Source organism: Gracilinanus agilis, chromosome 3 (assembly GCF_016433145.1).
Source record: "Gracilinanus agilis isolate LMUSP501 chromosome 3, AgileGrace, whole genome shotgun sequence".
In the NCBI taxonomy this organism is placed as follows: domain Eukaryota; kingdom Metazoa; phylum Chordata; class Mammalia; order Didelphimorphia; family Didelphidae; genus Gracilinanus; species Gracilinanus agilis.
Genome location: NC_058132.1, coordinates 444839343 through 444911431, shown reverse-complemented (window position 1 = coordinate 444911431; position 72089 = coordinate 444839343). Strand labels below are relative to the sequence as shown.

Sequence of the window (72089 nt, the reverse complement as noted above, 5' to 3'; positions counted from 1 at the left end):
GGGATATGGAGGTCTGGGGGAAGAATGGCTTGGCTACAAGGCCTCTAAAAGAGAATGGGGGTGGAAATGAAAAAAAAAATATATGAGAAAACTTGACGGAAAAAAATTGAGGGTATGAATAGCTAAGAATGGAAAATAGAAAAAAAATGACAAGAAAAGAAAGAATAAGTACAGAGAACTCAATAATTCATTGAGAGGATTAGAAATATTGGAATAAAGTCTTAAATTTACAAAATTAAAAAATTTTATAAGGTACTTGTTATCAGAAACAACTGACCAGGAAAAAAAGGTCAAGGAAATCATTTAAAATTCATTGAACTTTATAAAAACCCTGGCTTAATATCCTCAACTCTTTATCAGTTGGTATCTCTCAAGGAAACAACAGAGATTGATTGCTTGATATAACAGATTAGGTAAGACTCTTTAATCCGGCTAGGAGTAGCTCAAAATAATTAAGGCTTGAATTCATTGTGGAGTGAGACCTTTGAAGGTAGAAAGAGGATTTTTTTTCTTCTACATGCATTGCCTTTGTAGCTTTGAAGAAGGAACTACTAAACCAATAGGAAATGTTGTACATGGTACAGAAAATAGAGATAAACTTAAAATTAGGCATTTTTAATCTAGGCCTGCGGTTCACAAACTTTTATAAAAAACATTTTACCTATTTTAACATAATTGTTTTTTTCTTTGTAATTCTATGTTGTTTTATTTTATGCATTTTAAAACATTATTCTGAAAAAAAAAAAGGTTCAAAGGTTTCACTAAACTGCCAAATGGGTTCGTGACCCAAAAAAGATTAAGAATCACTATTCTAGACAGAGACACAGAGAGATAGTGACCTGAGAGAGGAAGTTGCAAGCAATATGACCTTGGCAATTGAGATTCAGGATACTGAAAGGAGAAGACACTTAAAATTTGGTGTCAGGGATCTACAGAGAAAAAAAGAATTTATCTCTAAGCCCTGTAAGATCAAGAGCTTTGAATTGCTTTTGCAGTACTTATATTCAACATGTGTTGCTTATTACCATCGTACCTTCATTTTAAAATCCATCCCCCCCCATGAATCCCAGATATATTTGTGGGGTACTGAGCCCCAGGTCTGTGAGGTGAGGAAAAATATTGTATAGTTATTGTTTTTGACTATGTCGTTGTAGTAAATTTTCTAAGAGCAAATTGAGTTAACTGGATGATGTTGGCTAATAGAAAACACAAATAGGGGCTTGTGACTTTAAGAAATAGCTACCCACAGAGAATCTTGGAGATAGCAGTCAAGTACCCAATTTCTTTTTTTTTTTTAAACCCTTTAACTTCGGTGTATTGTCTCATAGGTGGAAGAGTGGTAAGGGTGGGCAATGGGGGTCAAGTGACTTGCCCAGGGTCACACAGCTGGGAAGTGGCTGAGGCCGGGTTTGAACCTAGGACCTCCTGTCTCTAGGCCTGACTCTCACTCCACTGAGCTACCCAGCTGCCCCAACGTACCCAATTTCTGAACATGAGTGCAAGGGGGGAAAGCCTAAAGAGAATGTGACATTAAAAACTATTTAACTTAATCATATGCAAACAAAACTTTTAAAAAATTAAATGGATAAATATTAGCAAAACACCACCACCACAGTTTAACATAACAAGAATTAGAGAATTAAAATAAAATAATCCCATTCTCATTAGCTACAGGAGTGGGGTGGGAGAAGGGGAGGGAAAGAATATGATTCATGTAACCATAGCAAAATATTCTAAATTAATTAATTAAATAAATGAACTTAAAAGTGGAAAAAATAATAAAATGACATAATCCCAGAAAAATAAACTGAAGAAGCCATGAACTCCCAAATTAAAAATAAAGAACAACTCATGCTCAGATGGATTGATAAGATCCTCTCACACATTAAAAAAATAATGAATTTTAATGTTATACAAATTGTTAGCAAAAAAAATTTTAAAAGGCATCCTACAAAACCACTTCTATATGACAAATATAATCATTATGCCCAAACTTGGAAGAGATGGAGCAAAGAAAACTATGTCTAAAGCAAATTTTTGAATAAAATAATAATAGATATTACTATTGAAAATATGACATAATATAAGTAGTTATATATATGCCATAAGTAGTATTCATTCAATATGAGGGAAAATATAAATGTACCATATTACTATCAAAAGCAATAATCACAGAATTATAGCAAAAGATGCAGAAAAGACTTTTGACTAGATATAATGCTCATTTGTTTTTAAATAACATATTAAAACTGGGAATAAATTGGCTATTTATTAATATGGCAAATAATCCATCTAAAACCAAATGCTAGCATAATCTTTAATATTGCTAAAGACTTTTCCAATAAGATCAAGAGAAAAACAAGGATATATATTAGCACCAGTATTCATTAATGTAGCTCTAGACATGTTAGATATTAAAATCAGTCAAGATAAAGATATTGAGGGTATAAGCACGGGCAAAAAGAAAACAAAATTATCACATTTTATACATTATAGACAATCTGAAAGATTCAACAAAAATTAATTGAAACAGTTAATAACTTGAATAAATTATTAGAACATAAAATAAATTCACAAAATCATCATCCTTTCTCTAAATTAACAACAAAAGCCAGCAGGGAAATAAAAAAGAAATTCCATTAAAATAACTTCAAGAATGTATAAAGCATTTGAGTTAACTAAGAAGCATATAGGGATTTTATAAATATCCCTGTAAGTCATTCTTTAGAGAACTAAATGAATACAAATAATTGTAGAGATATTTGGCCTTTACCAAATATCTGACTATCTAAATCAGTTTATAGATTCCATGCCATACCAATCAGACTAGAATGAATCAATTTATAAAAGTAAAAGAGTATTAGAAATGGAGTAAGGAAAATTTGAGTTTGAATTTTGCCTCAGTCACTTAGTAGCATTATGACCCTTAACTTCTCTCAGCCTCAGTTTTCTCATCTGTAAAATGAGGGAGTTGGACTCAATGGTCTCTAACGTCACTTTAAGTTCTAAATCTGAGATGTTAAAAGATCTTAGCAGTACCAGATCCCAATCTAAATTACAAAGTAGTAATTATCAAAACTATTTAGAACTGGTCAAAAAATAATTGGAGAAACTGATTCAAAGAACAGATTGGGTAGAAGATCCAGAAACAATCAAAAATCATATACTGTACAATGAACCCAAGGACACCAACTACTGGGGTAAAAATTTCCTATTTAACAAATACTTCTGGGAAAACAATAGCAATCTGGGAGAAATTAGATTAAGAACAATATTTCACACCATATACCACAATATAAACCAAGTGGATACCTGAATTATTATAAAAGATTATATTGATTGAAAAAAGATAATTTTTTTGTAAAAAAAAAAAAAGAGAGAGAAGAAAATGAGATATCACTCACAACTATGGGTAGGAATAGAAGTCTTGACCATACAAGGGATACTCTGAATCATTTTTTTTTTAAAAAAAAGGAAATTTTTTTACATAAAATTGAAAGTTTCATGAAAAAATCACTGTAGTTAGAATTAGAATAATGTAATTAGTTAACAGAGAAAAATCTTTGCTATAAATTTATCTGATAAAGAACTACTACTATATGTTTAAAAAATATAACAGCATTTTTGTGGTAACAAATGAATGGAAATTTTGTGGATATTCATTTGTATAGAAATACAAATGACTGAACAAAATATATTAGAAATACCTTGTATTTTAAGAAATGATAGAAGAAAAGAATTCAGAGGTTTCAAAAAAACTGGTGATTAATCATACTTCCTGTCTCATAGAAGTAAGATGAAGAATTAGCAGTGAGGATTGAAAGAAACATTTTCAGGTAAGACCAATGTATGAATTTGTTTTGCTTGACTACTTATTTGTTATAAAAGAGATAATTTTATTTAAAGGGAAAAGAGTTGTGGGGAGGAAGCAGTGGGATGAGTGATAGTGATGAAAAAAGAAGCAAATGAATAAAAGAACATCAATGAAACATTTAAAAGTACAAAAAGGGAGAGGAATGAAGTTAAAAGGGAACACAGAAAAGCAGAATATTATTTATTTGGTCATATTAAATTTAATATATACTTTAAGAAATAAATCTATGACTAAACAAGGTGTGATGTATAATTGTGATGGAATACTACTGTGCCATAAAAAGTGATTAATGGGTTAATTTTTTAAAATATGAAAAGACCTACATGAAGCTATAAAGAATGAAATGAGCAGGATCAAAAGATTATATAGAGCAATAGAAATATTGTCTGAAGAATCATTTGTGTAAACCCAGAAAAAAAGCTAATAAATAGAAATAAGCAAGACATAGTTTTATATCTACATAAATCTTTTTGTTAGATGATGTCTTTCCTGGGAAAGGAGAGAGGGAGTTACCTGAGTATTTTAATGTAACAAACAAATAAATAAATACATTTTAATTTAAAATTAATAAATAAAAAATAAAGCATACATAAAAATTGGTATAGTCAAATGTAATAAACTTTTATGAACTTCTTTGTATATGAAAATGTTCCTGATTGTTAATTTTTTAATACAAGATAAAAAATAAAAAAATTTAGCAATAATAACAATAACAATAAATTCATTTCTGTTTTTTTCTGTTAGGAGTGCAGGAAGAATACATAGGGAAGTGACATCTTGGAGAACTTTGAACTTTTGAATTTTCTCTAGCTTATAGAACTGGAGAATTGCCTAGGAGTTAAGTAACATGCCCTGGTCCCACAGCCAAAATGTATCTTGGGCATCATTCTGCCTCCTTCACCATCCTTTCTGCCTCCAAAATCAGCTCTCGATTCACTACACTCTGCTGTCTCTCAATCCTTTTGTGAATTGTTTCTTTATTAGTGACCATTGCAAAAAGGTGTCCATTATCGAGCCACAAAGTTCTATTCCTGGGCAGCTCCTCCATCCTTGTAATTTTTGTGTTTATGAGAAGCATTTTTCAAGAAGAAAATGAGATCTAGTGTATGGATGCACACATACATAGTCAGCAAAAGGATTTTTTGAGCATTTTCTGCAGCCAAATTGTAAGCCAATTTTAAAGGGTGCTGACTGTGGAAATCTGACAGGAAATAAGTCAGCAGAAGTGTCTTAAAATATAAGGACATTGAGAGTATTGAGTACAAAAATGGTATTTTAAAAACCACATTATGGGGTGGGTTATGAATTTAGACCTTAGAAGGTCACCATTAAGCTCATTTCATTCAGGATTTTACTGAGCACCTGATTTTTTTCTTTTAGTTACACAGGAATTCTCCAATGGATTCCTATGTAAATATTTTTAAAGCAAGTATAGTATAAATATAAGGTGCTCTACTAGAATAGACTTGGGCTGGCTACACTGGCAGACAAATCCATTCAGGGCATCCATGAAGGGATATAGGTGTAGGGAAGAGACAGAAGGTTGGGGGATTTCAGGTGAACTCTGCTCTACTCTGTCCTGTGGATGAAAGATGGTTCTTAGGCATGGAGAGATTCCTACCAAGTCAGCAGCCTTCCTCACAGAACATGAAGGAGTTCATAACTTCCCTACAGGAGAATATTGAGGAACTGGATAGGAGTATCATCCCAAGGACTCAAACAACCATTTTCTCTACTGATGAGATCTTACCTATACATACCTGGATCCCTCCAGCCATCAGCACTCCCTCCAGCAGAGGTTATAAAGGTATGATTTGAGCACCACCTAATTCCATCACCTTCCTCTCCTCCCTTACCCTGCCTTCATCCTCAGCCACTTGGGCATACACCTTGCACACCAGGGTCATCCAGGTCATGAGTCTCCTAATAGCCTGTGAATTTCTGTCTCTGATGAAGAGATAGCCTCCTAATCTAAGTTTGCTCCTCTTAATCCTATTTTTTCTAGGAGATTGTCTCTTTTATCTTTCTCTCATTAATTTCTTACTCATGGAGGATAAACATGCTCAGGTCTGTCCCTTCTCACCTTGTTCCTGGCTTCTGGACTTCAGACAGAAAGGGCCAAATCTGGGTAAGCTATCTACTGCCTCACAGGGTTCTTCCCACCTCATGTGTTTTCTTATTCAATAAAAGCCTTTCTTCTCAGGTCTCTGTATCTCCCTATAGGGTGGTCTCATTTTCAGAATCCTCTCTCTTCAATTGTTCTTTGTGCAATTACTCCCCCTCCCCCCAGGCAAAGTTCCCCTTTGGGGTGGGGAGGGGAGATTATGGCTCTGCCTTTAGGGTTCTTAAAATATTGCGTAATATTATTTAAGAGGATCATATATTTTGAGGAACATCAACCTTTTTAACTGTCACCCACTGTGAGAATTGAGAACTATATCCTTAGGGCATATGCCATTGAGATAGTATGTCTCACTGCAATGAGAATTTTATCTCTCTGAATATTATTAATTATCGTAGATAATTTGCCTTTACTCCCATCCTCTAGCAGTATTAAAATGACAAATCACTGGAGTTATTTGGGTGACCTGAAGTTATCCATTTTAGGGATGTCAGAAGGACATCAAGGCTGAGTAAGGAAGAAGTCAACAATACTGATTTTCTCATAAACAAGACAGATAGTGGGTACGCTCTGGACTGGAGGTGTACAACAAGCACTCTGGAAACATAAAGAAAGTAGACTTTGATCAGAGTGCCTGGCAAATACAAATTAGTAAAATGAAAACTATCCCCCATCTGGGCAATTAAAGATCTCTACTAACATAACACCTATCTACCTTTCCAGGCCTGTTTCATAGTACTACCCTTCGTGAATTCTATTCTGATCAAAGTGGCAACTAGTTCTTCTGCATCTATGAAATTCCATCTCTCACCTTCATGACTTTGCACAAAGGGTCTTTCATGTCTGGAATGCACTCTCTTTTCTTCTCCCTCTTACAATCCTTAGCTCTTTTTGAACTATAGCTAAGGTTCTTTTTCTGACTTCCCTTCTACCCCTCAGTTATTAGCAACTTGTTCTTTTTTCCAGTTATGTTAGATAATTTTGTATTTGTTTACTTGTTCCCCACTTCCAATATAATGTAAGCTTCTTGAGGGAAGAGACTGTTTTTAGCCTAATAGTGACTTCTATGATTTTCTAGCAACTGATTTCAGTTAATTTCTTATCAACTATCATTTGTCCAGTGAGAAATTCATATTAATTAGGATAATGTATCAGACTATTATGTAGAACTTGTGCTTGAACTGTGGTGAGACAGATCTAGAATCCAAGACTGATTTTTATGTATCCAAGTTCCTTATGGCAATTGATTTCTCATTATTTGAGATAGAGGCTTTAAATAGGAGTGTGATATTCCTGAAAAATAATAATAATAGCTACACTGGTATGGTGCTTTTAGTTTGAAAAGTTTTTTACATAACTGTGGCCCCCAGTAGTGAAAGTAGGCCCCAGTAAAATCAAAGCCATAGTCTAAAGCCAAACACGTAGCCCAGGCATCACATGAGGCCCCCAAACCCCTCCTTTCCACTCCTCCCCATAGAAACTGAATGTTCTTCAAAAAAAACCACCAATGTATGCCTTCCCTGAGAAACTTGGTTAGATGGTTGCACATTGACATATTATTATCCTATAGAAAATTCTAAGTTTCAGTGAGGTAAACTAAGTCATTGTACTAAGAATGTAAATCATTACTAACCATTGCCCCTGCAAAAGGCTTACCTAATCCCTTAGCTTAAGTCACTTTCTCTATAAAATACTACCTGAAATCATTAAACTTTGCACTGATCAGCATGAGGCCTTGTATCTGTCTGTAAGTCTGTCTTTGACCCTCCTGGTCCCAACCACATTTTTCTTATCCTGTTCCATGACCCGCAAATAACTTGACACATAACTTTATCTCACTTGATTCTTATAACAATCTTGTGAGTTAGGTATTATTATCTTCACTTTTTAAAATAGGGAAACTGTAGTTAAAAGAAATTAGCCCACTTCTCTAGGGCCTAACAGCTAGTAAAATTCATCCTGCTGAGTCCTGGAGTTGCTCTATCCATTGGTTGCATGGTATCACTGGCATCAAAGATTGGTTTGGGGGCAGCACACTTCTGCACAGATTTTTCCTCTATCTTTATTTAAAATGTACATGATTCATGGAATACTAATTTATATATTTCAGAGTTTATTTAGACCAATCCTTTCATTTTACAGATGAGGAAACTGAGATTTAGAGAAGGTCATTTAACAAATTTGTAACAAAGATCAAAGCAAAAGTCATCTCTAACATCTTTAGGACCTAAGGAAAATAGTTCTATGACTTCAGTTTTCTAATCTAAAAACTAATGGGTTTGGGACTAGGTGAGTTCCAAGATTTGTAATATATGTAAACCCACAAGCTTTTCCTGTGTCAAATTGCCTCTGCTGAACAAATTGTTATCCAACTTTTTCTCTTTCATTTCATGTTCTTTGGAGCAAGTGGTAAGGTGGCTGCATGGTGTCCCAACCTAGTATAAAATGAGTTGCTTATATGAATGGCATTGAACAAGTATCCATAAGATGACAAATTGTAAATGTTATCAATGTAAATGTTATAATTTTCAGCTTGCTCAAAATTAGCCACATATATATCAAGACCTAGGGCAGAAGACCCATTTCCCTGATTCAGCCAGCAGTTTCATTTTTTGATGAGTGAGATAAAGTGAAATAATGGGGGAAAGTCCCATTATCCAAGAATTGTAGGAAGAGAAAGGATAAGAGGAATGGGTGCTAGATTTCTCTCTTTCCATCTGAATTCTTGATTTCTGACCTACTTTGTATCACCACTGCCCCAGCTCAGCTACTCTAGATAATATCCTCAGTATCTAGCAGATTCTCTGCGTGTTACAACTTTTTTTTGTCACTGGATTTTTTTTGTCACTGTACTTACATCAGCAAACTTCCAAGGACAACTGTCAGTTAATAAGCATCTATTAGGGCAGCTAAGCATCTCAGAAGATAGAGAGTAAGGTCTGGAAACATGGGGTCCTGGGTTCAAATCTGAACTCACACTTTGTAGTCGTGTGGCCCCTAGGCACATCACATCAGAAGCTGTGTTGTGCTGCCTTCAACTAGGGACCAGGGGCAATGAGAGCCACAGGTAAAGATTTTTTTTCTTTTTGGCTTCTGCTCTCCTTTCCTTGGGTATAGTAATAAAACTTTGTCAATGCTATTCTTGCATAGCTCTACTGTTCTTCAATACTCTCCCTTATTACATAAATCCCAGGTTATAGAACCCCTATTCTAGAGTTCCATTATTAATAAATATTGCTTTTAAAATTTTTTTAAAATTTCATATTATACAGATGGCTCTTCATTATTCTAATAAGAAATCTCACTGGTGTCTTAGCTAGGGAAAAATGTTTGCTCAAACAATTAGAAATGTTTTTTTAATTTCTTTTGGAAGTCCTTTGCTTCCCCTTCTTCCCCCGCCCCAGACCCTCCACTCTAAACCTTTGGAAAATTTGTGTTTTTGTAATAGCTCACATAAGACTGCTGAGCTTTTCTCAAGAGCTCTGGATTAATGTCAACAGCTACCTAAAAGAAAATAGATCTTTTTGTTTCTCTACCAACTCACCTTAGAAACATACCTGCTTAATTCCTATGATTTTTGAGACCAAGAAGAAACTTTTTTATTTAAATGTGACAAAGATTGAGTGATCATTTTGGCAAGCTATTGTTTAGAGTTCTGAGAATTAACACTTGCCCCATTTTTTTTAACCTTTTTAAAAATGTATTTGAGTTTGAGAAAAGCTAATTTGGTGAAGGCCAGATCAGAGAGATATGGAAGGAAGGAATATCTGTATTTTCTTAAGTAATCTGATAGTTTTGGTCAGTAAGACTTTTCAAGCTAATCACTATAGTCTCCTTATGATTCTGGGTTAAATACAAGCTAAGACCATGGTTACAGTGAGAATGGGTGTAAGTCAAGCAGAGGAGACCCAGGCTTAGGTAGTTATATGGATCATGATTGCCACTCCTGCCTTCTTTGTTTCAGTTGCAGCTCAATAGATTCTGCTCCATTCTCTTACCTTTACTCTGGGTGTCTGCCTGCTTCATGTGTTTCTTGTAGACAATATATGGTAAGATTCTGGTTTTTAATCCATTCTGCTATCCACTTCCATTTTCTGGATGAGTTCATCCCATTCACATTCACAGTTATGACCACCATCTCTGTATTCCCCTCTATTTTGACTTCCTCTTTTGATCCTAACCTTTCTCCTTTCCCTCTTATTCTCCCCTCCAGTGTTTCACTTTTAGTCAGTCTCCCTCCTTTCCCCTCCCATATATTACTACCCTTCCCACCATCTCCCTTGTTATCCTCTTTTACTATAGGGTCTTTTGAATGTCCCCCAATCTCTCTATCCTTTGTATTACTCCCCTCCCACCATCCCATTTCTTATTACCCTTCTACTTTTCTATAGGGTAAGAAACAATTCTGTACCCCAATGGATCAGACTGTTTTTCCCTGTTGGAAGGGAATCTCTCTCTCCATTATGTCAATTTATTTGACATCATCAATCAGTGACCTGGAGGTCAAAGACCACTGAGATGTGCAGGTACAGACAGGCTCTCAGAGAAAGGAAGTTGAAACCAATGAGATGGGAAACTGATCCCACAGGCACTGCCCCCTTGGGCAGTGTTAGGCAAATTAAGGAACTATGGTTGGTTCCTGAGATGTAATGTGAGAGAGCTAGTGGGTGGAGAGAACTGCTTATAAGGTGAGACCAGGAGACTGTTCAGTCTCTTCTGATTGGAGCTTGGAATTTGAAGGAACCCATGCTGGTGGTGAGCTTCAATCCATCATGCGGCAAATAGAGTAGTAAGCGAAGCAACTCTACCTCTTTCCTGCATTTCCCTCTCTTTACTATCGCTACTTTGATGTAATAAAGTTATAAAAGCTACTAGCAGCCTAATAATTTAATTTTAACTATTACATCCCTCTCAGAGCCAATTTCAATGAGAGTAAGGTTTAAGCATTACCTATCACCAAACTCTTCCTCCCATCCATTGTATTGGTCTCCTCCCCTCCCCCCAACCCTTCCATGCTTTCTTATGTGATATATTTACCCCATTTTAACTCTTTCCCCATTCCTCTTAGTATTATCCTCTTTTATCATCCCTTGTTTTTTGTATTTTTTGTCATATCATACTAAACAGTTTACTACTACACCCTCTATATATATTTCTTCTAGCTACTATGATAATGATAATATTTTTTAAGAGTTATAGATATCATCCTTCCATATAAGATTACATTCCATTTGACTTTACTGAAGCCCTTAAATTTTTTTCTCTTTCTTATTTCTCTTTTTATGTTTCTCTTGAATTCTGAATTTGGGCATCTGTTTGTTTTTTATTTTCTGTTTAGGACTTTTCTTTTTTTCTGTTTAGGACTGGTCTTTTTTTCAAGAATGCTGGGAAATCTTCTATTTTATTAAATGACCATACTTTCCCCTGAAAGAATATAGTCAGTTTTGCTGGGTAGTTGATTCTTGGTTGTAGACACAATTCCCTTGCCTTCTGGAATATCATATTCTGTGCCTTCTGATCCTTCAGTGTGGATGCTGCCAGATCCTGTGTAATCCTAATTGGTGTTCCATGATAAATTGTTTCTTTCTAGCAGTTTTCTATCTTTTCCTTGGCTTGGGAGTTCTTGAGTTTAGCTATGACATTCCTGGGAGTTGTTAATTGGGAATTTAATGCCAGAGGTGATTTGTGAATTCTTTCAGTCTCTATTTTACTCTCATGTTCAAGAACTTCAAGGCACTTTTCTTGAATAATTTCCTGTAGTATGATGTTTAGGCCTTTTTTTTAAATTTTGGTCATGATTCTCAGGTAGTCCAATAATTCTTAAATTGTCTCTCCAGGATCTATTTTCCAGGTCAGTTGTTTTCTTAATGAGATTTCTCATATTATCTTCAATTTTTTCATTCTTTTGATTTTGTTTTAATATGTCTTGGTGTCTTGTAAGGTCATTACTTTCTACTTGCCCAATTCTTGTAAGGTGATTAATTTCTACTTGCCCAATTCTAATTTTTAAAGACTGAATTTCTTCCATGACCTTTTGATTCTCCTTTTCCTTTTGGTTCATTCTCCCTTTCAAGTCATTCTTCTTTTCTTTTGATTTTTTTTTGCGTGTCATTTTCCAGCAGGTCAATGCTGGCTTTGAATGTCTGTGCTCTGTTTCCAGGTGATCTATTTTCCTTTTCAGGCTACTATTTTTCTTTTGTCATTTTTCTTCAATCTGTCTTATTTGATTTTTAAACTCCTTTTTGAACTTCTTCATAGTCTGGTTTGTTTGTTTTCATTTTTTGTTTTTTTGAGGCTTTGCTTGATGTTTCCTGGATCTCATCCTTGTCCATTGGTTCTATTCTTTGGTTCTTAACCCCATAGAAGTTTTCAATTGCAGCTTTGTTTTTTCTTGTTTACTTATTTTATTTACTTGTTTTTTTCTTCGCCCTATGGTCTATATAGACTTGTTCCTCTGTTGATTTACTGAATCAAAGTGTTTGAACTGTTATGCCCCAAGGTCAAATCTTCTCTTTTCTCAACTTTCTGCTAGTATATTGGATTCAGTTGGTTGAGCTAACCTGCTGAGCTGGCCTGCCCTGGGGCAAATTTTTCACTGTAGCAATTGAGTCTAGTGTGTCCATCCAGGTGCCCATCCCCTCACTTCCTCCCAGTCAGTCCTTGTTAGAGCCCTGGACCGTGTGTGGTGGGTCAGAAATGAACCTTTGAGGGTGCAGTATCTGCCCAAGTCTCACACAGACAGCCTGATCTTTTTGCAGGTCTCCACGTAATGGGGGAGGGACAGTGTCCAGCCTGATGGCCCCTTCCAAGTTCCTCTCTACCAGCCATTATCAGAGCCCTAGGCCACATGTGGTGAGTCAGAGGCAAACCCTCATGGCTGCAGTCTCTTCCTAGGGCTCACACAGTCAACCCAGTCTTATCAGAGGTCTCAGTGCTGGGCAGGGGAGGGTGTTCAGCCATCCTGTCTCTCTCTTATCCAGTGAAAATAGACACACTGTGCCTACCTTTCAAGTTGTTTTCAGTAGGAGAATCTCATGACTTCTTCTTGTTGAGTTTGGATTTCTGTCTTCTTTGAAGCATGATATAAATATAGGTTTGGCGGGATTGTCAGAGAGGTTTGGGCTATAGGCATTCCTAAACCACCATCTTGGCTCTGCTCCTGCTCCCCTCCCCACCTCTGCCCTCAGGTGAAGTAAACTCAAAGACAATTCTCAGAGAATGTCTCAGATGAACAAGTAGCAGGGAGGAATCCACGGTCCTTTACAGCTTAACAGATCATCCAAATTCCTGGAAGTAGTAGGAGAGCAAGAAAGAGGTCACAGACAACATAACAGGGGAGTGAATAAGGAAAAGCTTGTGCAAGAAAAGGAAGATTTGGTATCCCAGGTATTTCTCATCTGACTGGGCATCAAGTATCCAAGAGGGTATGAGGGGAACAGTTTTGCCATGGTGGCTAATGAGAAGTTTGAGTCTAAAACAGTGATTCCCAAAGTGGACGTCACTGCCCCCTGGTGGGTGCTGCAACAATCCAGGGAGGCGGTGATGGCCATAGGTGCATTTGGGGGTAGTGAATAACTGTAAGGAGGCGGTGATAGTATGTGACGGGGGCACTAAGTAATATTTTTTCTGGAAAGGGGGCGGTAGGCCAAAAAAGTTTGGGAACCACTGATCTAAAGCATCTAATTTATGATCTTATACTTTCTGGGTTTAGGTCATGTCTCTTTATTGGTAGTAGGCTTCTTGTGCCTACAAGGAGCTGCCAGAACCCTGTACATGGTGTATTTTAATACTTTTAGATTTTATTTTGCTTCTATGTTAATGAATAAAGAACTATGTACACATGTATGTGACCAACTAGCTGTGCTAGTGTGATTTCACTAGGATACAGCATAAAGAAAAATAAGCAGAGTTTTCTTTGTGTGGAAAAAGATTGATTAAACAAATTGACACAGACCTCAGTTTCAAACTTAAATGATGTATCTTGCTACTTACAGAAGTAGAGCTATGAGAATGAACATGCATAGAGCATAAGCTGGTGGTTCCAGAACACCTGGCCCCCTGTCTATGCATGCCTCTGGAAGAGAATGATCGTTTTCTGAGAGCTGTGGAGAACTTGGCATTTTCCCCAAGTGCACTCTGATGATGGTTGGAGTAAATAATGTCTAGGTTTAAGCATGGGTTTGCCATGATCCTTTTTAATTGAATAGGATCAGTGAAGCAGTCAGCAATACCCTCTTCTGGTTAAACAGGTTTCTAGGTAAATTGGCAATAATCCTGAATCCCTTTTCATATGTTTAATATCTTCAGAACCAAAAATTGGAGCACATGATCTTTTCACATATTCTTTTCATAAATCCATGTTAAAAGTGTACTTTATCCTTAAAATTGTACTATCCTGGATGATCTAGAATATATTGGGATTATTCAAAGAGCACATAGGCATGTAAATATAGACTGAGGAGTAGCCCAGGGTATCCCATAGTTCTCTAATATCGAATCATATTAGCTCATACAAATGTAACCTAGGAAAGGCAACTCATTAAGCTTTTACTACCTTAAAATCTTAGTTGTTCTGCTTATTGCCTACTATTTAATGTCTCTGGACCTTAGTTTCCTCAACTTTAAAATAAGAGAGTTAAATTAGATCAACCAATCATTCAATAAGCATTTATTAAGTACCTACTGTGTGTCATGTAATGGAGATACAAATACCAAGAATAGAATAATACTTATTCTCAAGAACCTTGCACTCGAACAGGAGAGACATTTTATACATAAAGAGAAATATGAATAAGTGCAAGGTATCTGAAAAGGGAGGATATTAACAAGTAGGAGGATTAGGAATACAATATAATGTAAAAGTTTATGAATTTTACATTATTTAAATGTTCAGTTATATAATCTGTCACCCACTGTTCCCCTAAGGGAACAACAAAAATAAAATTGAAACCTCATTATAAAAAATTTCAACCAAACAAATTCCCTTATTGGCTATAATAAAAAAATGTTTGTCTTGGGGGCATCTGGTTGGCTCAGTGGATTGAGAGTCAGACCCAGAAATGGGAGGTCCTGGGTTCAAATCTGACCTCAGACACTTCCTAGCTGTGTGACCCTGGGCAAGTCACTTAACCCCTATTGCCTAGCCCTTACCACTCTTTTGCCTTAGAACCAATATCCAGTATTGATTCTAAGATGGAAGGTATGTTTTTTTTTTAATTTGTCTCTCTCTGCGTTATATATTCACTTCTCTGGCAGCAGATGAGTGATGAGTGTTTTGGCTTTAAAAGTCTTTTAAGTTCAATGGTTTATCATTGCATTGACCAGAATTCTTTGTAAATTGTTTTTTTCTGTAATGTTGCCATTGAATAACTGTTTTTCTAGTCTCATTTACTGTCTGTTTTGATGTTTATAATTGATAGCTTTGGTCATAGTATAAATATTATGACTTCTTTAGCTATCCTTTTCAGCCTTTAATTTTTTGCTACTTAGAAATGCACCTGGTAAAGTTGTGAATTCTCACAACCAATCTGGAAAGCAACTTGTAACTATGTTCATGAAGGGACTAAACTGGATCCTTTGATCCAGCTACATCACTACTATGTCTTTGTCCTCTAAGAGATCAGAACAGAGGAAAAGAACTTATATGTACAAAAATACTCAGAGAAGCACTATTCTCATCAGTCTCTTTGACTCCAATTTCTTCTCTCCAGTGCATCCTCCACATAGCTACTAAATCGATATTCCTAAAACAGATCTGACCATACATTTTCACAATTCAAAAAACTTCTGAAACTCCTCAGAGTAACATTTAAAAGTTCTTTATTGTTCCCTTTGGTTTTCCTGCTTCCACGACTTTGCACAAGGGACTTCCCATATGTGAACTATGTTGTTCAGTCATTTTCAGTCATGTCTGACTCTTTGTGACACTATTTGGGTTTTTCTTGACAGAGATACTGGAGTGGTTGGCCATTTCCTTCTCCAGCTTGTTTTACAGAGGAGGAAACTGAGGCAAACAGGGGTAACTAGCTTGCCCAGAGTCACTGGCATACCTAGTTTCTGAGGTTGGATTTGAACTTAGATCCTCCTGACTCCAGCCTGGCACTCTATCCAGCAAGTTACCTAGCTGCCCAACTTGAACTGTATATTCTCTTTACCTCTACCTCTTGGAATCCTTAGCTTCTTTCAAAATGCAGCTAACATCCAGCTTTTCCTGGCTCTTTCCTCCCTCCCCCTTCACCATCCCAATTACTAGCACTCTCTTTTGCAAATACTTTATAGATGTTTTATATTTGCTTCTTTATGAACATTTTTAGCACTTGAGTAGAATGTAACCTCTTTGTGCAAAAATTTGAGTGCAATTTATTTTTTACTATTCAAAGAGTATATGTTGTACATAATAGTATGGATTGCTTAATAGTATTTTAATAAATGTTTGTTGAATTGTCTAGTGAACATATTTATGGGAATGATACCATCAAGTCGAATCTGTGTTAGAACTCTGGTGGGGCAGATGTGGAAGCTTCATCAGGATCAAGGATTGATGCTTACATACTCAAGTTCCTTTTGCCTATTGGTATAGGATCTGAACTGAAAGAAAACAATACTGGCAGTTCAATTTCTGGAGTGGCTGAGTGATCTCATTCATTATGTTTATCAAGGGTAGAGGTAGCCTCACTCACCTTGAAATAAATGCTGTGTTGTTTCCCTCTGTGTATTTGCAAATTTTGAGGCAACAAAGAAAGCCAGAAGGTTGAGTGGGAAAGATTCAAGAAAGTTATTAAAGGTTAATTGTCAGAGTCACAGTGTTATGATTACTAGAACTTCTTAAAAGGGCAGACACAGCTCTTTGCAGTTCTGATTCTTTGGGCTATTCATTCTTTGGACATCTGCTCTTAAAATATTCACTCTTTTGGTCTGACTAGTACTCCTGGAGTTGGTACTATACATTAAAAGACAATTATGTCCAGGAAAGGGACCAGGGCTATATATGAAGTATCAAGAAGCTGACATTTCCCTAGGCTTCCAATCATATCTACCACTTATGGGAAGAAGACTTGAAGAAGAAAACTGATTGCATGGTTGTTCCCAAAAAACCTTGGAGATTTAACCTATTGAAGTATGTATGAAACATCTGCCAGGGCAACAAACCAAGTAGCAGATTTGCTAGGTGGACGGTGAAGAGTCAATTATAGATTCTTTAGGGAATAGTGAGCTGAGGTGAGCCACAACATGGAAAATAATTTTCCCAATTCCCAGGGACACTTCTACTGAAGATGCTTGAAATCATTCCCTTACAAAAGAGTTTTTTATTTTTTTTTTGTTTGTTCATTTTTAGTATCTCTGACTCCATTTTTCTGCAAGAGCTAAAAGGTATGATGTTACAGGGGAATGAAAATTTCATTTTAGCAAGAATCCATGTGGCAGCTAAAGTAGCCCAGTGGATAGAGAGTCAGGCCTGGAGTCAGAGGACCGATGCTCAAATCTAGCCTGATACTTCCTAGCTGTGTGACACTGAGTAAATCACTTGACCCTGTTTGCCTGGCTCTTGCTGTCTTAGAGTTGTTAATAGGACAGAAAGTAAAGGGTTTTTTTTTAAAAAGAGAGTCTATGCATCCAACAACTTTTGACCCTGATGTTATATGTAATAAGTTCTATTTAGCCTATATACTAATTAAATTCTTTGGAGATATGCTAAGGAGAGAAGTGAAGAGAATGGGAATTGAGTGGGATAGGAAACAAAAATAATTATGAATTATTAGTGAAATCGATTTTACTGGAATAGAATATTTTCTTTAGATTTTAAACATGGAGACAAGGAAAGCAATATAGAGCCTGGGAACTCTGCACACACAGAGGATAAATGAGCTGGCAGTTCTCAGCTGGGACATCTGGCTGAGGTCCCATATACTGCATCAAGTGAGCTTAGAGCACCACCATGTGGCTCACACAAATATAACCCTGAGCCCTGCTCTGGCCACATACCCCTAAGTATTAACAATAGTAAATGAGGAAACATCGTCCCCTTGGGCATCTAAACTGCCATTGAATTGGGGATGAGGGTTGGAAAGAGCTGGAATAAGTTTTTCCAGGACCCAAGTTTAAACTCTTGCTCCAGGCCCTTTGATGTGCTTCCAAGTGCCAGTATCAACCTTTACTCAACTTTCACTGTATTTTACCAGAAGGAAGTGAGGCAGATAGGGCAAAGACTGACATCACTAATGGAACAAGAGGACCTATCAGTAACTGCACTACTAAGGGAATGGTGAATGCTAAGGGGATGAAACAAGACAGTTTTCTCATAATGTAGCAACCAATGCCATCAAATTCCTGGTGGAATTTATTAGGAAAATGGACTTTAAAGGGCTAGGCCTGGGAAATGGAGACTGAGGAAATGGAGATTTACATAATAAGATTTTTCTTCTCCCTTCAGGCCTTCTTATGGCCATTTGGAGGGGGAGGCTATTGATTAAAATTCTGTGGGAAGATATTTAGGGACATCAGGAAGAAGGACTGGTACATTACAATGGTTCTTTGGAAGGATCCCAGAGTACACTGGAGTGCTGTCTTTGTTGTTCATCTTTTGTTTTCAAAGAAGATAACATCTTTGCTCAAGGCAGAGTTCCTCAGTCTGGGATATAATGGATGACCTTGCCATACTTGATGTCTGGCCCAGCTCTAAGCATTCCTTGGTGGAACTCCACTTTGGTTGCCTTCATGGACATGGGGACATATTGTTCTCCTCTACCTGTTCTGCCCAGGGAGGTCTTCACATGCTTGGGGTAGATACCTCTCTAACTTACCGATGGGTTTGAGGACTATTGGGTACCCTCACTCTGGTTTAGCCTGTCTGCCTAGATGATTTTAGCTGGCTGTACATGGCTGCTGTGCATGCCATAGCTTCTTGGAACCACAGATGAGAGCTGGACACCAAAGGAGGATGGGTAGCCCTGGAAAGGGCTCAAGAGAGGCAATGGTCATGATATTGCTGGAGTCAGGTGTGCTCTGAGAAAAGAGAACACTTCATTCAAAGCTTATGTGTGGTGGGCAGAACAAGGATGCACTACAGATAGTCAAATTGGCAAATTTCCTCTCTCATGGAGACCATCCAGGGCATGTGTGTAAGGAGATCTATTTCTGTGCATTAGAATTAAATTCAAATTGTACAGAGAACTAAAGAGAATTCTATACAGCTATGCAGTGCCCACAAGGAGCTTTATGCCCAAATAAGCCAGCACGAGTAGACCCTAAATCAGTACTTCTTTAGGGATGAGCAAACCAGAAGCCTTTGAGACCTTTGCTAGTACTAAACAAAGAGACAACAGAGATCCCCAACTTGAAAGCAACTTGAATGATCATTTTTGTTGGATTATATAACATGTTTATTACAGTAATACAGTCTTGGAGTTGTGAATTGGCCCAACCATTCTGTAAAGCAATTTGATGTTTTGCTTTAAAAAAGGGAAGGGGAGAACAAAAACTACAAATACTCTTTGGCCTATAGATTCCAGTGTTCAGTATATATACTTCCCCAGGAAGTCAAAGACAGAAAACAAGGTCTCTTATGGATAACTATTTATAGCAGTATACTCTGTGGCAGCAAAGAACTGAAAACAAAATAGATGCACATTGAGTAGGGGGAATGGCTAAGCAAATTGCTAAAACGTAATGCAATATTATTGTGCCATAAGAAACAATGAATATAGAATTCAGAAAAGTATAGTGAGATGGAGTGGAAGCAGAATCAGGAAAATAATATACACGATGCCTATGATAATGTAAATGGAATGAAACTATGTATAATGTAGCCATAATGACCAGGTTTTTGTTTGATTCAAGGCCCATGATTTGTCAGATTGTGGAAATGTAAATCTGACAGGGTAGATTGAGTTTCTCGGGCATATCCTGTTCCTTTAAAGGTATGAATATACCTCTGGGAAATCAACAGCATTATGAAGTAAATTGCTATCAACTCAAAAGCGTTTCTAGGACTTCCACAAATTTGTGGGAGTACTGCTAGTGATGTACTATCCACTTCCCCACCTCTCAATACCCTCTCTGAAAGGGGGACATCCTGGGAATTAAAATGAAATTTTATATTTTTATCATATATGTATAATCTATTTATATTTATAATATTGCTGAAGTCAGGTGTTTTGAGAAAAGAGAACACTTGATATTCTATCATCTCTCTCTACATTTTCTCAAAAATTATGAAATGTTGATACAATATACCAAATTAGACCTGACTTTCAGAGAAACACTTTCCCCAAAAAAGTCCACCGCACAATAAGCAACTCTGCAAAAGTTCAGGAGTTGGGGGCTGTTCAGGGCATTGATAGCCAAGCCCAGAGACTAGAGGCCCTGGGTTCAAATCTAACCTCAGAAACTTCCTAGCTGTGTCCCTGGGCATTGCTCAGCCTTACTGCTCTTCTGCCTTGGAACCAATACATAGTATTGATTCTAAGACGGAATTTAAGGGTTTAAATTTTTTACCAAAGAAAAATATGGTTTTTTTTCCCTTGGCTACTTAAACCCCAAAACAACTGATACTGCTGAAAAAATAATATAAATATAATATATATTTATAATATTATACATAATAATAAAATAATACAAATAAAATAAATAAGGAAAATACCTTTCCTTAGCTGTCATTGTTGTGCTCTCTTGAAATCATTTGCTGAACTATCCTTGTTTATTTATTTATCCTTTTTATTCTCCTGGGGAGTGAAAAGGGATAGAAAAATCTAAGAGACATCCCTCCCTTACGCCCCCAGAGCCAAGTCTGGCTCCCTGGGCTCAGATCCTTTAGCCCTGGGAGAATTCTGTCCATCCTCTTGTCGCTCAGCTTGTGGAGTAGACATACTCCAAAAATAAATATATTTAGAGGCCAAACATCTCTAATATAGTCTCTTTCCTTTCCCCTATGAAGCTTATGTGTATTTGCTCAGGCCAAGGAAGATACCAGGCATGTGCAACTCCTGCAGTCAGGGTAAAAACAGGAGTCGAGGAGCTTGTAAGAGCATGCATGGGGCATGTACATGTGGCTGACAATCTAATACCAACACCTTTTCCTATCCCCACCCAGAGTAAGCCAGTGACAAAGTGAGGCAGCTCAAAGTAAACCTTTTAGGAAATGAACCTGCTACAGAGGGAATTCTTCTTTGTGGGGCCAGGTACAGTGCATTCCCAATCTCAACCAACTGAAAAGTCTCAAGGGATGATCCCTGTTGGGCCTACACGTGATTTAGCATTGACTCCCTTAGACTAGGCCCTCAGGAGATCTAGGGACTCATCAGGTTTCCATTTGAACTTCTCTTGCAACCTACCCACTTCATCAATGGTAAGCACTGGCCCACACCCTGATGTCTTAGAAAAAAGTCACTGTAAAAATCATGCAAAGTCAGCTTGAGGGGCAGAATCAGCCTGAGTGACTCCTTGGTTCCAACCTTGCATGTTGGCCTTTTCAGTTCAGTACTCCTCCAGCCAGGAGAGGATGGTCCATTCAGGACTAATTCCATTTCTTTGGCAAGGGAGGTGACACTAATCCCATTTCCTCATTGAAATAGATGATTTTACATATGTGTAGTTTTCTTATTGTTGTTCAGTCTTGCAGTCATGTTTGATTCTTTGTGACCTTATTTGGGTTTTTCTTGGCAAAAATACTGGAGTGATTTTCCATGTCCTTCTCCAGCTCATTTTATAGATGAGGAAATTGAGGCAAATGGGGTTAAGTGACTTCCCCTGAGGTCACACAGCTAGTTTCTGAGGCCAGATTCAAACTCAGGTCTTCCCAATTCCAGGCCTGGATCTCTTCACTTCTCCACCTAGCTGACCTTTAAATTGTTTTATTTCTGTCTATAAAAATAGCTCTGTAGCTTGAATTGATCCAGGTTCACTCTAACTGCTTGATGCTAATAGTTCATGAGTTTTCCTTAGTTGACCAAGGCAAGGCACAAACCAGGATTTTCTAACAATAGGGTAAGTCCAAGACAATCTACCACCAGTGAGAGTTCCCAAGTTTCTTTATAACTTCTGCTCTTTTATTTTATGGCTCTGATTTCAGTAGGATAGAGTAAAAGTTCTGCCAGGGAATGTACTTCCCATTTCCAGGCTCATAGTTTCCTGAATTTGACCTGACCATGTCCACTACTGGAGTAAAGTTCTCTTCACTTATGTGGTTATCAGGTCCATTCATTGCCACCAGGCCTTCCGTGAACAGGCCTTAAAACCTGAGACCTCAGTCTCTAATTGCTGATAGTGATGAGTCAGTTTACTTTCAAATTTATTATGCTGGTATTCCAGTTATCTGTAGAAAGATCAAGAACAACTTGGGAATATTGGGACCCTCTCTTTGCCTTTCCTGTCAGTTTCCTCCAGCATTCATTAGCTAACCTTCAGCAGAAGTCTGCCCCTAGTTCAGTCCAGAGGACTCCCCACATACACACAGGTAGACTGCTTTTGGGGGGAATTTGGCTGAGAAAGGAAGAAAAGATAAGATGACAGCTTGAAAAGATGAAAAGGTTGTTTTCAAGGGAAGGTTTTGAAACTATTTAAAGGCTGGGGGGAATCCATAGATAAGGAGAGGTTGGAGATAAGAGAATAGGGATAATTAAAGGAGTAATCTGCTGGAGAAGACAAGAGGAGAAGTGATCAAAAGGGCATGTGGAGGGGTTTAATAATTTGCAAGGAGAGACTGTGGGGGATAAGTCAAGGGGTTTTGAGACAAAGGGAAGAGGAAAAGAGAATTCCAGGCCAATAGTCTAAATTATCTTAGTAAAGTAGAAAGCAAGTGAGACAAAGAGGAGAATATGTGTGGGAGGCAAGAAAAGGCTTGGAATAGCTTCTTTGGGTAGTGAGATAAGGATTCAATTGGAAAGGAATAAAAGGATTGTACTGCTTCAAGTGAAGACCCTGGTGGATGTGGATAACGTAAATTTATAGTGTACCCAGTAAACATAGTTGTGTGACTTCCTTCAGAACTATTCAACAATAAATAAGGAGGAATGGAGGCAAGTGGTGGACATTATCTACCACAGGGGTTTGACAAAGGACAAGTGGTGAAAGAACATGGTGGAGAGGGATTAATGAGTATACAACCATGTAAAGCTTGTACTGGTTAATTATAAGGTCAGGCAAGCTTGGGCAGGAAGAAAAGTGAAGTTGGAGTAGGGGCAATACCCTGAAAAAATACTGGGGCAGAGGGAACAGAGGCCATGTTGAGGACAAAAAATAGGCAGAGAAGACATAAGAAACAGAATCAGATGAGTTTATGGTCAGAGAGAGGTGACTAGTTGTTTTATGAAACCAATGGGCTCCCCTGAATTACTCTATATTGGATTAGTAGGTTTGTCCTAGACTGAACAATAAATCTTCAAGGACCCAATGATCTCAACCTAGATAGTAGGAGATATAATCTAATCTTAAGTATCCCTTTCTCTCAGAGGCTTCTCCCAGGTAGTCCAGCCCCTAGCTAGAATCCTCCTTCCCCAGTCTCCATCTAATCCAATAAGTTATCCTTCCTTTCCTTTATACCCTGAAGTGTATCCAAGACTCCAAGTTCCCCTCAGTTCTTTGGAATTCCCTTGATAGAGATTCCCATTGTGTGGAGTGAGAAATTAATGTGTTATTCTCAAGTTGTTAATTATTAATATCTACCCCTAGGATCCCAACAGAAAACTTGTCCCTCTACCCCATCCTTCTCCCTGCAGGACAAAGGCCTTACAGCCTGTAAATATTTTGGGTTGGATCTTTGGAGTTTGTCTGGGAACTTGCCTTAGGAGAGGTCCCAGGCAGACCTTGTCTTAGAGCTTGAAGAACTCAGTGATCAAATCTTAAGTACCCTTTTGTCTTAGAAGTTTCTCCTGTTGTAGGGAAATAAGATAGACAAATAGATTTAAGTGTAGAGAGAAAAGTTTTTGCTAAGCAGGATGAACTGAGCATTCTGGAGAAGCATAGAATGCAAGGGGAAGACACAGAACCTAGGACTGTCAGTTGGTTACCACTGAAGAAGGAGCCTGTGTGTTTTGATCTCCCTGAGAAAGTGTCACCAAGATACCATCATCTTTATGGAAGATCAGTCTAGAGTTTGGAGGGTGGACCTTCAATTTGTACCAGTTCACTGTTTTACTCCACTGGATCTATTGGCTGATTATCAACTGAGACCCTGAGACACCAGAGAAACAATGCTGGAGGAGTCAGAGACCCAAGAGTAAGATTTCCAAACCCTGATCCTGCTGGGTTGTTAAAGTTTTAGTGTAGTACTCCATTCCCTTGTCCTATTATTTGTTATTAGTTACCCAGTCTGGGAAACCTGTTACCCACCTTCCTAAATCCTTTATCCTCAATTAACAGTTGTTATTGCTTCCTGTCTAATCTCCTCAATCTCTAAAGAGAACCCTAATTTAGGTAAATGAGTTATTATATTAATTCCCAGCAGGCTGGAGACTAGTACTCACTTCAACTAATTTAACTGTCATTCCTCTATCTAGGCGTTACCCACTTTCTCAAGTGATCCTCAAAATATCCTTACTCATCTTTAAGGGCTGGGTTAGTGTATGGTAACTACCTTTAGATATATTTACTGGTATTATTTTAATCAAGTTAACTAAGAAGTGGCAGTTAGAAACATACTTTTCCCAGGTACTTCTTTCACTCCCATAGTATCAGAGGCTTCTCCTAGGTGATCAAGCCCCATGGCTGGAATGATCCTCTTGAATTCCATTATAAAACATCAGTCTCTCCCAGGTAATCCAGCCCTGAAACTCTTTCTCTCTTTGTATAATATTACTGTCCTTTATTTCTGGATTAAAACCTGTCTCCAACCCTTGTAAAAATGCTATAATCCCTTCAGGGAGGCCTGATTGTATCAGGATTTTCCTATAAATTAGGGATAAACTTTTGGGAATTTTGGTCAATGACTTGAGGCAGTGTTCCACATTTCTCATGCTCTCTCCCAATAAAGCACTGCATTTTAATTGATGCTCCCTGGTATTATTTTGAAAAAGTGGCTAAAGTGGGTAAACCATGATGGAGATTCCCATTCATGGTGCATCTTCCTGGAGACAGTTCCCAGAGTCCCAGAACTTGGCTCTGTGTGGTATTGTATATGTGTATAACTCCATGTGGTGGCCATAAAAGCATTGTTTCCCATGTTCTGATTAAAGGTTTGTTCTTTGTAACTGCTTTAGTGATTCTGTGTTTTTCTAGGTTGACAAAGGAATATCGTAATTTTTTATTAATGTAGTAGAATAAGATCAGGGAAGAAGTATGGTTTAATTAAATATTTACTACATCCCAGACATGAAGCCCTGGGGTTACAAATAAAAGCAAAAAGAAAGCCTCTGCCCTCAAGGAGCTTACATTCTAAAGGAAAACAACACCAAAAAAGGTGTCTGAAAAGTAGTGTGAGGGGACAGGGGAGACAAAGGTACCAGGTATGAAAAAAAAAAGCATGGTTTCAAAGTCTGAAGGAGAGGTGGGAGGTCCCAGAAGGAACTCATCAATGAGAGAAAGGGGGCAGGCCTTGTGAAGCTATATATAGTCCAGGATAAGTCCACAGAAACCCTTAGTTTTTTCAAAGCAAGGAGACTCCAGGTTCTCTAGAAGTTCCAAGATGGGACAGAAACTAAGGCATAGTTTGAAAATCAGTCAGAATCAGTGCTGAGGTACATTTTGCAAATTGGACTTTAAGTATCTTTCTAATGCATTTTTTTAGGGGAAACCTTAGATGGTGGATAAACTTAAATTTTCATTAAGTAATTTTCCCTGAGAGTTTCAGGTTGGGACATAAAGACCCAGAAACAATCAGACTGATCTCTAGTGGCTTCTCCAAGACTTGAAAAGAGGTTAAGTATGTGAGCTGAGGTTAAAGCCTTTAGAAGACAGCAAGCTCCCCAGGCCACCCTGGGCCCAGCAGTGGAATCTATTGTTTTGGGGGTAAAGTTATTAAATTGTTAGATTGAGGAAATGCTGTAAATATAGCTTACCTAGATATCTATCCCAGACTACCCTTGTAGAAAAGATAAGATAGGAAAAAATGAAAAGAGCCTTTATGTTCCAAAATATTTGTAGCAGTTCTTTTTGTGGTAGCAAAGACCTGGAAACTGAAGAGATGCCCATTAATTGGGAAATGACCAAACAAATTGTGGTATATGATTGTGATGGAATACTACTGTGCCATAAGAAATTAAAAGTAGACTCATTTTTTAAAAACTTGGAAAGGACTACATGGGACAATAAACAGTAAAATGAATGAGATCATGAGAGAGCTACAGATTTAATACTCAAAGAATAAATTGTGAATGTTATCTAAAGAGAATAAACTGAAAAATGGAATTATGAAAGACATAATTTATATTTACATATCTGTCTACTGGATGATGCCTTCTATGATGAGGGGAGGGGATGGAGGAACTGAAGCATGTATAAATTTTATTAATTTGTAATGTTTATTCCCTTAAAAAAAGATCATGACAACATGGTAATATAACTAGATGAATTACAAATAGAGAATGGCTAAAATTTTTAAAAAGTTATTAATGGTTTAACATTTATTTGTTAAGAGGTATCCCAAGGGGATCTGTGCTTATCCTGGGGTTATTAAATTTAATCTTTTACTATAAAAAAGACAGATGTAGTGGAGTGGTGGCTATAGTATACATCTTAATGAATTCAAATCCAGCCTCAGACAGTTTATTAGTTATGTGTCCCTGAACAAGTTGCTTGACCTTATTTGCCTCAGTTCCTCTTCTGTAAAATGAGATAGAGAAGAAAATGGCAAAAGACTCTAGTATCTGTGCCAAGAAAACCCCAAAATGGGGTCATGATGAATCAGAAACAACTGAAATAACTGAATGGCAAAAGTTCAAAAAAATGCATAGATAGTATTCTCATGATATTTGCAGATGACACAGGCTGTGAGAGAGAATTCATTTAAGGAAACTGATGAATTGGGAGCTTATTAGGGTTTGGGGGTGGAGAATTAAGATCCAAAATAATACAGAGGGTCAAGATCATTGGGCTGATGAAATGTGATAGGGATCAAAGTAAATTCATACACTTGGATAAAAAACAAAAACAAACAAACAAACTTCACAAGTACAGGACAGGGAAAATATGGCTAGAAAGTTTCCCTGGAAAAGGCTGGGGATGGATGTGGGGGGCGAGGTGGGGAAGAGTAAAACTGCAACATAGCAGTGTGATGGTGGTAGACAATAAAGTTAATATGAATTTGAACTAACAACAAAAAAAGTAAAAACCATAAGCTTCCAGGAATAAAAAGGTGATAACCCTATTGTCCTTATCAGGCCATATTTGGAAAACTATTTCTGGCTGCTGATTTAAGGACATTGCTAAAATTGAGACTGTCAGGAAACCAAAGGGGTTGAAGGGCCTCAGGTCCATGTCATATGAGGATATGTTCAAGGACCTAGGGATGTTTATTCTTCCTAGAGAAGGGGAGGAAGGAAAGTGTGGTTGGTAGAGATCAGAGAAGGTGACAAAAGTTATTTTTAAGAAGGGTTGCCATGGGGAAGAGGGATTGGACCCATTCTGTTAGGACCAAAAAGCAAAACAAGAGCAATGGTTGAAAGAAGATTGATTTAGACATGATGTCAATAAACACTTCCTAATAGAACTATCTAAAAGTAGAATAGGTTGGAGTCTTTAAGCAGACTTAGATGCCCACTTGGATTTATTATAGTAGGAAATTTCTTTAGGATCAGATTGGACTAGATGACTAAGGTCCCTTCCTTTAAACTCTAAGTTCTGTGAGAGATAAACTTCTGCCACCGACCCTCTTAAATTTCCCCCACTTCCACCCACGTGGAATTTAGCTTCTAGAGAATTTGTCAGTCAAGCTGTCCCTATCATAAGTTAATCTTGATTTTTTAACAAACATGGAAAAGCAACCTGCTGAAATGGAAAGAAACTGGGCCTAGGAGTGGAAACCTTTCAACTCCCAATTCTGCAGGGTAACTTTATGCGATTTACCAGACTTCTCTGTTCCTCAGATTGAACATAATAAAATAACTATATATGTACTGAAGAGCACTGGATTAGATAGAAATAGCTCTTTTGACTAAAATAAAGGAATTAGTCAATACTTCTGCATTAACTCATCTCAGTATGAAAAGGAATCCTTTATCATAAACAATGAAGTTGTATCCTTAGAGGAAATTATAAGTCTGTAGGGATTTGGTACTTTATTTTATTTAATAAATTGATATGCACTAGGACATAAATTTTATGTTATGCGTTACAGTGGTTAGAGTGCTGGGTCTAGAGTCAGGAAGATTCATCCTAATAAGTTCAAATTTGGCTCCAGACACTTAGTAGCTATGCAACCTTAAGCAAGTCACTTAACTCTGCCTCAGTTTCCTCATCTGTAAAATGAGCTGGAGAAGGAAAGGCAAACCACTCCAGTATCACAAAGAGTGGGACATGACAGAACAACAATAACAAAGGGCATAAACACAACTTTTCCAAAGTATGGTTTTTGTCAGTCCTGTAAATTGCTTGTTTAATTATGTTGGTGGTTTATGGAAGATGTTTTAAGAATAATGGTTGGTCTTTTGTAGGGGCAAAGAATTAGAAAATGAGGGGATGCCTAATCAACTGAGGAATGGCTGAGGTATAGGATGGTGATGTATTATATGTGCTGTAAGATATTACTGATATTACTCATGTCCTGCAAGAAATGATGAATAGGATGATTTCAGAAAAAAAAAAAACTGAAAGACCTACATGAACTAATGCAGAGAAAAATAAACAGAATCAGGAGAACATTGTAACAGCTATGTGATGATCAATTGTGAAAGACTTAGCTACTCTTGGCAATACAATGATTCAGGACAATTCTGAAGAACTTATGACAAAGAATGCTACCTACCTCCAGAGGAAAATGGTTGGGGTTGAAACGCAGATCAAGGCATACTATTTTCCACTATGGTTTATTTGGATTTTTATTTTGGAGTTTTGGTTTTATATGAATATCCTCTTACAAAAATGAATAGAGAAGTAGTTTTGCATGATAATACATACATAACCCACATCAAATTGCTTACTAGCTCTGGAAAGGAAGAGGAGAGGGAAGGGAAGGAAGAAGACAATTTATTTAGATCATATAACTTCAGAAAACTCATGTGGAATATTGTTATTATATGTAATTGGTCAAATAAAATATCTTTAGAAAAAAGAATGTTGGCCGAACTAATTTTCAGTGGTACACAAGAAAATTAGTATATATACATATTGTTTCTCTTCCATTTTCAAGAGTTAGTAATTAATACATCATTAAATCCACTTCAACCCCTCACATTCATAGATAAGCGCATGGTCTGTTTATAAGTTTTTATTTGACATCACCCTTTTATTTACCAGTATACCAGAAGAAAAAGAGAAAGAATATGGACACATTTTTAAAAGTTTGTCAGTTCCCTGTTTGAACAATCAATCAAGAGCTGCTTTTTCCTCAAAATAATCATGTATTAGATCATGGTCAAATCCAAACTCTTCATTTCTGTCCTTCTTATATAATTCTACTTTCTTGTCCTTTACCATGATCTCTTAATTTTTCCATTTGTCCTCTTAACGTAATTTTTGTAAATTAGGAAGACTAGTTTGTGATTTTCTTTTTTCCTTTTCCATGGACTATGAATTTTTATTATTTTTTCCCAGTATGGTAAGTTTCATCATCATTTGAATAGAACAGGTTTTTCCTCAGTGATACACAAGTAGAGGATTTCTTTTTGATAAGCCATATCAAGTTTTACTGAGCTATGATGTATTCTATTACATAAATTTCAAATGTAGCAAATTAACCATTTTTCTTAGCTATTATATAATTTCACTGGGTTTATTAAAACCCACATAAACTGTTTCCTTCATTTGTGAAAATAACACTTTCAGAAGTTAATATTTGAGTTCATTAATTACATTTTAGCTAAAACATTATTGTTATTGGGATTCTTTGTTTATATTTAATGAAATTCATCTCTGAAAATCTTACATATTGAATTATTGGGCCAGGATTTTTTCAACTCCATTGTTTATTCAGTTATCAAATGAACATCTCAAATAACTTCTATTCTGTTTTCCCATTTCAAATACCACAGGATAAGTAAAACTGATAAAAACTACCTGACAAGATTCTCTTCCATTGACTTCCAGCCTAATGCAATTTCAAATTCTGACATTACTTTTAATGTTTTTAGGACAGATGCTGTTGGGACCTTTAGTACAAGCAGTATATCATCTGCATATATTACCAACTTTTGAATCTCCATTTGAATAACCTTTACATTCCCATGAGATCTAGGTATAGCTCTAATTTCAGTATGAATAGTAACAGTAGAAACGGTAGCTTCCTTACCTCCTTCCTCAATTCAGTAATAAGGCTGGGTGGGAGATTGTAAACCATTGATTTGAACAATATAAATGGGTTGAAAATAAACTGTATTATCTGTTTATATTTGTCCCCAAAGCCAAATTTACCTAACACATAATACAAGTAGTCCCATTCAATTGCATCAAAGGACTTCTTGGTATCTAATAAAATTGCTACTATTGGTTCCAATTCCTTTTTTGTATCCCAAATGAGTTATATTAGCCAATGTAGATTATCTGATGCTTGTCTCCCAGGCATAAAGCTCACTTGAATCAAGGTCTATTATATTTGTGATTACTTTATTTAGTCATGTAACAAGTGTTTCTGCACTATTTTGTATCTAAGCACACTGTATAAGCAGAATATTTTTCGCAGTATTGCTAAAAAGGGATAGCAGGCAGTTGCTAGTTGAAGATCATATGGGAAAATTCTTAAGTTTCAAGGTCTGCAGGCCATCAGATTCCAAAAAAACACTGATAATATCTACTGCTATAAAAATATAGTACAAGCCATTTAAATGCATTGCATTTATTCACACTCTACATCTAATACTAAAGGCTTTTTAGCTTGCAGATGATATATAGAAGTTAATGTGTTGGTAAGCAACCTAAATTTCTTTAAAGTTATTCTGAAAGTGACACAATGTCACAGAAAGTAATATCAATTATCCTTGCTTTTCAATTGACACTTGCCAAGCTGCTTGAAATTCCCATCTTTCAACTTAGCTTCTGTAGAGCATAGGTGAAACAAAAACAAATACCTTCAAGAGGGAGTTTTATGAATCACAATCATAAGGAAGCAAATATAGTCAACTTGTTCTAAAATATTTCAAAGGATTTTTTCAAATATTAATTAACCTTATATTCTGGAGTCAGGCAACTTCATAAAAGAGGAAAAAGAGGAAAACTAAGTTATGGGATATCAAGAGAAAAGCAGATTTGTGTTTACAAAGTACACAAAATGAACTCTATACTATTAAATTTCTCAGGAAACATGTTGAAGCCTAATATTTATGTATTCAACAGAGACTTGAAAATGGCTTAATAAGGGAAAGTTTATTATGAAATTCAGTCTACTTCACTTTTTCATAAAAAATATTTGCCACTAACTGATAACTACTTTTGACAGAAGACCTATGTATAACAGAGTCAACAATCATGTATAGAAGATTATTATTATACTTTTTTGTTTTAATTCTGATTTACACCAGACATGATTGATCTAGAGAAACTTAGACTGAATGGCCCATGAGATGAGGAAGTATCTGTCTTGTGAGCAGTTCCTTAGGCTAAAGTTTCAGAGAAAGGAAACATACTAGGGCCTCTTCAACATCTGAATCTTGCTATATATGTTTAAAAAATAATGTTTATATGCTATATATGTTTAAAAAAATTATGTTGTGAGAGATGTGATGAGACAAATCTCCTTTCAATTATGTCACTCTTTCATGTTTTCATGATCTGAGAGGAAAAAAGTTATCTACATATATGTGTAAGATATACAAAGACAGTACCCTTTAGCCAGTTTTTCAGAGAATGGCTACATTATTTCTTAACAATAGTAAAATTTGTTGGAAATCCCTACAGATTTTTGAAGGGAAATGAATGTTTACTTAAAGATCTAATTCAAAACATATACATTCACAGTACACAGACGAGAAAACTTATTTAACAAAACTTCAAAGTTTTTCTTAGTGTAATCAGCTCTCAATAGGATATTCTTTCATGGGTTTCATATATGTGACATCAGATTCACACAATATTGTTATAATCTAGTGAAGTAAAAAAAGCTCTTTGAGAGTATAACTATCAAATGATCCATTTCTATACTGCTCATTATGACTATAATTACAGTTTAGTTATTAGTCACTTTAGTTAGAATACAAATCAATTTTTAATAAGAATCTAAAATATTCTCTATTTAAAAAAGGGGAAAAAAGAAGACAACTAGTAAATATTCAAGTTTAAAGGTTCAAAACATTAACACTTAAATGGCTAGGCCATTTTTAATAACATAAATATGGTGCATTCTGAAGATTTTAACTATAAAATATCACCCAGAACCACTTGTAATAATTTTTACTAATTTTTACTAATATAGTTCTAAGAAAAAAACCTTAAATATAGATTTTGCCCATAGGGTAAAATCTAATAAACTAAAACTCCAAATACCTAAGAAAAATATCAGCATAATTATTTAAATATTCCTATGTACAGATCATTCAAAAACAAATACTTTGTAAACATGATTTATAAAACATATGTTCAGGATACTGATTTCTTTAATTTTGCTACAAACATTGGGCCCCAAGCTTTACCTTTGTCTGGAAGCACCAACAACCCATATTCCTGTCCACCAGGAGCAAACGTAAAATCATGAGATGCTGCACTAGCCATTTCCTTCATGTCTACTGGGAATACGTTACTATGAGAATTTAGGACTTGATTGATTACATCATTGTTTTCTGCCTTGGAAAGTGTGCACGTAGAATAAACCAGTGATCCTCCAGGACGCAATGCCTTGATTGCTGACCTACAAGTAATCAGAAAAACACGTACCTTAGGTTGGTTTAATTAAAGAAAAACAAAAGGGTATCAAATTTAAAACTTAACATAATTTAAAACTACCTAATTAGGCTGGGTTAGTTTTTTTGTAATTTAGAATATTTTTCCATAGTTACATGATTCATGATCCCACTCCCCCCGCTCTTTCTTCCCTCCCAAGTCCGACAAGCAGTTCCACTAGGTTATACATGTATCATTGTTCAAAACCTATTTCTGTGTTATTCATATCTGCAGTAGCGTGATTCTTTAACATCAAAACCCCAATCATATAATGTGATAACATTACATGATTGATCACATATTTTTCTAATGCATTTCTGTTTCCACAGTTCTTTCTTTCCCCCATACCTCCTCTTATAGGGAAGCCTCGTCCCCAACTCCTGTGGGGCGGCATGACCATTCAGGTCACCCAGTTTCAGGGTGACACCCTCTCAAAGTCTCATCAGCATATAATCGGTAGGAGGGGAGAGCTAGAAGGGAGTCTCACCCCTCATAGACTCTCTCTCTCTTTCCTTCTATCATAACATTTCATTGACTGACTCTCCTTATTCTTATACTTTGGATGTGGACAGAATTCTTTCTCACAAGGTCCTCTGAACTGTCCTGGGTCATTGCATTGCGCTGGGTTAGTTTTTTTAAAAATGTTAGGTCAGTGGAACAGAACATACAAGAAATAGTTGTAAAAGATTATTTTGCAAAACTTTGTGCTCAACAAAAGTAAATATCCAAGTTTTGGAAATAAGAATTCACTAACTGGTAAAAATTGTTAGGAAAACTGGAAAGCAGTCTGGCAGAAACTAGATATAGATGAATATTTTACACCATTTAACAATATAAGATCAAAATGTATACATGACCAAGGATTAAAGGAAAGTATCATAAGCAAATCAGAAGAACAGGGATCATATTAACTATCAGATTTATGGATAGGAGGGGGCGGCTGGGTGGCTAAGTGGATTGAGAGCTAGGCCTAGAGACGGGAGGACCTAGGTTCAAATCTGGCTTCAAACACTTCCCAGCTATGTGACCCTGGGCAAGTCACTTAAGGTAAGGGCTAGGCAATAGGGGTTAAGTGACTTGCCCAGGGTCACACAACTGGGAAGTGTCTGAGGCCAGATTTGAACCTAGGACAACATTAATCTTGCTTCTTCTGAATTAAGCCAGCTTTATGTTACAAAAACCCACCAAACAAACAAGAAAAACAAAGCATTTCCCATAGTGCAAAATTGAAGAAGGGAGGCAAAGAAAAATAATATGCTGAGAACCAACTGGGAGTATTTAGAAGGCAAATTAACATCTTTTCACAGATAAATTCAAAGCAGATAAAGATTGAGGCAAAGCTTGATGATACAATGGAGTGGGGGGGCTAAAGTCAAGTCTAAGAAAAGATTTTGGGTGAATTTTCTATTTAGCACTGACAGAATCCCAGAATTGAATTAAGCAGTGATTAGTTGTCTTCTCTAAAGTTTTATTCCAAGACCACACTGTGGTGTGAAAGTAACTGTAGATTCTCAAAGTCTATGAAAGTAATGGGGCAATTTCAGAAGTCTTATCAAGCTGAAGATACTTCAAACAGGGGTCTAGTAACAAATCATGTCTGTCACTTAAGGTAAGGACCAAGAACTTTAATAAAACAAAGAATATCTTCAGAAGGTGAGATAATAAGTCATTAGTTTTTCCTCCATGTTAACTTTGGAAAGTTAATAAAATGTAATAATTCGTAAGATTGTATCTCATTTAGCCCAAGAGACCCAGGCAGTATAGAATCCAGGATTTTAGGAAGGTCCAAATCTCTTTCCTTTTCTCTCTTTCATACTTCACCAGGTATTGTAACTCCCCACCCTTTTTTCCTCTGCCTTCCCCTTCACAAATAATGAAGCACTTAAACTCAAGTTGGTTTATGACCAACTGGTCATAACATAAATGAAACAAGAAAACTATAGATTTTTTACATGCCCTATTCCAATAAGAGAAATGAAGAAAGAAGAAGGCAAAATATGATCATCAGCATGAATTTTCAGAAGGGTAATAGTTCATCACCATCAGATGTAAATCTCACATCTGCCCCCAGACATGTCCCATCTGATCAAAGGAAACAGAAGCAGCTTCAAGTAAGGATGCTTCTAAATTCCATTCAAGCTATCCTGACTCATCAACATATTCATTCTCATCACCACCCCAAAGAGCAAAATCTCCCTCAAATTCCAATTGCTCAAACTGCAACTCACAGTTCAAAAAGTTCCTGTTACGGAATTATTCATCTCACTTCCTCATATTTCCTGAGTATAAAGCAACCGAGAAAGTCTAGAAACTCTCAGAGTTTCTGCGTTGGAAAGTGTGCCTTTTAGATAGTGAGGGAAGCTCTGCTCCAATCAGTCAACTCAAAGGGTTCTCAATGCCTATATATATCCCCCATTGAATAGTCTCCTGTTATGGTTAAGTCAATCTTCTGTTAGCGGCTGAATGATCTACAAGTATCTCATTTTATTCCCACACAGGGACTGAAATACCATGAGTCTGTACTGAGGCAGGCCCATATAAGGACAATTTCTAAAAATGGACAACACAGGAAAAGAGTGAATATAAAACATGGGATGAAATGTTAATAATGTAGATAAGATGACTGCAAAGCAGAATGAGAATTTTATATGCACTTATATCAACTACATATTTTTAAAAGAAAGGAAGGAAAACAAGTCTCAAAGGTAGAACTATATATACAGCAAGGCCCAGAAGGGGACAAAAAAAAATAAAAACATTATCTTTACTTGATTGTTGTTTGTTTCTTCATTTGGCTCTTTCATGATAAAGATTAGCTACGGGTAAGATTTTGCTTCATATTTTGCACGCTTATTTCATTTGGGGGGGGTGTTATGTTTATCAAGTATGTAATAAAACAATTCTTTAACAATTCTGATTCGAAATCAGAAAAATGTATTTAAACAAGATCCTTGCTTGAAGAATATGTAACTTAAAAGATTATAATCTGGTATGATTTATGTACATTTGTACAACTTTACCAAATGAGCTGTACTTCTTTTATCTAAAAATTCACAAGCTGAATTTTGCTTATCAGATATTGAAAGGAAAAAACCAGGTGGGGTCAGTGTTTTAAATGTGATTGATTTCTTCTGAGGAAATGGGTAACATGATGCATTACTACAATAAGACATTCCTATTTGTTATAAATTTTGGTTAGGCTCTTTTCACTTAAAAGTCATGTATAATTACCTTGTACCACCTCTGTTAAAATTTCTCAAGAATATGAACTTGTACATCAATTCTAGCATCACATTTTACATCAATTTCAACTGATATTTAGAGTACCAACAAGATGCATTATGTCCCATATTCAAAGAAGAATGATTTGTTCAGTATAGTATGTGACAAAAATTCCTGATCAAAGAAGCTATTTTTGAAAATGATCTGTTTGATTTGCTACAGGCAATAAGATAAGTTTTTAAAAACATTTCACAAATAGAATTACAATTATGCTTTATAATTCTTTGACTTCAACCCTCTCAACTTTAAAAAAATGGTTTCTGGCATATACATAGGTAATAGTTTCATCTGCAGCATATCTTATAAAATCAATGGGTATTTCTAGTCTTCTGATTATCATTATGGTTAAGGGATAAAAGTTATTCATTATATTCAACATTAAACATATTTGGGGGGGGAATATGTATGCTGTCTTCACAGTCCCTTGAACTCAACAAAGGAAAATGTGATGGTACAATGGATAGAATGCTTGGCCTGGAGTCAGAAAAACCTGACTTCAAATTCAGCCTCAAATATTTGCTAGCTGTATCACCCCGGGCAAATCATTTAACCTCTGTTTTATCTCAGTTTCCTTAGCTGTAAAATGGGGATAATAATATCATCTACTGCATAGGTTTGTTGTAAGAAGCAAATGATGTAATATTTGTAAAAGGTGCACCACAGTGTCTGGCATCAAGTTGTGATAATTAAATTAAGTCTACACAAAGGTGAGAGCACCTTCCAATTCTGGGAGGTCCTAACGCACATATGCTAGAGTGAGAACCAATCAGAATTGAGGCACCGCCCCCTACGCTTTCTATGAGAAAGCGGTTATTGTAATTGAACACACAGGCTAAGGGAAGGCACTGGAAGTGACAACATATATGTGGTCCCTTCCAAAGAGGGGAGACGGGAGGCTGCGACTGGTGCAGTGAAGGGGACCTGAGGGAGCTTTGCTGGTTTGTGACCTAGACTGTTCCACACGAGTAAGTTAGGCTGACTCTCTCTCTCTCCCTTGGCGTTTCTGGAGGCTCTACCCTCAGGGAGGCCTCTCCTGCCTCTCTAATTGTAAAGGGCCTTATGGCTAGAAGGCTTTGTTTAATTAACCTTTGTGCCCCAACTGCTGGGCCTCTAACCTCTTCCCTGGTCCAGGCCAGAGTTTCTCTCTCTCAATTTCCCTACCTTCAACCTTCCTAATTGTAAATAAATCAACATAAAAGTCAATTTTGACTTGAGATTATTCCTTAATTGGGGAAATTTCCCCTGGTGACCACCTTTTAATATACTGAACCCAAAAAACCCCCTTTCACCAGTAGATAACACATAAATACTTATTCCTTCCCTTCGTTCATACTAAGAAAAATCAAGTAGATTTTTAGTTTCCAAGTTAGTATTATAATTTAACAATAAAAAACTGGACCTCTGCCCATAAATTTCCATTAAATATTCCATTGTCCCTGTGATGTAATTAACTAAAATGCACTTTAATTTTTTATACTTCAGTTTTATAACTTTAATAATGCTTTTCTTAGTAACAATTACTAAAACTTGCATAACAAATTCAGTTTTTAAAAACTAACCTGTCATGAGCAAAAGAAGTTAAATTGGAAGACTGTAAAGGGGTCGCTGGAAAGGAGTTACAGGGAGAGATAGGAACAAATATATGAAATAACTTCTCAACTTTAAAATAACTCAACTTTGTTGAGTGCAAAGAAAAAATAGCCACGATCATATCAGGGATATTAGTTTGAAAAGCTAAAATCATTTTGGCTTCATTTACATGACAACTATTTCTTGAGTAGGCAATAAAGTAAGCCCTCTTTTGTCACAGCATTGGTGAATTACAGGAAGGGGCTCTAAAAGGGGAAAGTTTAACCCCCAAAAAACTGAAATTATAAGACAATTTTCACATAGAATATATACCAGAAATCCCAATATCTAGACATTGGGCCTAATTCCATGCAACTAGAAAATTCAGTTAATCATAATATCCTACTCCTAAACCATGCCATTTAAGGGAAATGCAACTTAATGGAGCAGCACATGGGGCTGTAATTACTGCAATACATGAGGCTGAAAGTTCTACTTGGAAGAAACTTGGAGAATCTTGAATTTAATCTATTTTCTGGTTAATAAAGCAAGTCTCTAGGATAATCTAATCAAGTATGGATCAATTTCATCTTTAGAATTCTAACATATTAAGCAGAAAGCTCATTTTTGTTAAATACTGGAGTATCCCAGAAGTCTCAGTACATTGTTAAACTTTAATAGTTTTTTTTTAAAAAACAGTTTTAAGCTTTAATCAATTAAAATTACAGTAAGACTTTATGGGACACCCTTTATAAAAACACAATGTTTTCAAGAATATTCTCTAAACTTAAGTATGTATGTTGAGAATAAAAAAAAAATCTATGGTATGGAGGAACAATCTGACATCATGGATGGTGATTATAAACAATGAAAAACAAATAAAGTGAAATATAAAAAACTAAAATTTTTTTACCATTAAAGAAATATAATACTGGTAGGATACAATCACGAATAGGGCTACTTTGTCTCTCCTATTTGACAATTCATTCTGATACTGATTCATTGACTAGATGAAATTTCTCAGGCTAGAGGAAGCACAGATCTGGATTCAGGAAGATCTGATCCTAAATCTGTCCTCAAAACACTTACTAGCTGTATGATCCTAAGCAAGTCACTTAAATGCTTTATGCCTCAGTTCCCTTAACTATAAAGTCAGGATAATAATGGCACCTACCTCACAGGGGATCAAATGATATATTTGCAAAAGGCTTATTCACACAGTGTTTGGCACATAGTATGTGCTTATTTATTAAATGCTTGTAACCTCCTGTATTAAACATTCTCTCTGTTAGGATCTATAATTCCAAGTTCCAAGTTCTTAGCCAAAGATGGAAGTCTTATCCAAGATGAAAACTTGCCAGTTTAAGTTAACATCTACTTGAGTGAAAAAAAAAAAAAAAGCAATACGTGAGGACTAGTTGATTGTTAATAACTGCATATTTTTGCACAATGCTTGAAATCCACATATCCAAACTGACAGATTTTCAATGAATAAAAACACAAAAAGAAACAGACAGGAAAAAAGGAAAAAAGTTTTCTGTTGATAGTTTTTAAAATTTTTTCCTATTTAATTCCTCAATTTGTATTAGTCAAATTCTTTTTCTAAACTCTGCAATTATAAGGAGCCTTTTGGTGACTAACAAAATTTCTTTAATGAAATCAAAGACATTCATTTTTAGGTCTACTCTTTATGAAATTATTTCATTCAGGCTTATCCCTGGTGATTGCAGATCATATACTTAGAATTGGATGAAACCTTACAGGTCATCTAGAACAACCCCCTTATTTTACAGATGAGAAAACTGAAGTCCAGAGAAGTTCAATAAATTTTCCAAGATCATATAGTAAGTGGTAAATATGGCACTTTTACCATAATGCTTCCCCATTTTTTACAATTAATTTTTTAAAAAGAATAAAATTGTAAAAGTTTGCAACTCTAAATTGTGTGAATTTATGATCTATTTTAATATGAAATATGCTATATAGTGCTATATACAAAATCAAAACTTTTTTCAAAAGCTAGAAATAATCTAGATCAAGAATTCTTTACTTTTTTTGGTGTCATAGACCCCTCTGGCAGAATGGTAAAAACTTATAGAGTTCTTCTCAGAACAAAGTTTTTAAATGTATAAGATAAAATACTAAAAAAAGAAACTAATTGTGTTGGGGAAAGGTACAATTTTTTCCCTGCAAAATTCAACAGAACTCCTAAAGTCTTCCCCTGGGCTACTACATGAAGAAACTGATGTAAATCAATTTATGAAAAAAAAAAAAAACCTAGGTAAGACAGCTTCTTCCTAAAATTTTAGTATTAGAGAAGAAAGACTAATTATTATTTTAGAGGATGTCAAATTTTCAAAGAATTTGTTTTTCAGATAAAATGCTTCAATCAATGGCTTATAAAACCATGTAATATGCCATATTATATTAAAGTTCAGCACTATTTTGATAGAGAAATGAAAAAAAAGCACAGCTTAACACTGAGGTCTAGATTTCTCTTTCCTGAGAATGTTATTGGGTCATTTTTTTTCCTGGGGAAAACAGTAGAGTCAGTTATGTAGAATAATACTGTATTTAATTTCTGATCAATAACACATGAAAAATGTTTCTCAACAGGATGTGATAGGGGTGAATTTAATAGTAGCAGCCAAGCACTGCATAAAGAATATATATTACTAGTAAAAAATTCTATCCTCTAGCAAAATCATAGAGGGATTAGGAACCACTGGGCTGGCAGGAACAAGAATACTGAGGTTCAAAGTGAATTTTAGTTAGTTTTCAGAGGAAGATAACAACCAAGGGATGAGAACTTAGACAGGTAAAGCCTTAAGAATGAAAAGGGATGTGTATTTGGAAGTCATTGAAGGATATACTTGAATAGTTTTGAAAGAACATGAAAGGTTGAAGAGAAATTGCAGGAGGAACTGGAGATATAAAAAAGCTAAAAAATTAGGAGCATTTGAGGGGAAACTCTGTGCCAGAAGAAAGAAAAGTCAGTTCAGGGAAATTCCATGGACAGGTTCCAGAGATGTGAATAAACTGAACCCTGGTGAAAAAGACGGTTCCACATAAATCTCAAAGGGTACCTTTGGGCTAGAATAATGATTTCCTGTTGACAAAGGGAGCTGAGATGACTACCTCAGGCCTTAAATGAAAATAAGAGGGAGCTGGCAATGAAGGAGAAAAGAACTTGGAAGTGTTCTTTCTCCATGCAGAAGGAGTTAAAATAGGAGTGAAACAGGAAGATCTTAGAAGAAACTAAGCAAATAACTCAAAATAATTTGAACCAAATTATATGAAACAATATTAATTAATCTGTCTCTTTTTATTGATTTATATCCCAAGATTACCACACAACACAATAAAATAATTTCTTTTACTAGTAACAGAAGATATTTCTTATTCTCCAACTGCTAGCATGCCCTCGTTCTCAAAATATCTTGTATTAAATTATTCTGTATTTATTCCCTTTAGATTTATCATGCACACCAATAAAAATATAAGTACATTTGTATCTCTTGTTTGAAATCTGTTGTTTGTATCTCCTTGAAAGTAGAGATTGTTTCTTTTTTTTTTTTTTTTTTTTTTTTTTTTTTTTTTTTTTTTTTTGTACACCAGGCTCCTGGGTACAATACCTGAAACATAAGCAGGGGCTAAATAACTACATGATGATGGATTGCATTTTGTTTTTGCTATACTATAATAGGCATAGTAGAGAAGGAGTATCACAGTCCCTGAATCCTAGGTGTGTGGTATCCAAAAGATAAATCTTCATAATACTCCAAAATGGTATGCTCAATAAAGAGGAACAGTTCCCAAAGAAAATCTAGAGCATCAATGTCAAACTCAAAGACAAACTAAATTTATACTTAAAGATCCCTTGGTCAACTGCATATTAACATTATTTATGCTCTAGTATATTTTTGTTTATTTTGTTAAATACTTTCCATTTACATTTTAATATGGCTTGGGAAATATTGCAGCATATTGAATTATGGGTGGCATATTTGACACCTCTGGCCTAGGTTGTTACCTTTTGACAAAGACTAGTTGAATTGACAATGGGCACTATATTAAACATCTGTCTTTCTATTCCTCACCTTAACAGTTCTATCTGTACAAGAGGCAATTCCTTCCTTTGGTTTAGCCTATAGGATGCCTTCTGGGTGTCAGAAGAGAATAACCAACTTCGATCATTTGAACATGGGGCATCAACTAACACCTGTAGAAATAGAAAAAGGCAAAAGATAATACAATATTACAAGGAAAATATATGACAGAAACCATGAAATATAACATGTGTAAAGCAGTTTATATACAATGCCATGTAAATGTGAGCTATTATTATTATTATAGCAACTTTTGGAATAAGTTTCCACATATAAAAAAGGGTTGGAGATCCTTGAAAAAAATTACTAACAAAATTTGTCATTCTTTTATCTGGAGTAAAAGAACCCATAAAAGTCATTCATTTAAAAAGTATTGCTATTTTGTTTCTGCTTTTTAAGCATTTAATTTACTGAATGTTTCTATTTCAGGCTCTTTAAGTCCTCTTAATTTTCAATTATCATTAGCTATTATTTAAAACACCACTGAAATAAAACATTATTGTACAGTTTTTAAAAAATTTTTACTTATATTTGTAACATTTAAAATATTAATATATGATATTTTTTAGAAGACTGGGTTTCCCATCTTGCCCAACCTAGAAATATAGGGGCTACTCAGTGGCCTAATTCCAATATTGACTGGCATCTCTACTTCTGACTTGCGCCAGTTTCTCCTCTAGGCAACCTAATGGCCAGCTCCCAGGGGAGTAAGGACACCCCGAAACCATTGCCCACTGAAATTCTGCACTCCTAAGCTCAAGAGATCTACCTTCCTCAGACTCCCTCTAACTTGGATTAGGAGTGTACTCCTATCATTCCAAGCTGTACATTTATAAACTGACAAAGAACATCTGTCTTTCAAAGTATCTTTTGAACATATGGAAAATATAAAATGCTCTTTAATCTCCCATCTCCAGTGTTACCAAATACTTGAGCCAAACTGACCATTAAATAAAGATTACTATAAAAAAGAAAATATTTCAAATGAAGATACTTCCATTCCCATTTTATTAAAACTTTTCAAGGCACTGAAAAAAGGCAAAAGACTACATCAGGGCATATGTGTAGGAGGGCATGGTGCTTAAACAGGAGAAAAGAAATAATAGTGAAATTTACAGTCAGATTGCTCAAAAGTATTACCTTGTCAAACATTTCAGGTTGAATATCTCCTATCTGTCTGCCATCCAATTCAGACACTTTTATTATATTTATCATGGGTTGTGGAATGAAGGATTCTAGTGTCTGCTTCAACCACGTGGATCTAAGATTATTATACTCATTGCAGTGAAAATGACCTAAAAAAAATTAAGACAAAGTTTCAAAACTATATTATAATTATTTAAACTTTAAATTTTGCTATATATGTTTTATTTGAAGCATTATAATTATACTGCTTAATATACTAAAAGCTTTAGCTGTTAACATTTATGACCTTTTTATGCATAAAAAATAAGTCCCAAACTGATTACATTATTGGTGGAACTGTGAACTGATCTAACTATTCGTGAAAATAATTTGGAATAATGTGGGGAGAAAATCACTAAACTGTTTATACTCTTTGGCCTAGATATTCCCAATGCTGGGCATGTAGTCCAAGAAAATAATAAACAGAAATATAATAGCTACATATATACACATCAATATATTCACAGGAAAATCTTTTTGTTTTAGCAAAGAGGGTACCCATTAATTAAGTAATAAACAAACTAAGTATGTGAATCTAATGAAATATTGCCACGTTGTAAGAAGTAGAAACTAGTAATTAACTCTAAAGAAATGGATATATTTGATTTTGGAAGGTCTAGGGGGAATTAAACATAGCTAGTAAAATTGTGAACTGGTATAATAATCCTGGAAAATACTGGAATTAGGTGAAAAAAAGTCATTCAACTGTTTATACCTTTTAAGTATATACATCAAGGAAATAAATAAAAGGAAAAAAGGTCTGATATGTAAAAACAAAATAGTGATATATGTCCTTTGTGTTAAAAGAAACTGTAAACAAAATAGACGTTTATTAATTTTGAAAATGGTCACATTAACGGTCACTGTAAGAAATACAAATATGAGGAATCCATTGAAACCATAGAAAGAACTATATAAAGTAAAAAGAAGCAAGAAAGCAATATATACAATTGACCATAAAACAAAAAGTATACACAAAAAACAAAAGTATACACATTTTTTTCCTTCTCAAACAAATCATCATAAGTCTCTGTCTTTTGCAGTGCAAAAGATAACAATACTAAAAAGCAAACACTGGTGAACTGTAATGGAAGGTCATGGTCCTAGAGAACTAATGATGAAGCACACTTCTTCCTTTTAACAGGGATAGATGTGGAACTTAAGGTTATTACATCAGATGTGGCTGCTATGTCATTTGGCTTTCCTACTGTGTTAAAAGGAAGAGTTCATTATGTAAGATTGTTTAAGAAAAAAAGAACTGGTGTAGAAAGAAAGGAGGGGAAAAAAGAAGATCAAATTCTAAAACAGATAAAACTAAAAAACAAACAAAACAACAGCAGGGATAAGTTGCCTATGGATCAATAAAGGGCATAGTCACCATCACTGAAATCATGGTTCTACTGACAAAGTACTGAAATAAGAACACACTTGAGGAAAAACTTTCTCAAAGAAAACTCACCATCTAGCTTTTGGTATTCATACGCAGTAAAACCATAATTCCACATTAATGTTAAAATAATCATGTTATTATAGAAGAAAGATTATTATAGCTATCAATTGGGCGGGTATATTAAAGAAACAAAGTATTACTAAAAAAGACAGCAAATTTCTCCTATTTCTTTTTTTTAAAATAAAACATTTATTAAAATTCATTTTTGACCTGTTTACATGCTTCATACCCCTACTTTCCCCTTTACCCCCCGCTCTACCCCCACCCATGGCCGACACACATTTCCACTGGTTGTAACTTGTGTCCTTGTTCAGGGCCTATTTCCATATTGTTGTTAGTTGCATTGGTGTGGTCCTTTTGAGTCCACATCCCCAATCATGTCCGCCTCAGCCCATGCATTCAAGCAATTGTTTATCTTCTATGTTTCCTCTCCTGGAGTCCTTCCTCTGAATGTGGGTAGCGTTCTTTACCATAAATCCCTCAGAGCTGTCTTATGTCATTGCATTGCTGCTGGTACAGAAGTCCATTACATTCAATTTTACCATAGTATATCAGTCTCTGTGTACAGTGTTCTTCTGGCTCTGCTCCTTTCACTCTGCATCAGTTCCTGGAGGTCTTTCCAGTTCACCTGGAACTCCTCCAGTTTATTATTCCTTTTAGCACAATAGTATTCCATCACCAGCATAAACCACAATTTGTTCAGCCATTTCCCAATTGAAGGGCATCCCCTCATTTTCCAGTTTTTTGCCACTACAAAAAGCGCAGCTATAAATATGTTCGTGCAAGTCTGTTTATCTATGCTCTCTTTGGGGTACAAACCTAGCAATGGCATGGCTGGATCAAAGGTCAGGCATTCTTTTATAGCCCTTTGAGCATAATTCCAAATTGCCAGGCAGAATGGTTGGATCATTTCACAACTCCACGAGCAATGCATTAATGTCACAATTTTGCCACATCCCCTCCAACATTCATTACTCTCCCCTTCTTTCATTTTAGCCAATCTGCTAGGTGTGAGGTGGTACCTCAGAGTTCTTTTGATTTGCATTTCTCTAATTATTAGAGATTTAGAACACTTTCTCATGTGCTTATTGATACTTTTGATTTCTTTATCTGAAAATTGCCTATTCATGTCGCTTGCCCATTTATCAATTGGGGAATGGCTTGATTTTTTATACAATTGATTTAACTCCTTGTATATTTGAGTAATTAGACCCCTGTCAAGAGTTTTTTGTTATAAAGATTTTTTCCCAATTTGTTGTTTCCCTTCTGATTTTGACTACATTGTTTTTGTTTGTACAAAAGCTTTTTAGCTTGATATAATCAAAACCATTTAATTTACATTTTGTAATTTTCTCTAACTCTTGCTTGGTTTTAAAATCTTTCCTTTCCCAGAGATCTGATAGGTATATTATTTTGTGTTCACTTAGCTTATTTATAGTTTCCCTCTTTATATTCAGGTCATTCACCCATTCTGAATTTATCTTGGTTTAGGGTGTGAGATGTTGATCTAAACCTAATCTCTCCCATATTGTTTTCCAAATTTCCCAGCAGTTTTTGTCAAATAGTGGATTCATGTCCCAAAAGTTGGGCTCTTTGGGTTTATCATACACTGTCTTGCTGACATCATTTACCCCAAGTCTATTCCACTGATCCTCCCTTCTTTCTCTTAGCCAGTACCATATTGTTTTGAGAACTGCTGCTTTATAGTATAGTTTAATATCTGGTACTGCTAGGCCCCCTTCCTTCACATTTTTTTCATTATTTCCCTTGATATTCTTGATCTTTTGTTATTCCAAATGAAATTTGTTATTTTTCCTAATTCAGTAAAGAAGTTTTTTGGTAATTTGATAGGTATGGCTCTAAATAGGTAAATTAATTTGTGTAAAATGGTCATTTTTATTATGGAAGCTCGTCCTACCCATGAACAATTAATGGCTTTCCAATTGTAGAGATCCAATTTTATTTGTTTGGAAAGTGTTTTGTAGTTGTTTTCGCATAATAGCTGTGTTTGTTTTGGTGGATAGATTCCCAAGTATTTTATATTGTCTAGGGTGATTTTAAATGGTGTTTCTCTTTCTACCTCTTGCTGCTCTAATGTGTTGGAAATATATAGAAATGCTGATGATTTATGTGCATTTATTTTGTAACCTGCCACTTTGCTAAAATTGTTGATTATTTCTACAAGCTTCTTAGTTGATTCTCTAGGATTTTTTAAGTAGACCATCATATCATCTGCAAAGAGTGATAGCTTAGTCTCCTCATTGCCTATTTTGATACCTTCAATTTCTTTTTCTTCTCTAATTGCAACTGCTAGTGTTTCTAGTACTATGTTGAATAATAGAGGTGATAATGGGCATCCTTGTTTCACTCCTGATCTTATTGGGAAGGCTTCTAATTCATCCCCATTGCATATAATGCTTATTGATGGGTTTAGGTATATACTGTTTATTATTTTTAGGAAGGGTCCTTCTATTCCTATACTTTTCAATATTTTCAATAGGAATGGATGCTGTATTTTGTCATAGGCTTTTTCAGCATCTATTGAGATAATCATGTGATTTTTGTTTGTTAGACTGTTGATATGGTCAATTATGTGGATGGTTTTCCTAATTTTGAACCAACCTTGTATTCCTGGTATAAATCCCACCTGATCATGGTGAATGATCTTCTTAATTACTTGCTGGAGTCTCTTTGCTAGTATTCTATTTAAGATTTTTGCATCTATGTTCATTAGGGAGATTAGTCTGTAGTTTTCTTTCTCTGTTTTTGATCTCCCTGGCTTTGGAATCAGTACCATATTTGTGTCATAGAAGGAATTTGGTAGGACTCCTTCTTTGCTTATCATATCAAATAATTTGTATAGTATAGGGATTAGTTGCTCTTTGAATGTCTGATAGAATTCACTTGTGAATCCATCAGGCCCTGGTGATTTTTTCTTAGGGAGTTCTTTGATGGCTTGTTCAATTTCTATTTCTGATATGGGATTATTTAGGTATTCTATTTCTTCTGCTGTTAATCAAGGAAATTTATATTTTTGTAAATATTCGTCCATATCTCCTAAATTGTTATATTTGTAGCCATATAATTGGGCAAAACAGTTCTTAATGATTGCCTTGATTTCCCCTTCATTTCTCCCTTTTCATCTTTAATTTGGTTTTCTTCTTTCCTTTTTCTTATTAGATTGACCAGTACTTTGTCTATTTTATCTGTTTTTTCAAAATACTAGCTTCTAGTCTTATTTATTAATTCAATAGTTCTTTTACTTTCGATTTTATTAATTTCTCCCTTAATTTTTAGTATTTCTAATTTCGTTTTCATCTGGGGGTTTTTAATTTGCTCGCTTTCTAATTTTTTGAGTTGCATACCCAATTCATTAATCTCTGCCCTCCTTAATTTGTTAATATATGCACTCAAGGATATAAATTTCCCCCCTGAGTACTGCCTTGGCTGCATCCCACAGAGTTTGGTAGGATGTCTCATCATTGTTATTCTCTTCAATGAAATTGTTGATGGTTTCTATGATTTCTTCTTTGACAAATTGGTTTTGGAGAATCATATTGTTTAATTTCCAATTGGTTTTTGATTTGCCTGTCCAGGTGCCCTTACTAATTATTATTTTTATTGCATTATGATCTGAGAAGCTTACATTTATTATATCTGCTCTTTTGCATTTGTTTGCAATGATTCTATGCCCTATTACATGTTCAATCTTTGTAAATGTACCATGTGCAGCTGAAAAGAAGGTGTCTTCCTTTTTGTCCCTATTTATTTTTCTCCACATATCAATTAAATCTAATTTTTCTAGGACTTCATTCACCTCTCTTACCTCTTTCTTATTTATTTTCTGGTTTGATTTATCTAGATCTGAAAGAGGAATATTTAAATCTCCCACTATTATGGTTTTACTATCTATTTCCTTCTTGAGCTCTGCCAGTTTCTCCTTTATGAATCTGGATGCTATACCACTTGGTGCATATATATTGTGCAGTGTTATTTCCTCATTGTTTATACTGCCTTTAATCAGGATGTAATGACCTTCCCTGTCTTTTTTAATCATATCTATTTTAACTTTGGCTTTGTCAGAAATCATAATAGCCACTCCTGTCTTCTTTTTCTCATTTGACACCCAAAAGATTTTGCTCAAGCCCTTAACCTTGAACTTGTGTATGTCCACCCGCCTCATATGTGTTTCTTGTAGACAACCTATGGTAGGATTTTGGTTTCTGATCCACTCTATTTGTTTCCGTTTTATGAGTGAGTTCATCCCATTCACATTCAGAGTTACAATTGTTATTTGTGCATTCACTGACATTTTTGTATCCTCCCCTAGGCCCACCCCTTCTTACACTATTTTCTTTTAAACCAGTGGTTTGCTTTGAGCTGGTATCCCTTATCCCCTCCCTTGATTGATTTCCCTTTCTGCCCCCTCCCTTGTTATTCCCCTCTTTTTGTTTTTTAAAGACCTAATGAATTCCCTCCCCCTTCTTCTCCCCTCCCTTTTTTGACCTCCCCACTCCCCTGCTCCCTTTGGTTTATCCCTTCTGACTTTCTCAGTAGGGTTAGATAAGAGTTTTTTATCTGAATGGATAATAAAGCTACTCTTCCCTCTCCCGGTTGATTACACTGAGAGTAAGGTTTGATTATTACCTCTTAATGCTCTCTTCCTCTCCTTCTTATGATGGTATTTATCCCCTCCCCTTCCCATGCCCTCCTCTTTGTGTGTAATAGTATATCCTATTTTTCTTATTTACTCAGATTTTCCTTGGTGTCCCCTACTATTCCCCACCCCCTCTTTCCAACCCCCCATGTCATCTTAGACCATTTAGTATCCTGTCCTCTTACTATGAATTATTCTTCTGGTTGCTATAATAGTGAATATTATAATAGTGAATAGAGTTCACTACAGAGAATTATACATAGCATTTCTCCACATAGGAATACAGATAATTAGATCTTATTTAAGCCCTTAAAGAGTGAAGTTTAAAAGATTATGAGTTTTCTTTCTTTTCCCTCTGTTTCTTATTTACCTTTTCATGTTTCTCTTGATTTCTGTGGTTGGGTATCAAACTTTCCATTTAGTCCTGGTCTCTTTTGTGCAAAATCTTGGAAATCAATTTTGTTGAATGCCCATACTTTCCCCTGGAAGTATATAGTCAGTTTCGATGGGTAGTTGATTCGTGACTGAAGGCCCAGCTCTCTTGCCTTTCTGAATATTGTATTCCAAGCCTTGTGGTCTTTTAGCATGGAGGCTGCCAGATCCTGTGTGATCCTTATTGGTGCTCCTTGATATTTGAATTGTCTCTTTCTGGCTTCTTGTAAGATTTTTTCTTTTACTTGAAAGCTCTTGAATTTGGCTATTATATTCCTTGGTGTTGACTTTTCTGTGTCCAGTGTAGAGGGTGATCTATGGATTCTTTCAATGTCTATATTACCCTCTTGTTGTAGAACTTCAGGGCAATTTTGCTGAATAATTTCTTTAAGTATGGAGTCCAAGTTTCTATTAATTTCTGCCTTTTCTGGAAGACCAATGATTCTCAAATTGTCTCTTCTAGGCTAGTTTTCTTGGTCTGTCACTTTCTCATTGAGGTATTTCATGTTTCCTTCTATTTTATCAGTCTTTTGACTTTGTTTTATTTGTTCTTGTTGTCTTGAGAGATCATTGGCTTCTAATTGTTCAATTCTAGCCTTTAAGGACTGGTTTTCGGCTATAATCTTTTGGTTTTCCTTTTCATTCTGGTCATTTCTGGTCTTCAGTTGACTTGCCTCACTTTCCAATTGCGAAATTCTGCCTTTTAAGCTGTTATTTTCTTGCCAGATTTCTTCCATCTTCCTCAACATCTCATTTTTGAACTCTTCAATAGCTTGTGACCAGCTTTCATTTTGGGGGGGGAGGTTTGGTTATTTGTTTGTCCTCCTCTGTTGTCTGGATTTTCTCTGTGTAAAAGTTGTCGAGTGTTCCAGAGTTTTTCTTGGTAATCTTTTTCTTCTGGGCTTCTCTATGCCCCTTTTCAGCTTTGTCTTCACACTCAGGGTCTGCCTGCGCTTTCTAAGTTTCTGATGGCTCCGGTCTTCTTGTCCTCGGGGTCAGGCCTCCTGGTCGTCCCTGATCTGCCCCTCTGCCTGAGGCTCCTTCAGCGGAATCAGGGGTTGCTTCCACATCCCCGCTCCCGTCTGCACCGGGTCCTCACTCGATGTCCTAGCCTGTGCTGGAAATCTTTATTCACGCCTAGGGCACTGCCTTCACCCGCGCAGACATTGGGGAAAGTCCCTGCGTTAGCAATCTTTCTTCGCGCCCAGGGCAGAGCCTTCATCCAAGTATATGCTCGGGAAAGTCTGTGCGTCCCCCCAGCCACTTGGGGTCCCACATCTGGCAGCTCACAGGTACAAGCCCTGGGGCTGCTAGTGATTTACTGGTTGCCCCAATCCTGTTTCACTCTTGTGCGTTAGCCTTGGAGCTGTTCGTGGTGTGTGTGTGGGGGGAGAGGTGTGGAGGGGCTTCTTCCTCTCGCGTTTTAGTGAGAGCTGTTTCACCCCTTTATAGCGTGGAAATGCCCCGATTCTGCATACCTTCAATGCTGCGCCCTGTTGTGGGGTTCCTTCGTTTGTCTGGGTTCATTTTTATTTCCCCTTGAGGAGTCCTATATGCTTTGGTTAGGAGAGATCAAGCAGCTGCTCCTTACTCTGCCGCCATCTTAACCGGAAGTCAATTTCTCCTATTTCTGAGTAAACCTTCTCTTGTAAGCAAGGATAGAGGAAATGTAGTTTTCTGCTTCATCTCTGTGAGATTTAAAGTTCATACTGATGAAAACAAAAACAATGAAATCTCTCAGGACTTTGAGACCATTTCACACAGATAATCATTAAGAAAAGAGCAAAACACTCCAAAATGAAACAAAACGAAACTATATGTTTTTCCCTTGTCAAAGAAATCCTTAGAAGTCTCTCTCTCTCTTTACCCAGTCTAGTTCTTTGAGAGACAGAAACCCATTTAAGAGCTCTGCACTCCTAAATAATCACTACTAAATATATCTCACAGAGCCTGTTACAAAGTGCTAAATCATTGTTGAATAACTTATCTCTCTCTAAATGTTCTCTTAACTGAAAAAATTCTCATTTCTATGTAGTTTTTTCTCTGAGCACAAGCTTTTCAACTTTAAAAACAGATTATTTTATAAACAAATTATCTTTTGAGAAGCATAATAATATGGTTGATAAATAAACTGCTACAAGTGAAGAACAGAAGCATTTTTCATTAAAATTATAGTTTTAGTTAAAATTTGTAAATTAGTGATTTAACATGACAGGTTGAAATATTGAACAGACATCATTCTTCCTGTGTTCAAGTTTTATTTTAAATTTTCTTAGAATTTAACCTTTTTTTCTATTTGAGTTTATTATCTGACAAAAATCAAACATTGTTTATAATATGTATTCCATCAAACTAAGTTCATACTCCATCGGAAGTGATAATGATGCACTATGTATGATTCCAATGAAAGGGATCTAGACTTGTCATTCTGAATCATGATGCCAACTTACTGATGAAATTAACTCAAATAAATCAAATCCTAAAATTTTATTTCCAAAGAGGAAAAGGAAAAAAGAACTCTCATAAATTGAGATTTCCACTACACAGCTTTTCTTTCTCAGTGAAGAATTTTTAGGTTTTTTAAATTGAAAGGAAGCAGATTAATTCAATGAAGAAAGGAATGAGCTAAAAGGCAATTCCATCCTATTTTTAGCTCTGTCAATGACTTTAGGTGAGTCGCTTTGCATATTAGGCCAGTACTATGACTGCTTTAGATGCTTATATGTGAAAAGAGTAATTATAACACTGTCCCACATCCCAGCAATTATGAGTTAATTAATAATTAGATGCCCTAAGTAACCTAGAAGCAATATAACATTTCAAAAGGACAAAACAATAAACATACATTCTTAAAAGAAAAATAAAATTAGCTAGCAACATATTAGTGAAGCAGTTTATTAAAGTGGATAAATCACTGGCCTGAGAATCAGCAAACCCTGTTATTACAGTCTGGGCCCTGCAATTAAATGTTTGACCAATTAACCTCTGTAGTTTCCTCATGTGTAAAATTAAGTATGCTGTATTAGTTTAGATCAGTGACGAGCAAACTATTGCCTGCGGGCCAGATGCAGTCCCCTGAAATGTTATATCCGAGGCGAGACATTATTCCTAATCTGACAAATACAATGAGGAGGTTACAATACAATGAAATTTAGAGTTGCCTTAGAAACAGACTGACAAATGAGCATTTCCTTTCCTTTGGCCCCCTCTTTAAAAAGTTTGCCCATCACTGGGTTAGATGATATCTGAAGTCATTCTAGACCTAAAACATCATATTTCTAATAATTAGGAAATAGGCTCTTCCTTAAGATTCAGGAAATTCCAATCTGTCCTTTTGTTAGACAAGCAATCTATTTCTAACCTTCTTCTCTATTTCTTAATAGAAGATTGTAAAATATTCTGAGTACAAGTGAATTTCATTCTTGCAGGACTTTGAATGAGAAAGCACAAAGCTAAAAACTATGCCATTTATACTAGCAAGTAGTATTTTATTTTTGAAGAGGGAAGCTGAGCATGCAAATTCTTCTATGCAGAATTCTTGTTCTACAAATACTTTAAGAGTTATTTACTAGATGCTTTGAAATATCTATTATCAATGGCCCGCTTTTCCTATCCTCCTAAAAGACATCTTTTACCTTAAATGATGATTAAATTTCAAATAAATTAAGATTACACAAAGTATGTTTTAATAGGAAATAGTAGTAAGGTAATGAAATCTACATTTAAAAATCAATTTTAAATGACAAGTTTTTAATAATTCAAAGCTATTTCAAAGCCTTTAACACAATTTAGAGTCTAGCTATAGCACTGAGAAAATTAGTACATAAATGGGTTGTATATGACAGCTCAATTGTTAACTTTTGCTTTCTTAGACAACTTTGATTTGCATTCATTTTGCATTCAAAATTCAAGTAATTTTGCTAAATAATAGCTAAACTAAATTTGGGGCTAAAACTTTTAGTAGCAGCATGCATTCATTATATTTGTAGGTATACCATTTAGGGAAAAAGCCACTTTACTTGAACCTGTGTCTATATAGTTTATTCCACTTAAATGGAAAAATAAAAGTTAACAGTCTTCTCTATTTAAAGTTTAAGGAATCAATAGCCAACACTATAACAAATTCTACTTACATAAAACACTTAACAAAATTCTAGAGAGCTAGTTACATGAATTTTGGTCTAAATTTCTCTTTAAGATGGTAGTAGATATGCTACCTGGATATAAAAAAACCAATAAATTCTAATAACAAAAAATTAGAAAAGAAGGCCATATACCTGTCATACTTTGGGTAAAAGTCTTAACCAAAAAAAGGAATAAACACAATTGCAATAACAAAATCTGATTATGTGATATCGAAAGGCTTTTGCAAATAAAATTAATAATTAAAAAATCTTTGAATTAAATTTCACAAGAGTTTGGCATCCAAGTTACATAAACAACAGAAAGATATAAGATCCAAAGCCATGACCACCAGATAAGAGGTAAAAGGATATGAACAAACAATTCCTCCAAAGAATTGCTAACTATCAACAATTATATGGGAAAATGTTTCACATAGGAGAAATGCAAAGCAACAAAACAACCTCAGTTTCACTTCACATCCAGAAAATTTCTAAAGATTACAAAAGATAGGAATGGTCAATGTTGACGTCATTGTAGAAATAGAGGGACATTATTGGATTGCTTCTGGAACTGTGAATTAGTATAAGCATTCTGGAAAACAATTTGGAATTATGAAAATAAAATGAGTAAAATGTGGTCCGGATGCTATTGACAATACTCCAGTGAAGGTCACTGATTTAAAAAAAAGACATCATATAAATAAAAATATTTAAAGCAGCACTTTTTGAGGAAAGAAAGAACTAGAACAGATGCTCATCAATTGAAGAAATGGCTATATAAATTGTGGTACATGAATATAATAGAATATTACTGTGTTATAAGATGATGAATATTTTAAACCCAAGAGTCATGGAAAATGGTATGGAAAAACCTACATAAAAAGATGGAAAGCCAAGCCAGTAGATTCTTAAAAACAATATATAGGTATCCTTTCCACATCATGACTTTCCCCATTGTGGCTTTAATATATTGTAGGTCAGCATAAAAAATTAAATGGAAATTTGGGGAGAGTTTTACAGAAGCTGTAGAAAACATGCAAAGGCCACCAGATGACATAGAAAAGGCTTAGAAACTCTGAAATACATAAAAAATATATAGAGTAATGTATAATAGCAACACATTTTATCTTTTAATACCATAAGTAGAAACAATTTCTTTACTATAAACCAGTGGTTCCCAAACTTTTTTGGCCTACCGCCCCCTTTCCAGAAAAAATATTACTTAGCCCCCTGGAAATTAATGTTTTTAAATTTTAATAGCAATTAATAGGAAAGATAAATGCACCGTGGCCATCACTGCCCCACTAGATTGCTGTGGCACCCACCAGGGGGCAGTAGCGCCCACTTTGGGAATCACTGCTATAAACAATCTATAAAAAAAAAGAAAAAATTCCTGCTTCTCTGGTACCAAGGTAAGGCCAAAAAGTTTTACATAGATTTTCCAGATTGAAGGGGTATTGTGCATCTAACTGTGAAAGGGATACCTATACATGACTACAATAATGTCAATGTAAATAAAAGTAACCACAAGTAAAATTATAGAATATAAGAGTAGCTGCACAGAAGAGATATAAGTAGACACTTATCCTCTCCCACTTGTTTGCAGAGATCAAGGATCCACAGTTGTGGAATCTGACATATATTGTCAAACGTTTTCCCCAAGTATTAATTGGTTTTGCCAATTTATATCTCTTCTTGTTCCTTTTTTTTCCCCAAAAAAAACCTTTACTTTCTCAGACGGGGAAAGGGTTGGAAGCAGGAAAGATACGGAGGAAATTTTAGGCAATATCAAAACAAAAGATATCAATAGAAAAGTATTATTAAAAATTAGTAAAGAAGTGACTACTAATTCTGAAACAATTTCTCTCTTCTATCTATAATTGTTTTTTGACACTTAAAGCTTCACTTTAATATTAAAAAAAATGTAGGTCCCATAAAATATAGTATGTGATCGAAATTTACTAATAAACACAAAAGCAAATCAATGAAATACCTTTAATAAACTTCTAAAATAAGATTCTACTTTACTTCATCTCCCAACTGTTTGTCATACAAAAGTCCACTTTCACATAGTTTCTCTCATTGTACAGAAAGCCAACAACACTAGGGTTTTTATCAGAGGCTACTGAATCTTTTTTAAAATAAAAAAATTCTAAAATTCACAGTAAACTAATACTTGCAGCAACGTTTTATTATGCAAATTATTTTACCTTGTTCTCCTTGGTTGAAGAATTTCAAGTCACTCTATTACACAGTGGACTTTGAAATTTTCTACAATCCAGATTTACTCTTATGTTTCTATATTCATGTTCATCATGTTCATCTATCTATAAGGCACTGAGTATCCTTTTCATATGGCACACTAATTTAATACATACTAAAAAGAAAAAATTTACCTGGATATGCACACTGTAAAAGAGCTACTGATTTACCCCCAGGAGCAGCACACATATCCAAAACTCTTTCTCCATTTTGTAATTCCAGAGCCAGCACTGGGAGAAGGGAGGCAGCATTTAGAAGATAGTATCTTTTCAATTTACCAACTTGATGTCTCTCTGAGGGTATTCGGCCAGGAATTCTACTAACATAGCATGTCAGTGATTCAGGATAGTAGGGAAAATATCCTTGAAGAAGAGTACTATATCTCTTCAGCTGTAAATCCTTTTCTAGCTCAAAAGGATAGTTGAATCTATTAAAAAGGATTGCATGTTGCCAATATGATGGCGATGTCAAGATGTCCCTAGAAACAGAAAAATTTAGGAAAAAGATTACTATTATAAATATTGATTTTTAATATTTTTATTAGTTACATAGATATAATCCAAGTTTAATCTTTAGATTGTCACTGAGCAATTAAGTAACAAGTTGACCTGTCTTATATAAATTTCCATCTATTTAATAGGAATGATATAGATCTAACTCACATAAGAGCATGTTGTATTCATAATAAACATTTAGTACAAAAGATTGCTGCTAATGCAGTATAGGAAATTATTTTTAGTATCTGAGTACAGGTGTATTAAATATTTCTTCAAGAGGTTAAATGATAGAGGAATTCCAATTATAATAATCATAATCAATAAGGGGAATCAGAGTAAATCAGAGTAAAAAAATTAAAAAAATAAAGTAAAAGATGATCCAAAAATTTACATTTGATACAATTTACATTGACTTTTTTGAGTTTGTAGATTTGCTATCCTAATTTTGCTCTACTTTAGTATTAAGTTGAGCAGAATTCCCCCAACTCACTAACTGACAGAAGGAGAAACATAGAGGATAGCAAGTGGGGATTAAATCTTAGATTATAAATTGGCAGATAATTTTACGGAATCATTTTAGTTTCTTTCTGGCCCTAAAAGTTAAAATTCATACTTTTATAAGTATATTAAAATTAAAGTTTGAAAAAGTCCTGGGGCAGTTAGGTGGCTCAGTGGATTGAAAACTAGGCTTAGGCATGAGAGATCTTAGGTTCAAATATGGCTTCAGACACTTCCTAGCTGTGTGACACCGGCAAGTCACTTAATCCCTTTTGCCTAGCCCTTACCACTCTTCTGCCTTGGAATCAATACACAGTATTGATTCTAAGACAGAAGGTAAAGGTTTTTTGATGGGAAAAAAACTCCTAAGAAATACCTTGGAACAGTGATTCCCAAAGTGGATGCCACCCCCCCCCACCCTGGTGGGTGCTGCAGCAATCCGGAGGGGGTTGGGGGGGGGCGGTGATGGCCACAGGTGCATTTATCTTTCCTATTAATTGCTATTAAAATTTTAAAAAAATTAATTTCCAGGGGGATAAGTAATATTTTTTCTGGAAAGGGGCAGTAGGCCAAAAAAGTTTGGGAATCACTGTCTTAGAACATATACTATAAATGGCACGATTTGTAAAAACAAAGTTGTTGTTCAGTAGTGTATGACTCTTTGTGATCCCATGGACCATAATTATCTGTTTGTTTCTTGACAAGGGTTTGCCACTTCTGTCTCCAATGGATCAGTGGTTCTTTTTGTCAGGCAATCAGAGGTTAAGTGGCTCGCCTACAATTACACAGCTAAGAAACATCTGAAGATGGATATAAACTCATGTCTTTCTGAATCCAGCCTTAGCACTCCATCCACTTCACCATCTAGCTGACTTAGGCAGCTCTAGCCATTTCAAACTTATCCCAAATGAAGCCCATTCTTTTCCACCAAAATGTAACCCCCTTCTTCTATTCTCTATTACTGTTGCAGCAATTAGGTTAATTTATTCAGACATGAACTTTCTAACCACCATTATGACACAAGCAATAAATAAAATTTCTTTTAACTACTTGTATATGATACATGTTCTTCCTCATTCTCTTCTGGATTTTTAAATTGTTATGGAACTATCTTTTCTTAGATAAAATGAAATTCAAAATAAAGGCAGACATAAAGATAAAGAGGCAAGTAAAAGAAAAAAGATGATGCCCTTTGATAATGACATTTTAAAAAGAAAAACCCATAAAGCAATATTGTCTTTAAAACAGTATTTTGTAATCTCAGAAACTAAATGTTATGTAATTAAACTTGCCTTCTCACTTGGGAAAAAAAATGTTTGTCTGTTAAATTGTAGTTAATTCTGCCAACCAGAAATTTTGTTACTGTCAGTAGAAATTAAAGCAAGCAAGTAAATCTAGTTAGAAATAAATGATTCAAAATTAATTTCAAATAGAGAACTCTCATTCCTAACATTATCTTCCTAATTTTCCCCAGATTTGACTTAGTTCCTTCTTCTCATTCCCAGTTAAGACAATTTCTCAACTCCTCTCCCCATAAAATCAGAATACAATCTGTAAAATACCTATGTTTCTAAATTATAATTCCCTGGCACTTTCTCAAGAGCTACTTCATGAATAGTAGCAAAAATTTTATACCAACCTTATTGTAATCCATGAATCTCCAAGCTCTTTGACATATTGCTTCTCAAAATGATCCAACACAACTCTGCAAATCTGTTTTGTAAGTTTTCTTTCTGACTGTGGTTTCAGCTATGACAGTGAAACAAGGAAAAAATTACTCTGGTAGCCTGGAGTCATTTCATATTTATTAAGCCTAGATTACACAAAACTGTAGAATAATAAAATATATTAATAATAATACATCATATATAAACAAATGCACATCATAACATATGTAATATTTTAAATTGGTTGCTAGCAATTTTTGAAAAGAGAGGAGCAACATTAAGTTAATAAGCATGTTATTTAGTGCCAAATGGTTAACAAAATAGAATTACTATGAAGTAACTTTTTGTAGTAGAAAGGACACTAGATTTAGAATTAAATCTGGGTTCCAATAATTGATGTTTGATGCTACTGTAAGACTGTGAACTGTAATATCATTCCTGCTATGCAAAATGGAGAGCAGAATGATTGGCATTTATCAGTTTGGAACTTAGAATCAACCAAGCCTGGCATGAGCCAGCAAGGGCAAAAGTCAGTTGCTGGAAGATTATAAATAGTAGGATTTTGGACCAAAAGTTCTCAATTTGGAGAAGGGATTTTGGTGGGAGGTTTGGTTAGGATTTGGGTAGGCCAAATCAATTTAGGACACCTACATCCAGTTCTGATCACTACCACACTCTCAACTCCTGTGTGACTGCATTCTATACCTCCTAATCAATTAATCATCAAGGAAGAAGCAATATCAATACCATCAAACAACCTGGTTCAGGTTAAGCAGCCTGGCCTTGCCAGGCTGCAACTGAGAAAGGCAAACCTCTTCAACTTCAACTATTAATCTCAATCCCTGACTACCTTCAATTTTGATATCACTTGATTATCTGTAGTTTTAGCCAAGGATTCCCTTTAGACCCCTTTCCTTCAGTTCCCTATTTCCCTTTCCCTAAGTCTGTTATCATTAAATCTCGAAACTTACTTAGGTGGATGTCATTTTTACCCTAATGATTATCAAACATGTCCTTGGGTATCTGAAGGAAGAGGGATTACTCAAACTAAAGTTAAGCCGCAGTCACTAGTGTTATCCATCAATTTGGAGGCAGGATAAGCAGTCAAAGGAGCTGTGTGATCTAACCCACAGTCTCTTTATTTGATCACTTATTCTTGGGACACTGTTATATTGAAGTTGGGTGCATTAGTTTATTCACAAATATTCCTGTGGGGTTCTTAGTGTTCACCACCACAACTAGGCTTCACCTAGGGATTCCCACACTCACTCAGCTTCAGCTCCTCTTACCATCAGAGGACCTTGTGCCATCCATCATCATATATCAGAACATACAACTTAATCTCTGAGATTGTTTCATCTTATAAGAAAATATTAGACAGTCATGTTGAAGTCAAGATAATGGACAGTTACTTGCTGAGAATGTAGAAGACCTGAGCTTGGCAGGAGCTTGGCAGGAGCCAAGGCACTTGGGCCCGGGTATATAAGGAAGGAATTTGAACTATCTGTATCTCAGTTGTGAGATTTGGGTGATGGGTGGTTTGGGATAGGACTAGCTTGTGCTCTATTCATTCATCAACCAGCAACCAGCTCCAACTGTTTCATCAATCCCTGTCTCCTGAATTACATTACCAAGATCAACAAAACCTATCATTCAGCAGGATAACCTTGACTCTAGGTTGAGGCCTGTCTGACCTTAATCAAGAACTTTGATCAATAATATATGAGAGGATTCATCAATAATATAGTCATCTAGATATATTTAAGGATTTCCAATTCCCACTTTCCCAGCCATTACCCAACTCCTCCTCCCCTAGATCTATTATATTATTAAATCATCTTAAAGACTGCAATTTGCCTGAGCTTCGTCAAAGATCTAGTGGGCTCTAGTTGAGTACATCCTGTGGCAGCTTAAGGGAAGAGGTTTATTATATTCCTTCAACATTAGTGATCAAATCCACAGTCATTTACTGTGTATCTAAAAACTCAGTTATGATAGATCCTAGGACCAAAGCACCCTTTCCCCCTTTTCCCTGTTGAGACCCTCCTCCCCCCTCTCTCCCTTCCAGCCTTTCTTCCCTCTCCCCTCCCCTGTACAGGCTTCTCCTGTACCTGCTGGAACTTCAGAACAAAGCAGATGTTCCACTCAACTGGGCACTGCTACTTCCCATGCTATGACCCCACAGATCCCTGATGGATTAATGTTCTGGGACTATACTGTCTGTACCATGTTAGGAACGATACAACCATGGGAACCAGCAACTTCCCACCCCCAGAGACTGAGGTTCCACACCCCTTAGGGCCACCCAATCATCTGGACACAAATACCCTAAATTTGCCCAATAGAGATTATCTAATCCCAGATTATCTAATCCCAGACCACCACCCTAATAAAAGATTCCTCCCTTCCCCACCCCAGCGGAGAGCCCCTAGCCTTCTACAGACTACGAGCTCCCTCTTGCTCTCTCTCCTCCTTTCCCCTCCATTGCCATAGGCCTTCCATCTCTCCTTGCCTTTCCTCCATAAAGCCTTGCTACATTACTCAATCTCTCTGTCTCATTAGTATCAGTTAGGACCCCTGTCAGCCAGATCTGACAGGGTACAATCCAGTGGGAAGCTGATGTTACTGAGAGACGATGATATTTTTACTTTAAAAGCGCCAGCCAAACAATTTAATAAGAAGTCAGCTTCGATGGGATATTGGGGGTAATAATAAATACCTAGCATTAATATAGGGCCTTAAAGTTTACTTAGCGTTTCGCATATGTTGTCATTTTACCACGGCAATAGCCTAGTGAAATGAATTACAATTAAACCAATTTTTAAAACGAAAAAACGGCGGCAGTGATGAAGTGGTTTGCTCACGATCATAGAGTGAAAAAAATGTCTGAGATAGAATTTGAATTCAGGTCTTCCTAAATCCAAACAGAGTGCTCTATGCCCTAAGCTAACTAGCTGCTTAGACGCTAGCTGGCGTCCAGCAACAGGAACAGCGTCAGTATGGGAATCGCAGACGCAAACCCCAGTTGGGAAAAGAAGCTTCTCCCCACCCCATCCCAACACACACTTGTTCAGGTCGAACTATATGGTTCTCACCCGGTTCAGCACCATCCCATCAAGGAGAGCCCAACGCGGTCGACTCCACAGGGATCCGAGACGGAGCTCCGAAAGAGATAGCAGAACAGGTGCATTGGTTAGGGTAAACTGCTTCACCAGACAGAAACTACTGCTTACATAGTCCCACTTCCTTTTGCCCAAGCCACGCCTTGTTCCGCCCCCTTTCCAAGTCTCGCGCTCTTCCTCCGCCCCATCTCACACGATGTAAAGCCTCCTCAGCATTCAAATCCTTCGTGGTGGCCTCCAAATCCCGCGATATTCTTATATCTTCCTAAGAATGTGCCTTCACGTCATCACGCCTCGCCACAGATTAAAAAGTTTGTAAACCGTGCGAAAAACAGTCCTAGATTTTATTGAGAGAGCTGTGTTGAAGACCTCTAAGAGAGACAACCGGGCATTCCAAGATCTTCAGATTTCCAGCTTCTGTGGCCGCTCTCGGTTAAGTCTCTGATCTCGACTATTACTCGGATGATAGAAAACGTTGCTTTCGATGGAGAAGCGAATTCTAATTCTAATTCTGTTAAATTCTCCCTTTATTTTCTATAAATATTTCCCTCTGGAGGGCGAAGCGGTCATTTGTAACAAACCTTTATGAGCTCTAGTGCTGGAGGTGACAACTGTAATATTAAGAATGGGACGCAGTTCCCGTCTAAAGGAACCTCACCATCAGCCTACTCAAAAAGTGAGGAGAAAGCAAATAAAAATCAATGTGTCTGAAACAGAACTCATTACATTTTCCCATTCATCATCAGTTTCATGCTCAAAGGAGTAACACCCAGTAGCAACTACAAGCTCAGGGGAGTAATTCTGATAGCAGTTATGGCCCATTAAAGTCTAGATGGTGAGTTGACTCGGCTGATTGATTGAATGAATAATCATTTATTAAACAGTATGTGCAAGGCATTCTGCTAATGCTGGCAATACAAAGAGTTGTCAGCCGTTTTTCTCAAGAACCTCTTATTTTAATGGGGAAGACAATCTGGAAGGTTCAGTTACGGGGCCTTTTAGAATGCACCATTGAGGCACACGGCAATTCAGATTCTTTTGTTGTAGGACCGGGGAGAGATGTTTATTTCGGATATTGAACATCTGAACATTTTTTTCTTTAGTAGCCCTGACTGGTTTAGAGCGTAGGGTGTCCGTAGGATTTACTCCCTTATATGATAAGAGCCTAGGCTGGAAAATTGAAAAACACTGAAGATGTAAGTTACCGCTCCATATATGTGCCCTGGCCACCCACACCTTACACAAGCATACATCCTTGTCACAAACGTTCCTTATAGTCTCCAAACCAGATTTTGCTCTGTGCTACTCCAAGTACATTCCTTAAGTATGTGTCCAATCTTCTCTTAAAAAAAAAGTAAATAGTGAGGGGTGGTGAGTTAGGATTTCAGACAGTTGAAGAACCACGGAGTAACTAAAATATAAAATACTTACAAGTAACAAATGGGATGGATCAGGGAAGCATTCAGTTTCTGTAGCACCCTCTGCAGTCACTGTTAAAAACATTTTTCTCTCTTCAAACCCCAACACCACTCCCATCTCCCTCATTCTCCACAGGTAATAGCTTCCTGAGTTCGTTCATCCATCATAACCATCACCATATTTTCCTTGATCATACATCCTCTATACAGCAAAACTTTTTATCTTCATTGTTTTTCATTGCTGAAGAAGCATCCAAATGGAGATATATGTTTCCTAAAGCACCTCAATCTCCCTAAAAACCTGCCTTTTACATTCTCTCTGGTTTCAGAAAATAGAGGCCCCTCCTTTGCTAAAGCTAACCCTTTCATCTGTGCCTTTGTTTCCATTCCTTCTCTCTTTTCTAGGACCTTGGCTCTATCACTCACTTTATCTTCAAATTCTTATGGACTCCCGTGTGCTACCCCTAAACTCAAGATAAGTATCCAAATCTTTTTTCTTTCACTGATGAGTCCTACGAAGAGTACATTCCTCAATCTGTTACAACCTGGTTATGATCCTCACTGAAAATAATCTCTAGGATCTTTACCAATCTCTTTGTCAAATACAATATTCCTAACTTTCTAAATCTCCATCTTTAACTTTTTATGAATCACTTGACATTGAATACCCTTCTTCATTCTATCTCCTTGGGTAAAATCATTGTATTTGATTCTACAATCTAACTACTTTTTTCATTTTTCTCTTAGATGGGGTGTTCAATAATTCAACTTTTCTTCTCCTTAAATGGTGGAAAGAGGCTTATATAAAATGCTGTCCTTAGCCCTTTTACTGATCCCATCTACTACCATGAACATTATCATCTTGATTTAGACAATGCTAATATCTTTAGCTCCAGTCTTGACCCTGTTGAAGTCTGGCCCATAGATGTCTTCTGGATACAAAACAAAGGCAAAAGTGGGACTGATTGGTAAAACAAAAAAATAATGATCATGCTTCCTTCATCTATTCCACTTTGATTTCCTTGTTAACAATGAAACAATATGACCAAACTGAATTAATCTTCCCTCCAAAATTTGTCCCTCTGTCTCCTCTAACTTCTGTTCATGGTATTACCATTAACTAAACTGAAAACATCCAAGTCATCATTCTTCCTTTACTGATTTCCAAATAGTTGACAAGTCCTAGTTCAGTGATTCCCAAAGTGGGCGCCACCGCCCCCTGGTGGGTGCTGCAGTGATCCAGGGGGGAGCAGTGATGGCCACAGGTGCCTTTGGGGGCAGTGAATAACTGTAAGGGAGCAGTGATAGTATGTGACAGGGGGCGCTAAATAATATTTTTTCTGGAAAGGGGGCGATAGGCCAAAAAAGTTTGGGAACCACTGTCCTAGTTGAATCTACCACTATAAATCTCCTGCAGCAGCCTTGTACTCTATATGTACACTACTATTACATTCATTCAAGTCTTCTTTACCTCTCAGAACATTATTGTAATAGCCATCTAACTGGTCTACTTATTTCTAAAATTATTATAGCAGCTAATCTTTACTTAGTATCTTCTACATGCCGGGTACCCTGCTAAGCACTTTACAAATACTGTCTCATTTGATCTTCACAATGACACAAGGAGGTAGGTACCATTATTATCCCCACTTTACAGATGAGGAAACTGAGGCAAAACTTGCTCAATGGTACACAGCTAGCAAGTATCTGATGCCAGGTTTGAATTCAGGTATCCCTGACTCCAGGTTCAGCATTCTATCCACTCTGCCATATGTAAATGCCAAAATAGCCTTTTACATATATAATTCTGCTCATTTTACAGTTCTGCACAAAAAAAAACATTCAACGATTCCATGTTGCCCAGAGGATAAAATACAAATCTTTTGCTGTGAAGTTTAAATCTCTCCACCATCTCTAAATCAATTTAATAGCTTTATTTCACACTACTACTATTACTACTACTACTCTTCTCTATGTTTTAAAATGCGTAACTAAATATACTAAGATTTGCCCCCTTCCTGGCTGCTTGTATTTGAACTTGTTAACCATCCCTAGGTGAGGGGGATTTTCACTCTGTGCATATTGTGGATGAGTTCTATTTTGGATATATTGTTGTTGGGTAATTTGTTGTGTATCATTTTCCTCATTTGGAATATAATTTCTATAATTATTTCTATTATAATTTTCATTGTTATTTCTGAAATTACCATTGATATTATGACTATTTCTAAAATCCATGTTATTGAATACCTGATTCCAGTTTCTGCAATTTAACATTAAGTGGCCTTTTCTTCTAAATAAATATTTTGGAGGTTTATTGTGGATTCTTGCAAAGGTGGCGCTTGAGTCACTCCATGACCTTTTCTTTCCAATTTTTCTTTGAAAATTTTATTTTTTCCCCTTAATTCCATTGACTCCCTGTCTTCATTTTTTCTCTGGTGGTTTCCTATTCCTATCCCTCTCTTCACAGGGGCCAATCACAGTTTCCAAATTGTCCAGCCCTGCCCAGGGGCAGTGTCTATGGGACTGACTTGTCACCTCTAAAGGTGTTAACTTTCCTCCTAGGATTCACACATTTCTGAGTTGTCACCCAGTTTGGATTCACACATTTCTGAGTTATTACCCAGTTTAGCAGTGGGTTGCAGACTTCCACCTACCTTTAACTTACTGTTAAGTAAGGATGTCTTCCTTTTGGAGGTGTAAACTACTGTAGTAAACTACCCTTACTTTAGGGTTAAGTATGGGTGTATTGCTTTTGTTAATACAAAAGTAGAAAAAGGAGAGTTAATCCTGTTCTCACAATCTAGTAAGGTACTAAAGTAGAGGTATTTAAGTTATTGTTAACTAAAGTGTTAACTCCAACTAGGCAAAGAGAATAAAGGATTACCTTTTCACAAGTATAAACTCAGAATAGACAAAGAGAACCAAAAATTTCCTTTCACACTAGAACATTCCTTCTCTTTCTTCAATACTGTAGCATAGAATTCAAAGAAAAACTGAATAACATTCAGTGATTAAAAAAAGGTATCACAGCTGGAGCAATGTCTTATGAACTATATACATATTTATGTGGTTGAGAAAATAAAATGTAGTTTATGTATGTAAAAATAAATTTAACATAGTTAAATGATAACTCAAGACTATAAAGCTTATCCTAAAATAAAGTCATTTGGTAAATATTTCTCTTTTTGAGGAAGTAAACAAAAACTCCATGAATTTCAAAACATGATATTAGAACAGAAAAAAATTGTGTCTTTAAGAGAAATTATATTACTGATGCTTTTCTGATACTATGTGGTATTTAAAGTTACTATAAGTATTCTCACATGAATTTTGAACTTATTGACTATTACCATTTTAAATTTTCATGATTCAATGCTTTAGTGTAAAGCACTGAGAGACCTAATCTTGGAAGTTTCTACTATATTTGTATTTATGAGCAAATAAAGGGAGTCCTCCCAAATTCACAGTAATACTTTGTAATGTATTGTATGATTCATTTATCAGAGATAAATTTAATTAAAACTAAAGCCAACAATAATTAAGAGGTCAAGAGCTAATTTTATTATGTTTTTTTTAAATAGAAAATAATGTTAAATAGAAGTATCTGGTATTTGAGGTGTTCATTGTATTGATGTTAAATTTTCTCATATTTAAAGGTTCTTTGCCAATGCAAATTTGACACAGTGCAAATGCTCCAACATCTTTTTTCAATAAATATGATATCATAAAGCATTTCCAAACAGGTTGATTATATTTCTGGAGTTTGAAATAAAGGAAATGCTATGGAACATGGAGCACAATAACCAGTTGGGAAAACTGTTGTCAAACAGAATCACTAAAGAATCATTTCAAATACAAAACAGAATGTTTTCTAATTAGGATGTTTACTCTATGAACTGGCTAAAATATCATTTAAAATTTTTAAGTAAATTCCTTCTTTCCTTTAAAAAGTAATTAAAAACTTTTAAGTATCTTTAAGATGATTTGTAAAGTGTGGCAAGAACATCACAGTTCATTAATATACCTTTAGCCACATACAAAACCCTAACTTTGAATTCTTTTAGAATCCTAAAATGTGATACCTTTTCCAAATGCCCATAAAATAGCTTACCTTTTTTCTCTATAACTTTATAAACAGAGGTCTAAGAAATCTTTTAAAATAGCACAATAAATAGTGAAAAAAGGATACTAATTTAAACCAAAATATGTCTTAAATAGAGTTCATTGCCAAAAAAAGCAAAGTTTTCAAACCAAAGGAGGGGAAAAAAAACAGAAACAACAAATTGATAAAAATTGCTTTATTATGAGAATACAAAATTCATGGTAGGACAATAAATCAAGCATTTCATTATTACAAACTAGTTACATTTACAAAATGTCTTTTAAAATATCTTGTGAGTTTGGAGAACAAATTATGCCAGTTCTGTTTAATTTTATGATCATTTTTTCCTTTACATTTTCTAAAGGACTCCCAGAAACCAAGAGATAAAGCATTGGGTTCTGGGTTGCATGATAAAAATTAAATTTAAATAAAACTGAAGGAGCTAAAAGCTGAGAAAAACAATATATAAAGTAAAATACAAGTTCAATTTAAAAACAACATGGATGTGTGCATTATTTTTGTGAATATACAAACATATACAAACATATAAGCCAAGTCTAACCATTGAAAATTTCAAACTCTACAAATTCAACTCATAACTGTATCATGTCTTGTTAGACTTGGAACTTGCTATGCAAATACTGAAAGAAAAGACTTTTTCCTCAATAAGTATGGTAATACATTGATGACTGTTTAAAAGCAAACAAGTAAACATCCCCATAAAGTTCTTCAAAGTCAGGACTAGAGTTCCATGGAACTAAATCCATGACAATTCAAGGGATTAAATGAAATGGTAGTTAAAATGTGATACACCATTAATTATAATGTTAAAAGTAAAATTACTTCTGCTTTAGAAATACTAATATTTTTATATCAGATAAATAGCATGTTTCTATGTTTCTGCCTTGTATAGAAACTATTGAACTTTGAGTATTCTAAAAAAGTCTTAGGTTTATAAATATGGCTATACATTTAATTAACAATAAAGTTGTTAAAATATATCAGTAAAATACATAACTGAATTATGTCATGTGTATGATAGTTGTACATATAATCATACAAAAATATCTAACTTAAAATAAGCTACATTGTATTATTTTTAATCTGAAAAAATTTATATTATTTCTATTGTCTATGAAATACTATTTAAAGAACATAGTAATCCACAAACATTTTTTTGTTTTTTTATTGCTCCAAATTTTCTTAGTGTCACAACTACTACTTAGTTATAAGACAGATTTTTGGAAGCTGCATTAACTTTTTTGTGCAATTAAGGTACTGCTCAGTAAGTTTAAAAAACTGTACTGTACTCAGACACTTCCTAGCTGTGTGACTCTGGGCAAGTCACTTAATTCCCATTGCCTACCCCTTACCACTCTTCTGCCTTAGAACCAATACACAGTAGTAATTCTAAGACGGAATATAAGGGTTTAAAAAAAAAACTGTACTGAAAAAGTTATTTGAAACCTGAAAGTGATGGTATAGATTTTAAAGGATTCAAGGTATTACCAAACTATGATCATTGGGGATTCTTTAAATTGCTTCCCATATAAGAATATAATTTTAAAAGGCATGGGCCAATAAAATATTTCAAATCTCTTTCATTTATTGAATCCATACAAAAGAGTTAAAAAAAGAAACCTGAAAATTCTCCTTGGGTAATCTACTTTTTTAGTATAATTTGGTATAGAATAAATTTTAGGTTTCTATTATAAGAAATATAATATTATATTATAGAAAGAAATATAATATTATAAGAAATATAATATAAAATAAAATAAATCAAGGCAAATAGAGAGGGATACTTTAAGAATAATGCATGATTCTTACAAAGTTATATGAATATATGCTACCTCTACAGTGATGTTGGTCAAAATGAATCTATTCCACCAAAAACAATTTCGATATAAACCATGAAACAGAAAATGGCAAAAAAATTATACTTAATGTTAGAAACAATTTTTTAGAAAAAATATAAAAATATAGTTTAAAATTTTAGTTTGTAATTCCCAGAATTTACAGACGTATCTTACAAAAATGTTTAACATGTAAAATATACAAATACTACTTATTAAACAGAATATTAAAGTGTCTCAAGTCCAATTGCTTTTTGCCTGTAGTTGTTTTCCTTCAGGACTATTCCCATAAATGTTCAATGGAAACTGAACGGTCAACATTTTATGCTATATTGTTTTCAAAAGTTTTAAGTATATCATTTTATACCTTTGCTTCTGTAAATGATGAAGAGCAGGTATAAAGAAAAATTGATGCATTATATCCTATGAAACTAATTAGATTTCCTGGAAGAAATTTCAATGAACCCAAAAAATATCCACAGATAAAACAAGCTCAGGATATTTTCTTCTTTGAAAAAATAAATTATCCTTATTATTTAGTCATTAACAATTTGTCATTTCTGAAAAAGTCCACATGAGAATCAACTATGAGTGAAGCATATCATGGGTATTCACTACTGGGTTTCTGATTCATCAATGGTGGCAAAGGTTTTTTTCCATGGAAATCTATATAAAAAGAAAACAAGACAGAATTAATTCAAATTTATTACATTGACACCCATTTTCTACATAACATTCCTTACAAAAGCCAGGCAACTCTAGGCTTGGGGGGACAAAGTGGACGGGGGGGGGGTTGAGAAAAAATTCAACACATTCTTCTAGGATGTTTTTACCAAAACAAAACAAATTTCAACCACTGGAATAAAAGCCTAATAACTCTTACACTCTGGTATAAGTTTTGTTTGGATTTTATTTATAGCATCCTTTTGATGGTATATAATATAAGGTATATAATAATCCTGATTTTATTTCAAAGATGAATTCATATCCTAGTAAATTAACTTAATAAATCAATCTACATAGGATACATTATCTTCTCTTGAATTATAGTAACCATGTAAGATGGTCTAGGTGTTACCTTTTTATAACTGACGTAACAGTAAAACTTGCTTTTTTTAGGGAATTCATAGGTGAAGAACAGATTAATAACTATCAATTCTCTCAACTGCTCCAAAGTTACTCTCTAATACTGCCTCAGATATTTTGTTGCTCATTCGAGATAAAAAAGGAACACATTTTGAACTTCATAATTCAACCTTACTCCTTTACTAAAAAATGATTTTTAAATGACTGCATACTGATGGAAAAAGTGACTCCTGTTTCAGTTCAAAAGTTCCACCTTACAAGATATTTACTACATTCACAAAAAATGAGTCTATTAAAAATTTATCAAGTAAAAATCTACCCAAAGCCATTGTCTTAAAATAGTAAAACTGAAGAAACATTAGATAGCTTAAATTAATTTGGTCCTCCTTTTACTGGTCTTTTGAATCTAAAATGAACAACAAATCTATAATAAATACATCTACTTACTATAAAAAATACTACTTAATGTAAACATAATTAATATATAAATATAATATTACTTTATGCATAATCACCATTAGACTAAAGATAAATTAAAATTTACTCTAATACTTTTTGTTTTTAGACATTCCAAGATCAAGCAATCTACAAGCTTTTTAAAGCATATAACATGTATCAGGCACTGGAGAAACAAGTACAAAGAAGAAAAAAATCCTTATTCATAAAGAATCAATTTCAAATTTGTGGTCCCCTTTTTAGTATGTAAGCAAAATGGAAAACACTATCTTTTTCCAAGTGACTTTCTATGAAGCCAAATGTAGATGCTTTCTTTGTTAGAAAATGAAAATTATTTAACTTTTTGCTTTAAAATTAGACTATAGGAAGTTTATAATACTTATTTGCAATAAGCAGTTTCTTTAAGTTACTTGATAGTATCTGCTATCTGTTCTCTTCAGTCTTTTTTTTTATTACTGATTGTTCTATTTTTGTTTTATGTGAAAACCTGTAAGCACCAGTTGTAATTCCTAAGTAAAACAAAATGGTGACTTATGAATTACATACACATTTATACATTACTCTGATAGAAATTATAATATCAGGGAATATGAAATTTAAAGATACAACTTAATTAAAGGTGTTAGTATTTCATTAATATATATTCTATCTTCTCTATTTATGAAGTATGACAACAAAATATTTTAGTTTTTTCATTTGGCATTCATGAGAGGCAGAATCTACATAAAATACTGACAGATCATAAATGGTATAATTAGTAATTTCTCAGGATAAATTACTCAAATTTTAGAACATACACAAATATATTTACATGTATGCATTTATTCGTAGGAAAAGAATCAAGTTAATGAGAAATAAAGTCAAAATGGGCTAGTTACACTATTATCAAGGTAAATGGCTAATATCAAGCCTCAATTAAGAAATTTCCTTGAACATTGTTTTATAAAATGACCATAGGAAATTGGGGATATGCCAAATGACAAACTAAATATTCCTTACTATCTTTTTTGTAAAGCTCTGTCTTTAATTTTTCCAGTTAGAATTCAATTCAGCTTCTCTTACAAAGGAATGTGTGTAAAAAGATTGAAACTTAAATTCATATTTTGGTGGTTATTTCTTAATTTATAAGTGCTGTATTTTCCCCCACAACCAGACACAGAGTTGACTTTAGAAGCATGCAATAAATAGACTTAGGAAATTTAACTATTTAAACAGTACTCAGATTAATACATGCAAGTACATGCACATATGCAAATTACAATGATGTGATGAACAGAAATCTGTGGAAACTGAAAGATAAATGTTTAAATTTTTCAAAGCAAAAATTTTTGTTTGGAGTTATTTTGTTTTTCTAAACTCAAATTTT

At 35.3% G+C, this 72089-nt stretch overlaps 2 protein-coding genes across 4 annotated transcripts in view; both read right to left on the bottom strand.

Moving 5' to 3' along the window:
• Positions 1-32648: 32648 nt before the first annotated feature.
• On the bottom strand, positions 32649-58810 carry NSUN3 (NOP2/Sun RNA methyltransferase 3). Its single transcript, XM_044669254.1, is given in 5 exon segments — positions 32649-32916; positions 41900-42021; positions 43049-43203; positions 56153-56496; positions 58653-58810. Coding segments are annotated over 5 exon segments (1047 nt in total).
• A 10941-nt stretch (positions 58811-69751) lies between these two features.
• The window catches only part of ARL13B (ADP ribosylation factor like GTPase 13B), a 64389-nt gene continuing 62051 nt past the window's right edge, over positions 69752-72089 (bottom strand). For 2 of the 3 annotated variants that reach the window (XM_044666929.1, XM_044666931.1), the window contains one exon: positions 69768-69847. In XM_044666929.1, the coding sequence (XP_044522864.1) occupies positions 69783-69847 (65 nt within the window). In that variant the 3' untranslated portion in view covers positions 69768-69782. Of the gene's footprint in view, positions 69848-72089 lie in introns of all 3 variants that reach the window. The other variant, XM_044666930.1, reaches the window with a different exon arrangement.